Source organism: Ailuropoda melanoleuca, chromosome 5 (assembly GCF_002007445.2).
Source record: "Ailuropoda melanoleuca isolate Jingjing chromosome 5, ASM200744v2, whole genome shotgun sequence".
NCBI lineage: Eukaryota > Metazoa > Chordata > Mammalia > Carnivora > Ursidae > Ailuropoda > Ailuropoda melanoleuca.
This window is the reverse complement of record NC_048222.1, coordinates 49,888,259-49,959,247: the sequence shown is the minus strand read 5'-3', so window position 1 is coordinate 49,959,247 and position 70,989 is coordinate 49,888,259. Positions and strand designations below refer to the sequence as shown.

General features: G+C 37.3%; 1 long non-coding RNA gene across 2 annotated transcripts; it reads right to left on the bottom strand.

The window, feature by feature from the left end:
- Positions 1-19,518: 19,518 nt before the first annotated feature.
- Positions 19,519-42,831, bottom strand: LOC117802363. Of its 2 annotated transcripts, none has more exons than XR_004625615.1 (3): positions 41,429-42,831; positions 22,004-22,306; positions 19,519-21,521 (listed from the first exon to the last, which is right to left on the bottom strand). It is a non-coding gene; the product is annotated as an uncharacterized LOC117802363 (long non-coding RNA). The 2 variants fall into 2 exon arrangements; XR_004625616.1 differs by lacking the exon at positions 41,429-42,831 and adding an exon at positions 30,486-31,017.
- Positions 42,832-70,989: the final 28,158 nt, after the last annotated feature.

Sequence of the window (70,989 nt, the reverse complement as noted above, 5' to 3'; positions counted from 1 at the left end):
CCGCACCCCCTGCCCCCGCACCCCTTCCACCCAGTACAGCAAGAAGTCTCCTGTCTACAAGCCAGGAAGCAGGTTCTCATCAGGAGCTGAATCTGCCACAACTTGATCTTGGACCTCCCAGCCTCCAGACTGTGGAAAAGAAATGTTTGTTGTTTAAGCTGCCTAGTCTATGGTATTTTTGTTATAGCAGCTCGAACTAAGACACTGTTAGTGATTCAAACCTCTGTGCCCTCAGCGCTAGAGATGCTGGCTGCTTCCTGCAGTCTCCACCTCCATAATATTTAGTGTTATCTTTTTGCCATTAACAATTCTTTATTTGCCAATTCTCTTTGTTAAAATAACTAGTATGCTCCCGACTCCTAACTGTATCCTAGTGATACACTTGGCTTCCTCTTCTTCCTTGTCTTGCTTTCCCCACTCTCATACAATTTTCTTAAGTCATTGTTCATAAATCCTCTTTATGAGGATTTGAGAGTAGCATTTGAATCAGTAGACTGAGTAAAGAAGATTGCCTTCACCAATGTGGGTGGGCATTAGACAACCTGTTGAGGATCGAAATGGAATAAAAAAGGCAGAGGGAGAGTGAATTTACTCTGTGCTTGAGCTAGGACATCCACCTTCTCCTGCCCTCAGATACCAGCACTCTTGGTTCTTGGGCCTTTGGACTCAGACCAGGGCTTACACTATCAGCTCCCCTCATTCTCAGTCTTCAGATTTGCTTTGGCTTTTTGGTTCTCCAGTTAGATATAGATACAGATATATAGAAATGAAGAGGAGCACCTGGGTGGCTCAGTTGGTTAAGTGTCTGCCTTCAGCTCAGGTCATGATCCCAGGGTCATAAGATCAAGCCCCGAATCCGGCTCCCCACTGAGTGGGGAGCCTGCTTCTCCCTCTCTCCCTCTGCTGCTCCCCCTGCTTGTGCTCTCTCTCTCTCTGTCAAATAAATAACTAAATAAATGATGTTTTAATGAAGATATGTGTCTATATCTATTTAATACCTATTGGTTGTTTCTCTGGAAAACCCTATATAGAAAGTATCTCACCAAAAGAAGAATCAGAGATTTAACATCTAACTAAGGAAACTTCCTCACCCCTGGTATAAAAGGCCTTCAAAATGACTTGTAAGGAGGATTTCAGAATTGCTATGAAGCTGTGACTGCCATGTCTTGAGTTCTGCTCCTTTCCTAACAAGAGTGTCTTTTGCAGCTAACCTCTTTCACTTCTACCATCCTTTATAGGATATAAGTCTAGGGGGAGGAATGGATTGTTAGTCTTTTTAGTTCATAGGTCATCAGACCAAGAAAAGTCACATCCAGATCTGATGAAGAAATCTGGGCACCATCTGGGACTTTAAGCTAGATGCAATGACTTGATGGGACTTTGGGTTATCCCTCTTGGAAAGAGGTTAATGTGAGGGAGGAAAAGATAAACGGATATTTGGGACTAGAAGGGTGGATTAAAGATGGAGATAATCACTTAATTTCCTCCTCTGAACATTTCCCATCCCTTTTAACATTCAAGAAGCTGCATGTAACTAGTTCAGGACAGTGGAATGTCATCAGAAGCAATTTATACCAATGCTACTGAAGTGTGGTTCAGAGATCAGTATTGTTCCATGATTTGTTTGTTTCTGGTCCATAACAAGGTCAGTATAGCAAATGAAAAATATTAGAAACTTTTATAGAAATTAGACATTCTCACAACATCTTTATTGTCTTTTACAAAAGTAATAGTCTGCAACAGATTGGAAAGTTTTTAAAAAGTAGTCCTTTGCTACAGATAGTTTGAGAAGCTGTAGGCTAACAACACGTCTAGCCTAGCCTCTAAAACTTCTCTACATTCTTCCCAGACCTTTTCTGTTCTTCAGCTGGTCATGTGTAGAGGATCTACCAGAGTCCTTGAAGCCCTAGAAAATAGTGAAGGTACTGGGTAGAAGTAACCTGGGATTTCTGAATGATTGATGGAACAGAAACACCTCCCCCAACAGACACAGCAGTATTCACTAGACTATAAGGTGAAAAATCAACTTTAATATGTTAAGTCTCTGGGATTTGGGGGTTATTTTTTTGAGTACCTAGTATCCCTTTCTTCTCCTACTGATCTTCCTACTTCTTATGTTCCATAAATGAGTGAAACCATATAATAATTGTCTTTCTCTGCTTGACTTATTTCGCTTAGCATTATCTCCTCCAGTCCCGTCCATGTTGCTGCAAATGTTGTGAAATTGTTCTTTTTGATGGGTGAGTAATATTCTATTGTATATATGGACCACATCTTAATCCAGTCGTCTGTTGAAGGGCATCTCGGCTCCTTCCATAATTTGGCTACTGTGGACAATGCTGCTATGAACACTGGGGTGCATATGGCCCTTCTCTTCACTACATCTGTATCTTTGGGGTAAATACCCAGTAGTGCAATTGCTGGATCATAGGGTAGCTCTTTTTTTAACTTTTTAAGGGACCTCCACACTGTTTTCCAAAGTGGCTGTACCAACTTGCATTCCCACCAACAATGTAACAGGGATCCCCTTTCTCCACATCCTCTCCAAAATTTGCTGTTTCTTGCCTTGTCGATTTTTGCCATTCTAAGTGGTGTAAGGTGGCACAGCCAAGGAAACAGTCAAAAAAACTAAGAGGCAGCCCACAGAATGGGAGAAGATACTTGCAAATGACACTACAGATAAAAGATTAGTATCCAAGATCTACAAAGAACTTCTCAAACTCAATACACGAGAAACAAATAAACAAATCATAAAATGGGCAGAAGATATGAACAGACACTTTTCCAATGAAGACCATACAAATGGCTAACAGACACATGAAAAAATGTTCAAAATCATTAGCCATCAGGGAAATTCAAATCAAAACCATATAAAATACATCTTCAGTTGGAGTAAAAATCTAGAATGTGATGAGGCTTAGAGATCAAGTGAGTATAAGAAATGAGGTGCAAACCACAAAAGTGAGTTTATATTTTGTCATGATCTTGAACATTTTGATGAGTCTGTAACAAGTGCATCAAAGTGGCCATGTCAAGAAACAGAATTCAGAACTATGTATATGTCCTGTCTCCATTTCTAAGTTTAAGCTCTAAAGCACTGCTAGGGTACTAGGTCATAAATAGGCAGATATATTTCTTTAATTATTATAAGTGATAATATTCGTAAGGGATAAGCAGGTGGAACAATGTAATATAATCTCTAAATATGTTCACTGAGTACAGATGAACAGCATTTAGTCACGAAATAAAAATATAATACATTTCATCCAAAACATTTATTTTTTTTATTTTAATGTTTTTTTATTATATTATGTTAGTCACCATACAGTACATCCAAAGCATTTAATGATATACATAATCATACTTATGGATCATAATGAAACATAGTTAACAATATATTCACAAAAGTGATAATCAGTGATTTTTTCCAGATTATTGGCATATAATTGATACATAACATTGTATAAATTTAAGATATAAACCATAACAATTTGATATATGTATATATTTAAAATGATACCACAATAAGTTTAGTTAATATCCGTTAGCTCACATAGTTACATTTTTTTCATGTGATGAGAACTTTTTAGATGTACTCTCTTAGCAGCTTTCCAATATTCAATACAGTATTGTTACAGTCACCTTATACATTACTGTATTTTATATCCCCAAAACTTATAACTGGAAGTTTGTACCTTTTGAATACCTTCACCCATTTCCTGCACTCCCCAGCCTCTGTCTCTGGCAACCACCAGTCTGATTCCTCTTTATATGAGTGGGTTTTTTAGAGTCCACATATACGTAAGACCAGGCAGTATTTGTCTTTCTCTGTTTGACTTATTTCACTTAGCATACAGACCTCATTTCATCCATGTTGCAGCAAATGGCAGAATTTCTTTCTTTTTTTATGGCTGAGTAATATTTCCTTGCATATATAAGGAATATATATAATATTGTACATATGTATGTATAATATTTTTTATTCACTTATCTAACAATGGACACTTAGGTTGTTTCCATGTCTTAGCTATTGCAAATAATGCTACAATAAACATGGGGTGCAGATATCTCTTCAAGACAGTGATATCATCTCATTCAGATATATACCCAGAAGTGGAATTGCTGAATCATATGGTAGTTTATTTTTAATTTTTTTGAGAAACCTCCATATTGTTTTCCATAGTGGCTGCACCAATTTACATTCCCTTAAGGGCTACCTTTTCTCTACATCTTTGTCAGCCCTTATAACTTTTTTCATAATGGCCATCCTAACAGGTGTGAAATGATATTTCATTGTGGTTTTAATTTGCATTTCCCTGATGATTAGTGATGTTCAGTGCTCCTTCATATACCTGTTGGCCATTTGAATATCTTCTGTGGAAAAATGTCTATTCATGGGGCGCCTGGGTGGCACAGCGGTTAAGCGTCTGCCTTCGGCTCAGGGCGTGACCCCAGCGTTGTGGGATCGAGCCCCACATCAGGCTCCTCCGCTATGAGCCTGCTTCTTCCTCTCCCACTCCCCCTGCTTGTGTTCCCTCTCTCTCTGGCTGTCTCTATCTCTGTCAAATAAATAAATAAAATCTTTAAAAAAAAATGTCTATTCAGATCCTTTACCCATCTTTTAATTGGATTATTTGTTTTGTTTTGTGGCAGCTTTTATTTATTTACTATTTTTTTGGTTTTGGGTCTTCTGTTTGTCTGTTGGTTTGCTATTGAGTTGTAGGAATTCCTTATATATTTTGTATATTAATCCTTTATCAGATATATGGTTTGAAAATATTTTCTCCCATTTCACAGACTGACCTTTCATTTCGTTGATCATTCCTTTTGCTGTGTAGAAGCTTTTAAGCTTCATGTAGTTCCACTTGTTTATTTTTGCTTTTGCTGCCAATGCTTTAGATGTCATATGCAAAAATAATCACTGCCAAGACCAAAACCCAGAAGCTTTTCCCTATGTTTTTTTCTAGTATTTTTATGGTTTCACGTCTTACATTTAAGTCTTTAATCAATTTTGAGTTAACTTTTGTTGAGTGGTGTAAGTTAGGGGTCTAGTTTCATTCTTTTGCATATGAATATCCAATTTTCTCAGCACCATTTACTGAAAAGACTATCTTTGTTCCATTGAGTATTCTTGGCTCTCTTCTTAGATACTAGTTGATCATACATGAACGGGTTTCTTTCTGGGCTGTGATTTTTATTCCATTGGTCTATGTGTATATTTTTATGCCATTATACCATTCAGATTACTATAGCTTTGTAATATAGTTTGAAGTCAGGTAGTATGGAGCCTCCAGCTTTGCTCTTTTTTCTCATGATTGCTTTTGATATTCAGTTTTGGGGGGGGTGTTTGTTTGTTTTTGTGGTCCTGAACAAATTTTAGTTTTTTTTTATTTCTATGAAAAATGCCATTGGAATCTTTAGATAAAGATTGCATTGAATCTATTGATGGCTTTGGGTCATGGACATGGGATGTGAACTTGGAATATCTTTCCATTTATTTGTGTCTTCTTCAATTTCTTTCAACATCTTATAGCTTTCAGTGTACAGATCTTTCACTTCCTTGGTTAAATGCTAAGTATTTTATTGTATTTGATGCCATTGTAAATGTGATTGTTTTACCTCCCTTTTCAGATAATTAATTATTAATGTATAGAAATGCTACTGATTTTTGTATGTTGATTTTATATTCTGCAAATTTTACTGAATTTGTTGATTAGATCTAACAACTTTTTCACAGAATCTTTAGGATTTTATATATATATATAATTATGTCATGTGCAAACAGAGATAATTTTATTTTTTTCTTTCCAGTTAGGATGTCTTTATTTCTTTTTCTGTCTGATTGCTCTAGCTAAGACTACTAGTACTATGTTGAATAGGAGTGGTGTGGGGTGGCACCCTTGTTTTATTCCTGATCTTAAGAAAAGCCTTCAATCTTTTACCATCGAGTATGATTTGTCATTCATGGCATTTATGATGTTGAGGTACATTTCTTCTATACCCAATTTGTTGAGAGGTTTTTTTTTTTTTTAATCATGAATTGATGTTGAATTTTGTTAAATGCTTTTTCTACATCTATTGAGATGATCATATGATTTTTATTCTTCATTCTACTAATATGGTACATTACATTTATTGATTTGCATATATGGAACCATCCTAGTATCATCCCAGGGACAAATCCCACTTGATGATGGTGTATGCTCCTTTTGTTGTGCTGGCGAATTCAGTTCACTCATGTTTTGTTGAGTAGTTTTACATCTATTCATAATGGATATAACACTATAGTTTTCTTTTATTTAGTGTCCTTATCTGGTTTGGAATTAGGGTAATGCTTGACCTGTGAAATGAGTCTGAGACTGTTCATACTTCTTTATTTTTTTTTGGAAGAGTTTGAGGATTGCCATGAATTCTTCTTTAAATGTTTGGTAAAAGCCATCAGAAAAACCATGTGGTCCTAGGCTTTTTTTTTCTATTGGGAGGTTTTTGATTACTGATTCAATCTTCTTACTCTTCATTGGTCTATTCAGATTTTTTTTTTCTTCCTGATTCAGTTTGGTGTGTTGTATGTTTCTAGGAATTTATTTCTTCTAGGTTGTCAAATTTGTTGCCATATAATCATTCGCAATAATCTCTTATGATTCTTTGTATTGTGGTATCAGTTGTAATGTCTCCTCTTTCATTTACAACTTTATTTTTGGGTCCTCTTTGGTTACTCTGGCTAAAGGTTTGTCAATTTTGTTTATCTTTTCAAAGAACCAACTCTTAGTTTTGCTGTTTCTATTGTTTTCCTGTTCTCTATTTCATTTATTTCTGCTCTAATCTTAATTATTTCCTTACTTCTGCTGCTTAGGGCTTAGTATTTTCTTCTTTTTCTAGTTCCTTGAGGTGTAAAGTTAGGGTGTTTAGTTATTTCTTTATTCTTGATGTGTGTGTTTATCACTATGAACTTCTTTCCTCTTAGAACTACTTTTACTGTACCCCACAAGTGTGGCAATGTTGCATTTCCATTTTTGTTCGTCTCAAGACATTTTACTTCTCTTTTGATTTCTTCTTTGGTCGATTGGTTGTTCAGGACTGTGTTGTTTAATTGTCATGTATTTGTGAATTTTCCAGATATCCTCTTGTGATCGATTTCTAGTTGTATACCATTGTGGTCATAAAGGTACTTAGTATTATTTCAATCTTCTTAAATTTGTAAGTCTCCTTTTGTGACCTAACATATGATATATCCTGGAGAATGATCTGTGTGCACTTGAGAAAAATGTATATTCTGCTGCTATTGGATGGAATATTCTGTATGTGTCTATTAGGTCCATTTAGTCTATAGTACTGTTCATATCCACAGTTTTGTTATTGATTCTCTGTCTGATCTATTCATTGTTGAGAGTAGGGTATTGAAATCCTCAACTATTTTTTAATGCCTTTTTATTTTTTTAAAATTTTATTTAAATTCAATTTAGTTAACATATAGTGTATTATTAGGTTTCGGGGTAGAATTTAGTGATTCATCAGTTACATATAATACCCAGGGCTCATTACAACAAGTGCACTCCTTATTGCCCATCACCCAATTACCCCATCCCCCCATCCACCTCCCCTCCAGCAACCCTCAGTTTGTTTCCTATAGTTGAGTCTTTTATGATTTGCTTCCCTCTTTCTTTTTATCTTATTTTATTTTTCCTTCTCTTCCCCTATGTTCGTCTGTTTTGTTTCTTAAATTCCACTATAGGTGAAATTGTATGAAATTTTTCCTTCTCTAACTGACTTATTTCGTTCAGCATAATACCCTTTAGTTCCATCCACACTGTTGCAAATGGCAAGATTTCATTCCTTTTGATGGCTGAGTAATATTCCATTATACATATATACCACACTTTCTATATCCATTTACCTGTCCATGTCCATGGACATGGTGTTTTGGCTATTGTGGACATTGCTGCTACAAACATTGGGGTGCATGTGCCCCTTGGAATGACTACGTTTGTATCCTTTGGATAAATACCTAGTAGTGAAATTGCTGGGTTATAGGGTACTTCTATTTTTAACTTTTTGAGGAACCTCCATACTGTTTTCCAGAGTGGCTGCACCAACTTGCATTCTCACCAACAGTGTAAGAGGGTTCCCCTTTCTCCACATTCTCACCAACATATTGTTTCTTAAGTAGTTCATTGAGCCATTGTGTTAGCTTCATTGTGTTTTTGATTTGTATTTCCCTGATGATAAGTGATGTTGAGCATTTTTTCATGTGTCTGTTTGTCATTTGTATGTCTTCTTTGGAGAAACATCTGTTCATGTCTTCTGCCCATTTCTTAACTGGGTTTTTGGGGGGGGGTTGATAAGTTCTTTATAGATTTTGGACACTAGCCCTTTATCTGATATGCCATTTGCAAATATCTTCTCTCATTCCACAGGTTGCCTTTTAGTTTTGTTGATTGTTGTGCAAAAGCTTTTTATCCTGATGAAATACCAATAGTTCATTTTTTGCTCTTGTTTCCCTTGCCTTTGGAGACGTGTCTAGCAAGCAATTGCTATGGACAAGGTTAAAGTGGTTGTTGCCTGTGTTGTCCTCTTGGATTTTGATGGATTTCTATCTCACATTTAGGTCTTTCATCCAATTTGAATTTATTTTTGTGTATGGAGTAAGAAAGTGGTCCAGTTTCATTCTTCTGCATGTTGCTGTGCAGTTTTTCCAGCATCATTTGTTGAAGAGACTGTCTTTTTTCCATTCAGTATTCTTTCCTTCTTTGTCAAAGATTAGTTAACCATAGAGTTGAGGGTCCATTTCTGGGTTCTCTATTCTGTTCCATTGATCCATGTGTCTGTTTTTGTGCCAGTATCATCTCATCTTGATGATTACAGCTTTGTAATACAGCTTGAAGTCTGGAATTTTGATGCCATCAGCTCTGGTTTTCTTTTTCAACATTACTTTGGCTATTTGGGATATTTTGTGGTTCCATACAAATTTTAGAATTGTTTGTTCCAGCTCTGTGAAAAATGCTGGTGGTATTTTGATAGGGATTGCATTGAATGTGTAGAATGCTTTGGGTAGCACAGACATTTTAACAGTATTTGTTTTTCCAATCCATGAGCATGGAATGTTTTTCCATTTCTTTGTGTTTTCCTCAATTTCTTTCTAAGGTTTCAGAGTACAGATCTTTTATCTCTTTGGTTAGGTTTATTCCTAGGTATATTATGGTTTTTGGTGCAATTGTGTATGGGATCGATTCCTTGATTTCTCTTTCTGCTGCTTCATTGTTAGTGATTAGAAATGCAACAGACTTCTGTGCATTGATTTTATATCCTGCCACTTTGTTAAATTCCTGTATCAGTTCTAGCAATTTTTTGGTGGAGTCTTTCAGGTTTTCTACATAGAATGTCATGTCGTCTGTGAAGAGTGAAAGTTTGACTTCTTCTTTGCTGATTTGGCTGCCTTTTTTTTTTTCTTTTTGTTTTCTAATTGCTGAGGCTAGGACTTCTTTTTTTTTTTTTTTTTTTTTTAAAGATTTTATTTATTTATTTGACACAGAGAGAGAGACAGCCAGCGAGACAGGGAACACAAGGAGGGGGAGTGGGAGAGGAAGAAGCAGGCTCTTAGCAGAGAAGCCTGTTGTGGGGCTCGATCCCAGAACGCTGGGATCACACCCTGAGCTGAAGGCAGATGCTTAATGACTGTGCCACCCAGGCACCCCGAGGCTAGGACTTCTAGTACTATGTTGAACAACAGTGGTGATAGTGGACATCCCTGTTATGTTCCTGACCTTAGGGGAAAAGCTCTCCGTTTTTCCTAGTTGAGGGTGATATTCACTGTGGGTCTTTAGTATATAGCTTTTATGATATTTAGGTATCTCAACCCTCTATCCCTGCATTGTGGAGGGTTTTTATCAAGAAAAGATGTTGTAGGGGCGCCTGGGTGGCACAGTCGTTAAGCGTCTGCCTTCAGCTCAGGGCGTGATCCCAGCGTTCTGGGATCGAGCCCCACATCAGGCTCCACTGCTGGGAGCCTGCTTCTTCCTCTCCCACTCCTCCTGCTTGTGTTCCCTCTCTCACTGGCTGTCTCTATCAAATAAATAAATAAAATCTTAAAAAAAAAAAAAAGAAAAGATGTTGTATTTTGTCCAATACTTTGTCTGTATCTATGGAGAGGATCATATGGTTCTTAACCTTTCTTTTATGAATGTGGCATATCACATTAATTGATTTGCAGATGTTGAACTACCCCTTGCAGCCCAGGAATAAACCCTACTTGGTCATCGTGAATAATCCTTTTAATGTACTCTTGGATTCTATTAGCTAGTATCTTGGTGAGGATTTTTGCTTCCATGTTCATCAGGGATACTGGTCTGTAATTCTCCTTTTTAATGGGGGTCTTTGTCTGGTTTTGGGATCAAGGTAATGCTGGCCTCATAGAATGAGTTTGGAAATTTCCCTTCCATTTCTATTTTTTGGAATAGTTTCAGAAGAATAGGTATTAATTCTTCTTTAAATGTTTGGTAGAATTCCCCTGGGAAGCCATCAGGCCCTGGACTCTTGTTTGTTGGGAGATTTTTGATTACTGCTTCAATTTCTTGGCTGGTTATGGGTCTAATCAAGCTTTCCGTTTCTTCGTGTTTCAGTTTTGGTAGTCTATATGTTTCCAGGAATTTATCCATTTCTTCCAGATTGCCTAATTTGCTGGCATATAATTTCTTGTAATAGTCTAATTGTTTGTATTTCATTAACTCCCTAGTCACAGCAATGGACAGATCATCTAAGCAGAAGATCAACAAGGAAATGAAGACCTTGAATGACACACTGGACCAGATGGACTTAACAGATATATACAGAGCATTTCATCCTAAAGCAGAATACACATTCTTTTCCAGTGCACATGGAACATTTCTCCAGAGTATATCACATACTGGATCACAACTCAGGACTCAACCAGTACAAAAAGATTGAGACTGTACCATGCATATTTTCAGACCATAATGCTATGAAACTTAAAGTCAACCATAAGAAAAAAATTCAGAAGGACCACAAATACATGGAGGTTAAAGAACATCCTACTAAAGAATGATTGGGCCAACCAGGAAATTAAAGAAGAATTTAAAAAAATAGATGGAAGCAAATGAAAATGAAAGCAACGAAGGCAGTCCTATGAGGGAAGTATAGAGCAATACCTGCCTTCCTCAAGAAGTAGGTAAAGTCTCAAATACACAAACTAAACTTACACCTAAAAGAGCTGAAAACAGAACAGCAAATAAAGCCTAAATCCAGCAGGAGAAGAGAAATAATAAAGATTAGAGCAAAAATCAATGATATAGAAATTAAAAAAAAACAACAGAATAGATCAATGACAGTAGGAGCTGGTTCTTTGAAGGAATTAACAAGATTGATAAACCCCTAGCCAGACTTATCAAAAAGAAAAGAGAAAGGACCCAAATAAATAAAATCATGAATGAAAGAGGAGAGATCACAACCAACACTGAAGAAACTCAACTATTATTATATTGCTGTTTATTTGCATCCAGTTCTGTTAGTATTTGCTTTATATATTTAGGTGGTCTGATAAATAGGTGCATAAATATTTATGTAATTATTATTTGAATTGTATCTATACATGCTTTGTTTCAAAAAAAGAAAATATATAAGATACAAACAATACGGAAAATCAAATAAATTAAAAATAAGAAACTCAAAAGGGAAGAAAGGTTAGAAAAGTTTCATATCATCCTAATGCAGAAAGCAAACCAATTTCTTAGGAAAGTAAAACTATGCTTGAATTCAAACCAGAAAATAATTTCTCCATTGGATCATTATAGGCAAGATTCTATGTATGGTATGCCTTAATCTGGGAGTAGATTTCAGCGTAGCCAGAGAAACGGATGAATTACAAATCCTGAATATAGTCCTCCTTAGTGTTTCTTTCATCTAAGCTTTAAAAAAGAATAGTGAACAGCTCTGAATTTGAAATTAATCCACCTGAGAAATACCTAGAATACAGCTATTCATTGTCACTAATTAAGTACAGAGCCTTATGTTTTAATAATCAGTAGAGCTGGGGGGTAGGTTTGACATTTTCTGGTGAATATTAAAACATGCAAAAGCTGCCTGTATAAAAGTCACTCCACCTGGTACTTGGAGTTGTGCCAAAAAAATAAAGTACTAGGAATAAGGATGAAATTGTCTTCAGAAAGTAATTTATGTACCCTCTAAACTACAGAGAAATGAGTAACTGATATTATAGAATTCCACACCATAACGCATGGCAGCAATAATTCTGGTCTGGAAATACTAAATACCACCACCACACTTTGCCATTAAAATTTGTTGTACTAAAATATCCACAGATCATCAACGTGTAAGTACTATTAATTTGTTATTATGGAATAGCCCACCTGAAACTTGCCTGCTTTTTAAATATAATATTGGTCCAAGATGGCTAGAGTTGCAATTTATCAACTATGAAAGCGGCAGTTTAAATATCTGGTAAGCATAAAGAAAGGGGGGTAATCAGAAGGGGGAATGAAGCATGAGACACTATGGGCTGTGAGAAACAAACTGAGGGCTTCAGAGGGGAGGAGGGTGGGGGAATGGGATAGACTGGTGATGGGTAGTAAGGAGGGCACGTATTGCATGGTGCACTGGGTGTTATACGCAACTAATGAATCATCGAACTTTACAATCAGAAACCAGGGATGTACTGTATGGTGACTAACATAATATAATAAAAAAACATTAAAATAAAAAAAAATCTGGTAAGCAGCATGTAAGTGAAGCTTCTTATTTTCATTGCACAAAGGAAGCAGTTTATTAACTTTTAAAGATTTTATTTACTTGGGGGGAGGGGCAGAAGGAGTGGGGGAGGGAGAGAATTTCAAGCAGACACTTGGCTGAGCACAGAGCCTGACCCAGGGCTCAGTCTCACGACCCTGATCACAACCCCAGCTAAAACCAAGAGTCAGATGTTCAACCTGCTGAGCCACCCAGGCGCCCCTGGAAGCAGTATTTTTAAGAAGGCTCCACACCCAGCATGGAACTTGAACTCACCACCACGAGATCAAGACCTGAGCCGAGATCAAGAGTCAGACACTGAACCGACTGAGCCATCCAGGCGCCCCAAGGAAGCAGTATTTATAACATGGAATAGCCGATGTTACGAATACTTAAGAGCTATCAGGAGATGGCCAAGTCATTTGAAGTGAGATTCTTCATCCTTTTTAGAACATCCTTGCTCATTATCTCTTCAAGCATTGCCTCTGTTCCATTCTCTCCTTCTTCTCCTTTTGGAACTCTGATTAAATTGATCTCCTCTCCAGGTCTCAATTTTTCTTCTATATTTCATAACTTTTTTGTCTATCTGTGCTGCATTCTAGATAATTTCTTCTAAAATATTTTCTAATTTGCTTTTTAAAATCTGCTCATTTTAAAATTTTATATATTGCATTAACTTATGCACAGTAGCATTGGTTCTTTTAAAAATCTCAACAGTTTTTAGACTATTCTCAATTTGTTTTTAAGTACAGTAAGTCTTTTTTTTTTTTTTTTTTTTTTTTTTAGAGAAAGGAGGGGGAGGGATAAGGGAGAAAGAATCTTAAGCAGGCTCCACTTTCAGTGCAAAGCCCAATGTGGGGCTTGATCTCACGAACCTGAGATCATGACCTGAGCTGAAATCAAGAGTTGGATGCTTAACTGACTGAGCCACCCAGGTACCCCTAGTAAGTCATGTTTTAAAAATAATCTCTGTCTAATAATTCCGACATATGCTATATTTTGTTTCTGTAATTTTTCTCATGGGATGCTTTCCGCGTGTGTGTGTGTGTGCACGCACGCGCGCCTGTGTGTTTTGCTGTGCACTGCTTATTGTCCCTAAAATATGTGAAAGGATTCTCTGAAGTCTAGGATAAATGTATCTTCTTTCAGAAAGGATTTTCTTCTACCAGTTCAGGACCAAATTATCCAAATTCATGGCTTTATGTGTCCTGGACCATTCAAATCCAGGTCTGTAATTCTTGGGAAGAGCAAGCCCACAGTCACAATCTCTCAGGGAGGAGTTTTTCTCCTTTTCTTCTTACACCTGTTTTTCTCAGTGTCAAGGCAACATTCCCTTTGGTCCTCTGGCTGTGTGGATAGGTATATTTCAGGTTTTCTCTTGCTCTGAAAGTTGACACCACTTCTGTAAAAGAGGGGTCGTCTATTACGCTCCCCACCTTGAGAAGGACTTGGGTTTCAATTTCTGATTTCTCCATGTGTTACACTGCTAAAACCAGTCTCCAAACGTGCCCAGATCAACAAGTTCCTCAGAGGAAAAGCAGCCTCAGTGTATCAGTGCTCTGCTTATCTCTCCAGAATCTAGTGTTTTCTTAGATTTTTGTCATAATTTTGGCTCTACAATGCTTTAAAAAAAACTTGCTTTTTCCAATATTTTTAGGTTCCTTTGTCAGGAAGATTGAGAGTAAAAATAGAATATATAACTTTAAAAGAAGAGATTTGCTTTTCTTCCAATGTCTGTGTCTGGTTCTGGTGTTAGAGTACTGCTGGCCTCCCGGAGTTGGGAAGTGATCATCCCTCCTCTTCAATTTTTTGGAGTGGTATTATTTTCTTCCTTAAATGTTTGGTAGAATTCCCCAGGAAAGCCATCTGGGCCTGGATTTTTCTTTGCAGAAAAGTTTTTAATTACAAATTCAGTCTGTTTAATGAACATACATATATTTAGGTCATCTATCTATTTCTTCTTGGATGAGCTTTGGCAGTCTCTGTCTTTCAAGTAACCCATCCATGTCATCTAAATTGTCAGATTTACTGACATAAAGTCGTTCACAATATTCTTTTTAACCTTTTAACATCTGAAGAATATATGTGATTCTTCTCTCATTCCAAATATTGTTAATTGGTGTCTTCTCTCTCTTTTTCTAATCAATCCAGCTATAGATTTATTAATTCTTTTTTCATTTTGCTAAAGGACCAACTTTTCATGGATTTCTTCTATTGTTTTTCTGTTTTCTATTTTATTGATTTCTGCTCTGATCTGTGTTAGTTCCATTCTTCTGCTTATTTTGGGCTTGACTTTCATCTCTTTTTCCAGTTCCTTATGGTGAAAGCTGAGGTCACTGAATTGAGACCTTTCTTATTTTCTAACATATGCATTTAGTGCTATAAATTTCTAAATATAGATGTAGCTGCATCTAACAAATTTGATTTGTTGTGTTTTCATTTTCATCCATTTCATTTCAGCAAAATACTTTGCTTCAGTCCAAATCTATCTTGATATCTAGAAATATCTAGATTATCTAGAAATGTGATATTTAGTTTACAAATACTTGAGGGTTTCCTAGATTTTTTTTTGTTACTGATTTATAATTTGGGTTTGTTTTTTTTTACATTGATAGACTTTATTTTTACAACAATTCTAGGTTTTCAGAAAAATTGGGTAGGAAGTACAAAGTTCCCATTTACCCATCCTCCTTCCTGCCCCACTTCACCCCAATTTCCCGCATTATTAACATCTTGGATTAATGTGGTACATTTGTGGCAGTTGTCTACGATTTACATTAAGGTTCATTCTGCTTTGTACTGTTCTATGAGTTTTGACAATGCATAGTGTTATGTATCCACCATTGTCGTATTATACAGAATAGCTTTATTATCCTAAAAATCCCCTGTGCTCCACCTATTTATTATTTATGTCTCCCTCCTCCAAATCCTTAGCTATGACTGATCTTTTTATTGTCTCTATAGATTTTACTTTTCCAGAATGTCATATATTTGGAATCATAGAGTATGTAGCCTTTTCAGACTGGCCCGTTTTGCTCAGCAGTACGCATGCAAGGTTTGTCCATGACTTTTCATGGCTTGATAGCTCATTTCTTTTTATTGGTGAATAATATTCCATTGTCCTGATGTACCACAGTTTGTTTATTCATTCACTTATTAAAGGACATTTGGTTGCTTCTAGCTTTTGGCAACTATGACTGAAGTTGCTATTAACATTTATGTTCAGGCTTTTGTGTGGACACATTTTGAAATCTTTTGGATAAACATCTAGGACACTTGATTCCCTTGTCCAAGGTCATATAGTTAAGGAATAACACAGCACGAATTTGAACTCAAGTAACCTGATCCAGAGTCTGTACCTTTAACCACTACCTTAAACCCCTTTCAACATGTGATACAAGTCAGATGAACATAGTAAGGGAAGATTCATGGATGATGGGAGTTGAATCCAATCTTTTTTAAAAAGATTTTATTTATTTATTTGAGAGAGAGAGAGAGAGCGTGAGCAGGATGGAGGGGAAGAGGAAAAGGGAGAGGGAAACCAGACTCCCTGATGGGGCTCGATCCCAGGACCCTGAGATCATGAACTGAGCTGAAGGCAGACGCTCAACTGACTGAGCAACCCAGGCACCCCTGAATCCAATCTTAAAAGAGGACTAAGAGTTCGATAAATAGAAGTGGGAAAAAAACTGTCAATAAAGAGTATGGTGAAATGCTGCTTGGAAAAGTATAGTGTGGGAAAGTGATGATGGTTGCACAATAATGTGAATTCTTAATGCCACAAAATTGTAAACTTAAAAATAGTCAAAATAGTACATTTTATGTCATACGTATTTTATTGCAATTTTTAAAAAGGTATAGTGTACATGTTGATTTATTGGTGTGGTAGTAAATTAACCTGACGGAAGTTAAAGTTTTGTTGAGGGAATAAAAGGCAATGAAGTTGAATAAGTTAGTTCAGAACAAGATCAGCATGAACTTTTAGTGATAGTATAAGGTTTTGGGGAAATAGACATGAAATCTTCCACTTTCAAGTTTTAAGCTATGCTTTGTGAGAAATTTATTGAAATGGGGCAAGGCTGGAGGCAAGAAGACCAACTCAACTCAGTCTGGGTGTGTTCACATGTACATTATCTCATTCCCTCCAACAGCACCTTTATAAGGTGGTTATTATTGCTCCCATTCTAAGTCAAGGAAGCTAAGGTTTACTCATACTCACAATACTAGTACAGAGTAAAAGCACAGTAATTTGCATCTCTTAACTTCAAATCTAGTGGGTTCATAGATGGCAGAAATAACGTGGACTTAGGAATTATAAAGACCTTTGTTTGAATCCTGGCTCTGTCTTATTAGCTATATGACTTTAGGAAGATCATTTAGCTGGTCTGAACCTCAATTTTCTCATCTGTGAAAATGTGATAAAAATATCCATCTCCTACGGATTAAATTCTTTGTATATAAAGTGATTACTGAGTACGTAGCATCCAAAAAGTGTTCAATAATTGTTCATTCACTTTCTTCCTCCTTAATTTCTGATGTTTCACATTTATTTGTAGCATATATAGGCATAATTAAATTATTTGTTGATTGTCTAATGATATTTAAAACTTATTTGTGAATTTAGGTTTTATTGCACTGACAAATGATAAATTTTCACACATTAGTCTCTTTCTAGATACTAGAAAAGCACATTTTACTAATTAAAGGCACAAAATTCTAAAGAAAAATTATGAACATGGTTTGGAAACTCATGTACATATTTATTTAACACCATTTCATATCTTTGAGAAGGCTTTTGGAAACTTATTTAGAAAGCTGAAAAGTCCTTGAATACCAAGTGGTTTAACAAGAATTTTTTAATGAGTTAAGTGTAAAGGAATCAAAAACATATGAATTCTATTTTCTGTAAATAACACATGGTTTTGGAAACTGAAAATGTACTTGGAAAAAATGTTTCCTGTGCACTATTGAATTAAACTCTTGAAAAATAACGTCCCCCCCCAAACTGAGGCAAGTTTCATTTAGATTCTAGAGTACTCTCTGTCCACAATGAAAATATTGACCACAGCATATCTTACATGTTTGATTTTGTTAAGATAAAATTATTTAGGATGGTGTCCAATGTAGGAGGAGACTTCCTGGGTATTTCCACTTTCACGGTGGGTGGAATAAATCATTTTCTTTTTGGACAAAAGAGAAAGCAGTTGTTTACGTCAACATAAATTGTTCATAGAAGAGCAATTCTAGGACCTCAGACATGAGAACAGTGGGATGAGAGTGAATGGAGGAATGTGGTGAAATGTGAAATCACAATTTCCCAAGAAGAATAATTTATTTCATTGGAAAGGCAGGAGAACTAATCAGCTAAATTTTCACGAAGATATTAAAACCTTTCACTGACAATGCCAAGTAATATAAATGTCTTCAAATATTTTATTTATATTGTGCCTATAATTGCCTCTCTCTTTTCTTTTCTTTTTTTTTCTTTTCTGCCTCTCTCTTTTCTAAGAAGGAGATAGCTACCATATACAAGATCCAGATGAGGCAATCATATTTTTAATATTACCATTCTTTTTGAAACCATCCAATTCCTAATTCCATCTTTGGGTATTTGGAAGAGTTTCCACTCATTTGAAGTAGTTCATTGCCTTTTATAATTTGCAGTCCTCCTCTCCCCTAATGGCAAAACTGATACAGTTTGTTAGTTATAGAATGAAAAACATACAGATAAAGCTGCTGTAGAACAAAGCATATGTTTGTGCAGTAATGGACAAATGGACATTGATTAAAAGGACCAGAAGCACTTGCAGAAGGAAAGACATATAAATGGAACAGAATTGAGAGTCCAAAGACAAGCCCTCACATTTATAGTCACCTGATGTTCAACCAGTGTGCCAAGACAATTCAGTGGGGAAGGAACAGTCTTTCCAAAAATTATGCTGGGAGAACTAGTTATCTTAAGGCAAAAGAATGAAGTTGGACTCTTACCTTATACCACATACAAAGTTTAACTCAAAATAGATCAAAGACCTAACTGGGTCAAAGACCAACTCAAATTAATCAAAGCTAAACTAAAATTCTTAGCAGAAAACATAGGCCTAAATCTGCATCACCTTATATTTAGCAATGGTTTCTTAGATGTGACACCAAAAACATAAGCAACAAAAAAGAAAAAATAAAGTGGATTTCATCAATATTAAAAACTTCTGTGCTTAGGGGAGCCTGGGTGGCTCAGTTTGTCGAGCATCAGACTTTTGATTTTGGCTCAGGTTGTAATCTCCAGGTTGTGGGATCGAGCCCCATATTGGGCTCCACACTGAGCCTGCTTGTCCTCTCCCTCTGCTCCTCCCCCTGCTTGTGCTCTCTGTCTCTGTCTCTCTCAAATAGATAAATAAAATCTTAAAAAAAAAAAAAACAAACAACACTTCTGTGCTTAAAAGGACACCATCAAGAAAGTGAAAAGACAACACAAAGAATAGGAAAAAATACGCAAATCACATTTCTGAGGAGGTACTTCTAACTAAAATATTTAAAGAATTATTACACTCAATAATAAAAAGACAAATAACCCATCTTAAAAATTGACAAAATATCTAAACAGACATTTCTCCAAAGAAGATATACAAATAGCCAATAAGCACATGCAAAGGTGTTCAATATAGGGAAATGCAAATCCAAACCACAGTGAGATAACACTCCAAATTATTAGGATGGTTATAATAAAAAATAGAGATGATAGCAAGTATTAGCAAGGATGTGGATACATTGGAACCCTTATACACTACTGGTGGAAATGCAAAATGGTTTGACTTCTTTGGAAAACAATCCGGTCATTCTTCAAAAGTTTAAACACAGAGTTATCATACGGCCATACAGTTCGTTGATTCCACTACTGAATTATATCCAAGAAAAATGAAAACATATATCCACACAACACTTGTACATGAATGTTATAGCAGCATTATTATAACCAAAAAGTGGACACAACCCAATGGATAAATAAAATGTGGTATATCTGTACAATGAAATATTATTTGGCAATAAAAACAAATGAAGTTCTGATGCATGTTACAAAATATTACACTAAGTGAAAGAAGCAAGTCACAAAAGAACACATATTTTATTATTCATTGATACGAAATGTCTAGAACAGGCAAACTCATAGAAACAGAAAGAATAGTGGTTGCCTAGATGTGGGAGAGTTGAGGAAACTGAAAATATTCTAAAATTGATTGTGTTGATGGATGCACAATTCTATGACTATATTAAAAACTACTGAAATGTATACTTCAAGTGAGTGAATTGTGTGATATATGAATTATATCTTAATAAGGCTGTTCCCATCGCCTGCAAAAAAGAACCAGAAACGACTGATAAATAGAAATGCTGGGTGATTTTCACCTTAAAATATTTTTATATAACTTAGAGCTGAACTATATATGCATTGAATTTTAGGTTAAAGAGGTGAGAGAAGAAGGATAGATGGTCTCTAAAGTTCTGATTGTAATTGTCTTTTCTCTTTTTTTTGTATTTCTTTTTGTATTTCCCAATGCACTGGTTAGAATATGAAACTAATTCCAACATTAATTCCAACTGTCTTTTTGGTGTTGGAGATCCCGGGAACGGGACAAATTCCCTGCTGTCAGCTTACATTCTAGAAAGAGGGATAGAGTGGGGGTGGCAGGAGGGAATGGCCTCTACAAAGAAGTAATATTTGAACAGAGATCTAGATAACATAAAAAATCTGGAGGAAGAGGTATTAGGTGGAGGATGCAGAAATAAAAGCCTGAGTTGGGAGGAAGATTAGTTATCAGAGCAGTGGTTCTACAATGTAAGCATACACTGGAATCAACTGGAGATCTTGTTAAAACAGATTGCTGGCTCCATGCACAGACTGTCTTATTCCGAAAGCCTGGGAAAGGGCCCAAGAATTTGCATATCTAGCAAGTTCCCTAGTGGTGATGATGCCGCTGTTCTATGGACCACACTTTAAGAACCACTGTTAGGGGAACAGCAAAGAAACTTATGTGGCTAGAGAAATTTGAGTCATTGGGAGAATGGTATGCAAGAGTGTGCTGAAGTCAGCTTATACTAGCTCACAAGAGCCAAAACTGGGCCTCTCTCCCCAACCTTATATTCAGTGATGTTCCATTGTTAGCTCGATAGCCATGGTAGAACTATTTATACCTCAGAAACTGGCAAGTGCAACATATTAAGGATTCCATTACAAGTGATAGGAATGAGGTCATAAAGGTAGGCAGGTGTCAGAACTTAAAGGGTCTTGTACTTCATGACAAGGAATTTGGATTTAAGTAAAAGGGCAATGGGAAGCCTTTGATGAGGTGTGACCAAAGGAGAGATGTGATCTGATTTGTTTCTTAAATGGAATACCCCGGCTGCTGATAGGTGTGTAGATAGGGGTTATGGATGTACCCTTCAAATTCAATTTGTCCTTTACTGCAATTAGCTGCTCAACTAAAGGCTACATTTCTCAGCCTTCCTTGCAGCTCCAGTGGGTACGTACTTAAGTATATGCCAATAGAATGTGAGTAAAATGATGTGTGACATTTTTGAACGACTGGATAAAGAAGAAATCCTTACCCTGAATGTCCACCCTTTTCCCTTTCTGGAAGCCACAACCCAGACATAGCAGTGACCGAGTTTGGACCATGCCAATGATGATAATAACCAAGGAGATGGAGAAACAATGATTTAGAAGCAACCCTGGTCTCTGAATCACTGCAAGAGCAAAGCTCCCCATCAACCTATGAGAGAAAAAAAAAAAAAAAGTTTTTCTTTAAGCAATAAGCCATGGCCTTGTTGGGTCTCTGTTACAGTCATCTCATCTTAGCCTAACAGCAGGAGAAGTTAGAGTAGAAGCAGGGGGAAGACTTAGGAGACTACTGTTTTGTTTTTTAAAGATTTTATTTATTTATTTATTTAAGGGGGGAGAGAAAGAGAGCACCAGCAGGGGGAGGGGCAGAGGGGAGAGGGACAAGTAGACTCCTCACTGAGCGGGAAGCCTGACCCAGGGCTGGATCCCAGGACCCTGAGATGGCTTGAAGTAGGGTATGTGCCAGCTGGGCTATTTGCTCTCATTGCTCTCCCTTCCATTCCTCTGCTGTCTGGTCCCTGAAGAATGACTCCCTAGCAGCTGACTTCTGGCTGGCTTTAAGCACTCTCTGGAGATGGGAGGGCAGGAATGGGGGAAGACAAGTCATTTCTCTCTCTGTCTCTCAAACTGTACCTCAGGCAGGATCTCTGGCAGGGATGGAATGGCTCTGGCTTCTACCAAATGATATCACCATGGATCCAGCTTCTTCTGGGGGATCATGACCGCTTCTTCTGTCCTCCCAGCCTGGACATGGCAGCAGCTTCCAGGGTTGTCTCACCATCCCATTTGGCTTCTCACTTCTCACATCACTACTATAACCAATTTCCTGCATTAAATCCCCTCTGTTTTAAATTATTTCTCTTCTCGTGGGTGAGCCTGGACTGATACAGGGACAGGTGGTAAGTGAGTGAGAAGTGTTGGAATCAGGGCCTATTTCTAAGTAAAACAAGACAGGATTGGTGAGAGATTAGATATGGGGTATGAGGGAAGGGTTTAAAGATCAAAACAAAACACTTCCCAGCAACCTCCCCACCAACTGCTTCTCAGTCTTCCCACTCTCAGAAAACTAACACGATCATTTACTCAGTCTCAAAACAAAAATCTAGTCCTCATCCTTTATTTTTTGGATTCTTCATCTAGTCCTTCATAAAGTTTTACTCCAGCTTCTGTGGCATGTGGGGACTTGTCTGGAGTTATAAGTAACCAAATACACTTTACCATACCTGATCAAAAACCTTATACTGGAAACAGAGCCCAACTCAGGCATTACTGCTAATTTCAAAAATTCAAGTGAACTTCACAAAGACTATCCTTTGAGAAATAAACCAGAAACTGTATCTGGATTAGACAGCCTGGCCCCTGGACCATTGCCAAGACAGCTTTGGGGAGTGTAAGGATGTGCAGCAGCCAGGGCTTTGCTGGGTCTGTTGGGAGACCAGCGCAGGTTCAGAGAGGCTGAACACAGGAGCTAAAGCACGCTTGGAAGATGTTAGGCAAGTGAAAAGTAATCACCAGTTACAAGGGGGCTCAGAAAAGTCTCGATTTTCCCTTGAATTGAGACTACTGAGGATAAACGCAATCTCTGGGAGGGAGAAAGCCTTCTGTATTTATTAGCTGTGTTATCTAGGATAATGTTGGTAACCTCTCTAAGCTTCAGTTTGCTAATGTGTCAAAAACAGGAAAAGCATTACCTACCCTGCAAGATTGTTGTATTAAATCATGTGGTAGGCCTTAGAACGTGGCACATAGCATGTCTTCTTACTCTTTTTTCTTCTCATCCCTTTCATTTATCTCATGCAGGTACCATTGCAGACTAGTTTAACTATAACTATCTGTAACTTAATATAATCTCAGTTAATGACTACTGATCTTCTACATATATGGCCCCCAGATCAAATGTATGCCATGGTTTGATTCATAATTAAGATAAAATGTTTTCTTTGCAAAATTGTTTGCGAAGAGACTATCTGTGAGTAATGGAATAGGGTGCAAAAGTTTTGGGAAGAAAGGCAAAACATCGTTATTATCTTTGTTACACGCAAGACTAGCAGTTGCAAAGTAAGGACCATGGTCTCATAAGAAGCTCTTCCCTCATGAACACCACTGTTTTGTTTTTCTCGACCTACTGGATTGTACAAAAAAGTGGTAATGTGTACTATGGACAACTCATATTTACTGGCGTCATGATAAGTTTTCTTAAGACAGTTCATAAATTTGACTTTAAAATATTCCTTATACAAAAACTTTAATTCTCCAATTTATGAAGACATTCTAGACAAAGACCAATTGAAAAAGATAACTCAAAATGATGAGAACAGTGTGGTTTTGTTTTATTTCTTCTATTTTCTGACATTTAAAAAAATTTATAGTAATAAGAAATCATTAATTTTTCTTTTGCAAAGAAATTAAGTTCCAAAACATCAAACATGCTGCTTGTATGATTACTGAATTCTCTCTACTCAAGAGCTGGCCAGTTCTTTCTGTTTACAGTTAAAATGAAAATATTGAAATGAGTTACTTTCCTACATAAGTGGGTGTAATGGTTAATTTTATGTGCCATCCTGGCGAGGCCACAGTACTCAGATATTTGGTCAAACCCCAGTTTAGATGTCCTTTGAAGAGATTTTTTAGATGAGATAAACATTTAAATCAGTTGACTTGGAGTTAACACAAATCACCCTCCAAAATGTGTGTGGGTCTTATCCAACCAATTGAAGACCTTATAACAAAAAGACTGAGGCTCCCCCACAGAGAAGGGAATTCTGCCTCCAGAATGCTTTCTCAGACAGCTTTCAGACTCCAGCGGCAACATCTACCCTTCTCTGGGTCTCCAGCTTGCTGGCCTGCCCGGCAGAGTTCAGACTTTCCAGGCCCACAGTCATATGAGATAATTCTTTAAAATAATAATTCAATCTCTTTCCCTCTCAATCTCTCTCTCTTTCTCTATATGTGTGTGTATGTGTATATATGTATATATATGCAATATATATGTATGCATGTATATATAGCAATATATTTATTATATTGTATTGTATTATATATATTTTATATGTATTCAGTTTCTCTGGAAAACCCTAATACAGTGGGAAACACTAAACCAAGCATCAAAGTAGCAAAAAGATAATGTTTTACCAGATACAGATAATGTTCACCAGATAAAACATTTTTAAAACTTGTAACAATTCTTATTTTATTCTTAATTTGCCTTTGATATTCTATATCAAAATGCCACCACATTTTTTCCCACAAGGACTGTTAGCTCAAAAATTGGACTAATGTGAAAATCTCCTCATCTTCCTTTTGCACTTTCTAACGGCTTAGTTGAGATACACTACCATACATATCATCCATTTAGTATACAATTCACCCATGCATATAAGGTCAATTAATTTATGACAAAAGAACCACATACAATGGGGAAAGTACAATCTCCTCAATAAATGGTGTGGGGAAACCAGACAGCAACATGCAAAAAAATGAAGCTGGACTTAACACCTTCCACAAATAACTCAAAATGGATTAAAGATTTAAACATAAGACCCGAAACCATAAAATTACTAAAAGAAAACATAGGCAGTAAACTCCCTGACATTGGTCTTGGTGATGATTTTTTGGATTCGACACTAAAAGCAAAGGTAAACAAAAACAAAACAAGGGGGACTACATAAAACTAAAAACCTTCTACGCAGCAAAGGAAACCACCAACAGAATGAAAAGGTAATGAGCAAATGAGAGAGGATATTTGAAATATCTGATATTTGATAAGGGGTTAATATTCATAATATTTAAAGAATTCATACAACTCAATAGCTAAAAAATAAACAATCTGACTTAAAAATGGGCAGAGGATCTGAATAGACATTTTTCCAAAGAAGACATACAGATGACCAACAGACACATGAAAAGATGCTCAACAAAACTAATCATCTGGAAAATGCAAATCAAAACCATAATGATATCTCACCTCACATCTGTTAGAATGGCTTTGATCAAAAAAACAAGAAATAACAAGTGTTGGTGAGGATGTGAAGAAAAGGGAAACCTCATGTAATATAAATTGGTGCAACCACTAGGGAAAACAATATGGAGGTTCCTCAAAAAATTACAAATAGATGTACCACATGATCCAGCAATTACACTTTCGGATATTTATCCAAAGAAAACAAACAAACAAAAAACTAATTTGAAAAGATATTAGTTCATTGCAGCATTATTTATAATAGCCAAGACATACAAACAATCTAAATGTCCATCAACTAATAAATAAAATTTCTCATCTATGTACATGAATATCATTCAGCTATTTAAAAAACCAAATCTTGCCATTTGCAATACCATGGATGGAACTTGAGGGCATTATGCTAAGTGAATAAGTGAGACAGAAGAATATAAATACTGTATGATCTCACTTACACGTGGAATCCAAAAACAAAACAAAGGGTGCCTGGGTGGCACAGTCAGTTAAGTGTCTGACTCTTGGTTTTGGCTCAGGTCATGATCTCAGGGTCATAAGATTGAGCCCTGCATTCAGCTCCGTGTCCAACAGGGAGTCTGCTTATGACTCTCCCTCTCTCTCTGCCCCTCCCCCAATCTCTCTCTCAGTAAAATAAAATAAATAAATCTTTAAAAAATATAAAAATAAAACAAAAGACTGAGCTCATGGATAGAGAGAATGGATTGGTGGTTGTCTGAGGCAGGGGATGGGGTAGGCAAAACGGGTAAAGGGGCTCAAAAGGTACAAATTTCCAGTTATAAAATGAATAAGTCACGGGAATGTAATATACAGCATGGTGATTATAGTTGATAATACTGTATTACATATCTGGAAGTAACCGGGAGAGGGCTCTTGAAAGTTCTCATCACAAGAAAACAAATTTATAATTATGTATGGTGACAGATATTAACTGCCTTTATCATTTTGCAATATATACAAGTACAGAATCATTACAATGTACACCCAAAATTAATCTAATGTTATGTCAATTTATGCCTTAATAAACATTTTTATAGTATGTAATCCAATTATTTTTAGCATATTCAGAGTTGTGCAGCCATCACCACAATCAATTTTAGAACATTTTCATTGCCCCAAAAGGAAATCTCATATCCTTTAGTAGTCATTCCCATCCTGCTTCCCAGTGCTCAGCCTTAGGGAAACATTAAGCTACCTTTTGTCTGTATGGATTTGCCTATTCTGACATTCTGTATAAAAGCAGCATACTGTATGTGGTGACTTGTGACTGGTTTCTTTCACTTAGCATAACGCTTTCAAGGTTCACCCATGGTGTAGCAGGTACCAGTGCTTCATTTCTTTTTATTCCTAAAGGACATTCTATTGTGAGGCTATACCACATTTTATTTATTCATTCCACTAGTTGATAGACATTGGGCTGTTTCCATTTTTTGGATATTATCATTTGTCTTTGTCTTGATCTTAGTACCAAAATGTGAAATGACTAAACGATAAGAAGAAAAGTATTCAATTCTGGAAAAGTTCTCTATTAGATGACTGACCAGTGAATAAATGAGTTCTCAGAACACTGTATTCAGCATATTCATGATTCCTATTAACTAATCATTTCCAAAGTCATAACTATTAATTAAATGTCCTTCAAAATATTTTCTTATTAAAAGTATTTGTGCCTAAGAGCTTCTGTTTATGAGACAAGAAATTGAAATGACTGTCTTGGCAATGTAACTCCGTTGTATAAGCCAAGGGATTAAGAGTACTTTTGAGAAGAAGTAACTATGTGTTCTCTGTGGCTTTGGAAATGATGTCAATTTATATATAATGTATGGATGATTTTATTATATATAGCCATATGAGAGTGTCAGAGAATGTCAATCAAAACAGCATTTTTATCAGGAGATAGTTTCCAATTCACAATTTTTTAAAAAATTAGAATCCATGCTGGTCTTCAATGTTCACATTTCTCCATCAACTTAATTTTTAAAATCCATTTCTAAAAACGAAATGACTAATAATTCTGACTTTGAGCAACAACTATCCATGCAAGCCTGGTATAGGAAAGCTTAAATCTAATCATAACATCACTCTTCATATAATATAAGTGCTGTTGATGTTGCAAAATCTCAAGGTGGTACTCTTTAATTACCCTTAAACTAGCTGCTATATTCAGTATTGCTTCACAGGATATAAAAAGAACAGTAGCTAAGCTTGCATAGAGGAGAGGTATGCTCTAGAAAGAACAATAACGTCAACTGGACTTAGTGTGGAATGCAAGGCTTAAAAATTCCATGGGGCGCCTGGGTGGCACAGCGGTTAAGCATCTGCCTTCGGCTCAGGGCGTGATCCCGGCGTTATGGGATCGAGCCCCACGTCAGGCTCCTCGGCTGTGAGCCTGCTTCTTCCTCTCCCACTCCCCCTGCTTGTGTTCCCTCTCTTGCTGGCTGTCTCTATCTCTGTCTAATAAATAAATAAATAATCTTTAAAAAAAAAAAATTCCATAAAGTAGAGAAGGAAAGCAGGAATTTACTTATAGTCATCTTAAAAGAGTTTGTCTTCTCACCGGGATGTGCTCACATATGAAACTTTAGTTTTGATTTGCCTATAGGTAGGTTTATATAATTTTAACTATTAATAAAATGTGAGTAACAATTTGACTTGCATTCTTTTTTTTTTTACTTTTTTTTTTTAAGATTTATTTATTTACTTGAGAGGGACAGAGAGAGGGGAGTAGCAGAGGGAGAGAGAGAATCCCAAGCAGACCACCGCTGAGCATGGAGCCCAACTCAGGGCTCAGTCCCATGACTCTGAGACTATGACCTGAGCTGCAATCAAGAGTTGGGTGCCCAAATGGCTGAGCCACCCAGGTACCCCTTAATTTGCATTCTTCTTACACAAGTCCAGCTAGATCAAATTGTTAAATGGGCAGTGTTCATGTTGGTCTTCAGCCTTTATCTTGGATGTTCCTTTATTTCTATTTCCTCTATTTCCTTTCTCAGCATTCCTTCCACTAGAAACAACTTCTTAAAAGTGATTTACACAAAGATGTCAATGATGACTTATTTTTAAAGAAAAACAGGCATTTGAAAAGAGCCCATAGCAACACAAAGGAATAAATTGCTACCAATGGAATTTCACATATACATGCAGATCAAAGAGGTATATTTCATGGGCTTCCTGAATCCACGCTTTTTTTTTTTCCCACAGTAAAGCACTCCTGCTATAGACCCTAGACACAAAAAATGACTTGCAAAACTGCATAATGAGTGCATTTAGCTGAAGGAAGGGGAGTTCTTAAATCACAATCCCAATATCAGCCAGGAACAGCTATTTTCATTCATACTTGAAGATTGTTGGAATGATTGGGTGATAGAAAAGACACTGATGATTCTGATCATTGAATCAGAGGACATAAAGATAATTGCATGTAACATACAAAACTATGAATGACCCATTTCAGACCCCCTTCTCTGACATATTTTTTTGTGTTCTACTTTCTTATCATAATGCTCTTGATTGCAATTGTCAGCTGGGGCTCCTTGGTTCAAATATCCACAATATTACCTGAAAGGATTCTCTAACTTGGAGGTTTACAAAAACAATAAAACAACAACAAGACAAAACAAAACACCCAAGCAAAACAATAAAACATTTATTTGAGAATGACTTATCCTAAACTACAGAAGAAGAATTAGATATAGATTTCCAGTTTGATAATAATGGAGTAAAACTGGCCTTTCCTCCTTCTCCTTTAGGAAATCACCCAAAAGAAGAATGAGGAAGAGAAATGCAAGGTAGGTGACATATGAAGCCTTAAGCCACAGATAGATAGAAGGGCTGCCAAAAGCAGTGAAGATCAAACAGGATGTGGGAGGAAGCTGAGGGAGGACTGTGAATGCAAATCCCTCAGAGAGCTGGCAATACCCCAAGAAGAAGAGCATGCCCAAGATACAGAGCTAAAATCTTCAAGTGTCCTAACAGGGACAGGGAGCGTGGGGGTAGTGATGAAGCATCCATACACTAGTTTGATTTCGGAGAAGCAGAGGTAATAGCACTGAGCAAGGATATGACTGATAAGCCATTTTTTAAGAAACTTTCTGTTGGTGAGGCAGAGGATTGAAAAGACTGAATGATGTGAGTCTTAAACCTGCCTCTCTCTGTTGGCCAGGGAGAGGTAAACAGTTAAATGGACTCTCACATTTAACTAAGGGCTCTAGGGAGAATGCTGCTAGCCTTGGACATAGCTTTAGCATCTCCAACATATGATCCATTAGCAAGTAGCCGGTCAAGGAAGCCCACTTATCAATTTGAAAAACTGAAAATAAACCATCCGGGGTCTATATAAAAATATCACAAGAAAAGAGGAGAAAAGGATCAAGAATACAAATGCAGATGAACATTGATCAAAGCAGTATTTCCATGAAACGGATGAAAATGTTTATCGAATGTTTTGTCATGGATTTAAACAGTTAATGAAACAATTCACCAGTAAACAAGAGCTCATGCATACAAGCAATGTATTTAAAAGCCTTGAAAATGGAAGGAGAGAAAATCAATGACACCAAAAACTGGTTCTTTGAAAAGATCAATAAAAGTGTAAATCCCCTAGCCAGCCTAACTAAGAAAAAAAGAGAGTTGATAAAAATTACTATCAGAAATGAGAGAGGAAACATTGCTACAGATCCCATAGACATGAAGAGGATAACAAAGGAAGACTATAAACAAGTCTACTCCCACAAATCTGATAACCTAAATGAAATGGACAAATTTCTTGAAAGACACAATCTGCAAAAACTGACAAAAGAAGAAATAAATTGTCTGAACAGGCCTATATCTATTAAAGAAATTGAATCAATAATCAATAACCTTCTAAAACAGAAAGCATGAGGCCCAAGTGGGTTCACTGGTGAATTCCACCAAACGTTTAAGGAAAATATCATACCGATTTTTGACAATCTCCTTCAGGGGATAAAAACAGAAGGAATACTTCCTGACTCATTCTATGAGGCCACCAGTACCTCAATATCAAAACCAGACACAAACATCACAAGAAAATACAGAACAATATCTCTGATGAACATAGATGCAAAAATCCTTAACAAAATATTAGCAAATAAAATCCAACATTGTATAAAAAGAATTATATACCATAACCAAGTAGGATTTTTTCCAGGTATACAAGGATGATTCTAATTTTGAAAGTCAATTAATGTGCTCCATCACATCGACAAGCTAAAAAAGAAAAAGCACATGATTATATCAATAGATGCAGAAAAAGCATTTGACAAAACCCAGACCCATTTGTGATAAAAATTCAGTAAAACAAAAGTAAAGGGGAACTTCCTCAACTTGGTAAAAAAATATCTACCAAAAAACCCACAGATAACATCATATTTCATGGTGAAAAACTAGCTTTCCCACTAAAATCTGGAACAAGGCAAGCAAGTCCCCTCTCACCACTCCTTTTCAATATTATACTGGGAGTCTTAATTAATGTAATAAGACAAGAATAGGGAATTAAAAGTCTACAGATTGGGAAGGAAGAAATAAAACTGTCTTTGTTTGCAGGTGACTATGATTGTCTATGTAGATAATCCAAAAGAATCAACAAAAACTCCTAGAACTAGTGAAAAATTATAGTGCAGTTTTAGGATATAACATTAATATACAAAAGTTGATTGTTTTCCTATAGCCCAGCAATGAATAAGTGGAATTTGAATTTAAAAACACAGTACTGTGTTTTAGTAACTCTCCAAAATGAAATACTTAGGTATAAATCTAACAAAATGTGTACAAGATCTATTTAAGGAAAACTACAAAACTCTGATGAAAAAAAAATCAAAGAAAAAGTAAGTAAACAGAGAAATAGTACCTATTCAATATTGAGGAAAACTCAACATTGTCAAGATGTCAGTTCTTCTCAACTTGACCTATAGATTCAATGCAATCTCAATCAAAATCCCAGCAAATTATATTTTGGATATAAACAAATTGATCCTAAAGTTTATATGGAGAGACCAGACTCAGAATATTGAGTCAACACAATATTGAAAGAGAAGAACAAAGAAGAGGACTGACACTACCAGACTTCAGTACTTACTGTAAAGCTATTGGTGAAAGAATACACAAAAAAAAAAAAGGAGAATCAATAGACAGCCCAGGAGTAGACCCACATAAATATAGTCAACTGATCTTTGATTAAGGACCAGAGGCAATAAATGAAGCAAAGACCATCTTTTCAACTAATGGTGCTGAGACAGCTGGACATCCATATGCAAAACCATGAATCTAGACATAAAAACTAGCAAAAATGAACTCAAAATGGGTCATATATCTAGATGTAAAATGGAAAACTATGAAACGTATATACAAGTAGAAGAGAGTATAGGAGAAAACCTAGATGACTGTGGGTATGACAATGACTTTAGACACAACACCAAAGGCACAATATATGAAAGAAATAATTGATAAGCTGAACTTCATTAAAATTTAAAACTTCTGCTCCTCAAAGCACAATGTCGAGAGAATGAGAAAACAAGCTACAGACTAAGAGAAAAATATTTGCAAAAGACATATTTGAGATAGAACTATTCAAAATATATAAAGGACTCTTAAAACTCAACAAGGAGAAAACAATCAACCTGATTTTAAAATGTGCTAAAGACCTTAACAGACACATCACCAAAAAAGTTATACAGATGGCAAATAAGCATATGAAAAGAAGCTCCACACCTAGTCATCAGAGAATGCAAATTAAAATAACAATGAGATGCCACCGCATACCTTCCAGTGGCCAAAATCCTGACCACTGACAACACCAAATGTCTGCAAGGAAGGAGAGCAACAGGAAATCTCATTAATTGCTAGTAGAAATGCAAACTGGTACCCCAACTTTGGAAGACAGTTTGGCAGTTTCTTGCAAAACTAAACATACTTTTATCATATGATCCAGCAATCATGTTCCTTGGTATTTACTCAAACAAGCTGAAAGCTTACGTCCACACAAAAACCTGCACATGGATGTTTACAGCATCTTCATTTATAATTGCCCAAACTTGAAAGCAACCAAGATGTCTTTTAGTAGGTGAATGGTTAAATATACTGTGGTACATCCAGACAATGGAATTTTATTCAGCACTAAAAGGAAATGAGCTATCAAGCCATGAAAAGACATGCAGGAAATTTAAATGCATATTACTGAGTACAAGAAACCAATCTGAGAAGGCCACACACTATATGATTCCAAGCATATAACATTCTAAAAAAGGCAAAACTGTGGAGACGATAAAAAGATCAGTGTTTGCCAAGGGTTTGGGCAGAAAGAAGATGAATAGGTGGAACACAGAGGATTTTTAGGGCAGTGAAAATACTGTGTAAGATACCATAATGATGGATACACGTCTTTATAGATTTTTCCAAACCCAGAGGATGTACAACACCAAAAGTGAACCCAAATGTAAACTGGTGATTATGATGTGTCAATGTAGATGTATCAATTGTAACAAATGTACCACTGGTGGGGGATGTTGATAATGGGGGAGGCTATGCCTGTGTGGGGGCAGGGAGTTTACGGGAAAGCTCTGTACCTTCCTCTTAACTTTGCTGTGAACCTAAAACTGATCTAAAAATGAAAAAGTCATTAACAACAAAAAAAAAAGAGGACATTCTGACATACGCAGCAACATGGGTGAAATTTGAAAACATTATGCTAAGCAAAATAAGCCAGTCACCAAAAGACAAATATTTTTTATTCCACTTATATGAGGTGTTTAGAGTAGTCGAACTCATAGGGACAGAAAATAGAATGATGGTGGCCAGGGGCTGGCGGTTGAGGTTAGGAATCATAAGTTAGTATTTATTTATTTATTATTATTATTTTTTAAATATTTCCCTCAGCTTTATTAAACTTTAGACAGGCTTCTTCCTTTTTTTTTTTCTTTAAAGATTTTATTTATTTACTTGACCGAGAGAGAAAGAGAGAGAGTAGCAGAAGGAGAGGGAGAAGCAGACTCCCCGTTGAGCAGGGAGCCCGACGTGGGGATCCATCTCAGGACCCTGGGATCACGACCTGAGCCAAAGGCAGGCGCTCAACTGACTGAGCCACCCAGAAGTTAGTATTTAATAAGTACCTAGCTGGGAAAGACAAAAAAGTTCTGGGGTTGAATGGTGCTGATGGTAGCACAACCATGTAAATGCATGTAACACCACAGAAACATTCACTTACAAGTGGTTAAAGTGGTAAATTTTGCACTAAAGTGGTAAATGTATATTTTATTACAATATATATTTTTTTAATTAACGGAGAGCAAAAGGCAGGGGTATAAGGCTCAGGAAGCTAGAGACTAGTAAAGGAACAAAACACAAGCCGGCAGATCTCTTGGGGGAACCGTAGTTTAAAAAATAACAGAAATAGAGCAAAAACTGGAAGTAGCCCAGGGGAGACTAGATGCTGACAAGAATGCAAAAAGGAACATAAGAGGTGAAATACGAGAAAAGCAAACAAAATAAGCAAAAATAAATAGCATTTAAAACAATTAGAGATAAAATGATACCTAGGGAAGACAGGCAAGGGAGGTCGAACATACATTTACCTGAAATCCCTATACAATGGATCAGAACAAATATCTGAAATATAATTAAAGAAAACGTTCATTTTGAAAGGGCATTTCAGGCCTTGGGAAAAACCGACACATAATGGTCAACACAGATAGATCCTTATACCATTGCTGAATTTTGAATCTTTTGGGCCATCAGGCAAAAACAACGAGTCATCTATGAAGGATGAAAAACAAAATAGGCTGACATCAGTCTTCTCTACAACAATATGCAGTTCTAGAAAACTGGAGAAATGCCTCTAAAAGCCTTAAGGAAAGAAAGTGTGACCCAAGAAGTTTATATCATCCAAGTTGTTATTCAAAGATAAAGGCAACAAATAATTTTTAATATTTAGGAACTCCGTGGATATATTGGAAAAAAAATATTTGCAATTCATATCACAAAGTGCCAATTTTTTTGTCTATAAAGAATCTTATTTTTAACTATAAATATAACAGCTATATGCTAACAATTTGGAAAACTTAGACAACATGAACAATGTATTGTATATGTTTCTTGAAAACATACATATACCATATGTCATGTGACTGAAGACGAAGCTAAATCTTGAATAGTCCCACAACTCTTCAATATATTGAAGCAGTTGCTAAAAATCTTCCCACAAAGGTAAGATTAGGTAATACAGGTAGTTATAGGGATGTATTTTTCTGATGGTCAGGAGAAAGGTCAGGGCTAATACCCATCAATACGTTATCAGAGAACATGTAAAACAGAAACACAACTATAAGAACTATTAAAAATTTTTAAAATAAAAGTAACAATACCCTGAATATGCATATCAACGAAAACTGCTGCTGTTCTCAAAGGCCCAACTGGCAAATTACCCAACCCATCACATCATATGCTGATGTGCCAGGGCTATTCTTTGAGGCAGGTTGCCTCTGTCAGACCAATCATAAACCACTGCTTCTCACTTCTGCCAGGAAGGAAGAACGCCTTCCCTCACTGCATAGAGGCAGGGGGCATTTATGGAAATAAATGAATTGCGACATAGAAAATAAGGAAATGCAGTAGAAAGGAGACATTTGTAAAGTTTGGGGGCATTGAAAGTACTATTACCAGACACTTCTAGATTTTTTTGTTTTATGGGAAAGGGAAATTATCCCACTTTCCCCATTTCGAGTATATATTACATATATTTTCAAAGCTCATCCCTCATCTTTATTTCTAATAGGGCTCAATTATCAGCCATCATTTCTAGGATACAGGATGAAGTTTAGCGGCTGACCTAGCTACACAAACAAAGGGAGCTCAAGCCTCTTTCTACAAGTGACTATCTCTTCCTTTAGAAGCAGCATTACAAAAAGTAACCTCACTGAATTACTTGAACAAACTTCAAAAGGAACTTCAACCACTTGTCAGAATATAAGCCAGAAGCTCTTTTGTCTGAATCAAATATCAACCAACTAAATACATTCTCTCACATGGACAGCAACTAGATTCATTTTGGCCTAAAGTAAAGAGAATTAAATAAGAAGAAAAAATAAATTTAAAAGATCCATAGGTAAACCAGTAACCCTTCAGTAACCCTGAAGACAAATGGGCAAAGAATGTGAAGAGTTCACATAAAAGGAAATATAAATGGATCTAAAACATATCTGAAAAATGTTCAATCTCATAATGAGAAAGGCGAATTAAAATTAAACTGAAATATCATAGGTAACCCATCAAATTGGAAAAGATCACAAAGCTTGGTAACACTGCATTAGTGAGAGTGTGTTAAAGGAGTTTTCATACATTGCTGATAGGAACATAAATTAGCACAACCTCTGTGTACGGTAAATCAGCAACATTTATCAAAATTATAAGCATACATACTCTTAGAGTCAGTAATTCTACCTCTAGGAATTTATGCTATCAATTTTTCACATATGTACAAAATGACTTACATACAGTACAAGTCATTACAGTATTATCTGTAATGGCAAAAGATGAGAAACAACTTAAATGTCCATCAATGTGGAGCTGGTCAAATAAATTATGATGCATCCATTCAATGCAATACTCTGCTGCTGAAGAAAAATGAGTAAACCCCATTATCGATACAGAATTAGTTCCAAGATGTAAAGTGAAAAAAGCAAATTTCAGAATATACAGAATGTTATCATTTGTATGAAAATTGTATGTACATTTGCTCATATATGCACTGAAGGATGTATAAGATAGTGGTAATATTCGTTGCTTTTGAGGAGGGGGAATTAGTTGACTGGACAGGAGTTAAAGAGAACTTACTACATACTCCTGTACTTGGGTAATTTTGAAATGTGAACTCATTACAAAGAAAGAAAGAAGGGAGAGAGGCAGGGAAAATGAACAAATGAATGAAGGAAGGAAGGAAATGTGTGATTCTGTTTATGTCTATGTTTCCTGGGGAATTTGTGATTCCTCTTAGCCAGGAGTGGCTAAGGGAAGTGTCCTGGGCTGCCTTCTCTTTTACCAACCTAATGTTGGGTTATTAATCACCTTTCTTCTGAGTCGTACTTTATTTATATTCCCATGATAGTCTGAGTCAGACGAGTATCTCCTTGCATCAGGACTTTAAAGATTTCAAGTAGTTCTCATGCGTATTCATATGCAAACACCAAAAATTAATATTTTAAACAGAAGTCTTTATAAAGCTCTAACTATACCTGATTTTTAATTCCAAGAACTTAAAGAGGTTTCCTTCTATTTGTTGTAGAGTCTGCCAGATTAGGAATACTTCCCTGCTCTGGGACAAGCCGTATTTTAATTCTTTTATAACAATGAGACAAATTCAGGACTCCAAAAAACAGAAACTGGTCAAAAGTGATTAACATACCCTTTTATTTTCTGTCAAATCTAATGTCCAAACAATAATTATATTTAGCCATACTCTTTCCAGTTGTTTGCTTAAAGGGGGAAAACTTTCATTGTCCAAGCACCCCTGAGCCCTGAGTTTATGTGGCTTGTTCATGACTGGAAGGGGACTATAGAGGGGGTATCAGAAGCCTACAGGTAATCCCCACACGATATTTCCAGGTTATTGCTCTAGCAAATTGGAGGGATATCCTGACCCTGTACATTTTTAAAAGTATAATCTTTCATGAGGTAGAGATTGTAGCCTTCTAATGAAATTTACTTAAAATCTCCTGATACCCTGTTCAGCCTCCACCAATGGCCAAGTCCCATTAGACCTGTCCATGCTAAAGCCTATTTGATATTAAAACAAGGGGAAAGGTCTCTGCCTAAGTAGATTAGGGAGACAAAAATCTAGCAAGCCAGATTTCTAAACAAGGGGACTTTAAGCATGGAATTTGCATATATTATCTATTCTTCCTCCATGCAAACATGCAGCTATTGCTCAGTGAACTTTGGCCTACCATGCTTAAAAACAATGGTTATAACATTAGTATCCCCCTTTCCATGGCAGCTGCCAGAGGAATTTCAGGCTCCATTGGGATTTTCACATAATTCCCTCTCAACATTCTCCAGTATCCTTTCTTTAAAATGCCACTCAGAACTCTATAAGTGGAATGGTTTCTTTTCCTCTGAGCAAGTTTCTGCTCTGTATAATCCACATCTTACCCTGTTGGTACTTTTCCCCTCTTATCTTAGCTTCTGGCAAAGAGTAACTTACAGGTCAAATTTAATTTGATAAAGGATTAAACACTGTAAAGAAGTAACAGAATCCATGTCATACCCTGTGTAACAATAGTAAGGGCACTCTATTCCACTTTGCTGCAGCCATAGAGGGTTTTGTGATTAAACAGTTTGAAGTGTGTTTGTGTTCTACAATTGGAATGCCTGTTCTTTGAGTCATATTGTTTACCACTTTGATTTAGTGCCTCTGTTCATCTATGTCCATGCCTGCATTTTACTTATGAAAAAGTGTAACTTATTATTGTCTCTTGTGGGCCTCAAAAATTTACTCAGTGGGGGTGAGACAGAGTGAGTGGTGTTCCTCTTTATTTTTTTAATTTAAATTCGATTGAGCTAACATATACTGTATTATTAGTTTCAGGGGTAGAATTTAGTGATTCATCAGTTGCAAATAATACCCAGGGCTCATTACATCAAGTACCCTCCTTAATGCCCATCACCCAGTTACCACATCCCCCCATCCACCTCGTTTTCCTGGATGAACACTTGGGAAAGCTTCATTCATCACTTTTCTGACCACTCTAAGGTACTAGAAAGATGGGTGTCCTTTTAAATACATGTGTGATCTCAGGTCAGAAATTAGAATGCTCATATTCAGAAATAATCACAATTCTTAACTTCATTTAATATGAACACCTGCTTTTCTTAAGCTAGAAAAAATATTTTATTTTATTTTTTATAGTAAAAATTAGTGATTTGTTTTATTATTTTTTAATAATAATATTTTTTATTATATCATGTTAGTCACCATACAGTACATCCCTGGTTTTTGATGCAAAGTTCGATGATTCATTAGTTGCGTATAAACCCAGTGCACCATGCAATACGTGCCCTCCTTACCACCCATCATATTTTAATAGCCTTTTCATAAAATTGTGGATATTCTTCGATATTAAGCCAAAACTCAACACTTAATAGTTTCATAATATTAGTTACAATATGGAATTTGAAACCATATAAATTCACATTCATACTGTTACATTGTAGTCCATTCGTTTATTTTGAAGTCTGAATGGATCTTTAACGCACGCATTGATCAGGTGGAGAATGTTAGAGCACTGAGTTATGTAGATTTTCAAATGTTGACATTTTTCTTTATATAATATCAAAAACCATATCAGTTACCAATATCACATCATCTCATTAGAAAAATCTTTAAATATTGGGAAGCTGCCAAGTTCATGGTGGTGGATACATTTTCCAAACTTCTAGTTTTTGGTTGAAGGTTCAAATTTTATTATCGGCAACAAATATTTTCAGTTATTTTCCTTACAATGACAGACTTGCTTCATTCATTTTTAAGAAAATATCACCCAAAATGCAAGTCTAACTAATCATAGGTTGTCTGTCTATCAGTTGTTCTTTCAAGTAAAAATGATGTTTGATTAAAAAACAAAACAAAAAAACAAAAACCCCTGCTAATTCAGATCACAACTCAAAAACTGCATAAGTGCTTTTCTTCAAAACAGGACAGCATCTTGAGGTGGAGAGCTCTCCCAGGATCATGGATCAAGATCTTTATCTCCAATATGAACTTTATTCCTTTTGCCTTTTCACTACTTGCTTTTTCTCTGTTAATGGATGGGAAGACAGTGCTCCTTAAGTCTGGCAACTATCACTGAATCTACTGCTAAGGCCATAGCTGCAACACTAAGGGGGTTTTAGATAACAAAATCGCTTTAGACTATTAATTGAACAAGGAGGAGTCTGTGCCATGGAAAATACCTTCTGTTATACCTGAATCAGTGTCCCTGGTATTGTAGCAAATACAAGAAATTAATAAACAACTCAACTGGCTAGAAGAGACTGGTACCCCATCAGGTACATTCTTTGATTTATTTGATACTAACTGGTTTGGTAATGGGGACCCTAGCTAAGGAGTATACTTCGGTCTCTTGGTATTACCTCCTAATGGCTAGCATTGTAGTTTCCCTAGTGCAATATGTCCTCTCAAAGGTCTTAAATATAAGTTCATAGCCATCAACAGTAGTTCACATGGTCCCATTGTGCTTGGAGAAACAGACACAAAATGAACAATGACAGGAACAGCAAAACCAATTCTTCTACAATCTGACATCATAATCGATGAGTTCCACAATGAAATGAACTTAACTCTGACGGTGACTGAAAGTGGCACTAATACTTTTGGTCAATCTATCACATATGAAAGGATTACCAATAGGGGAAATTGCTAAGCTAAACAAGGAGTCATTAGACTGATATAGCTCTAATGCCATGTAGGCCTACAAAAGCAAACCAAAGTCTAAGTCTGTAAATACCTCAAGGTTACAAAATCAAAATACAAAGGACAACCAATCATTCACAAATAGCCAACTAAGCTATACCTATAGTCAATTAATTTCCTTACTTTGCTTCCTCCTGTCTACAAAGTCTCTCCTTGAGCTCCTGACAGTAAAACTCTCCTAAACGCTTCTGGTTTGGTGCTGCCCAATTCCAATTGATTTTTGCTCAAACTCTTAAAAAACTTTTTTAAGAATGGAAAGCCCTCAGTTATGGAATGAGTAAGTCACAGGAATAAAAAGCAAAGCATAAGGAATATAGTCAATGCTGTTGTTATAGCAATGTAATGGGACAGATGGTAGCTATACTTGTGATGAACACAGCATAATGTATAAACTTGTCAGTCACTAGGTTGTACAACTGGAACAATGTAACATTGTGTGTCAATTATACTAAAAAAAGGGGGAATCCTAAGGGGAGAAGGAGCCCCTTACTCAGGGGACAAGCTGAGGACAATGAGGCAACTATATATATCCATATTCAGAAATAATCACAATTCTTTTTTTATTTTTTTGAGCAGGGGTGGGGGAGAGGCAGAGGAAGAAGGAAAGAGTGAGTGAGAATCTTTTTTTTTTTTTTTAAAGATTTTATTTATTTATTCGACAGAGAGATAGAGACAGCCAGCGAGAGAGAGAACACAAGCAGGGGGAGTGGGAGAGGAAGAAGCAGGCTCATAGCAGAAGAGCCTGATGTGGGGCTCGATCCCATAACGCTGGGATCACGCCCTGAGCTGAAGGCAGACGCTTAACCGCTGTGCCACCCAGGCGCCCCGAGTGAGTGAGAATCTTAAGCAGGCTCCATACCCAGTGCAGAACCTGACATGGGGCTTGATCTCACAATCCTGAGATTATGACCTGAGCTGAAATCAAGAGTCAGATGCTTAACTGACTGAGACACCCAGGCACTCCTGAAATAATCACAATTCTTAATTTAATTTAATGCCCATACCTACCTTTAATGCAAGGACCACTACACATATGCTTTATTAGTTTCCTGTTGCTGCTATCACAAATTAGCACAACTTAGTGGCTTAAAACAACACAAACTTATGATCTCACAGGGGTATAGGTCAGAAGTCCAACATACATTTCAACTGGCTAAAATCAAGGTGTTGGCAGGGCTATGTTCTTTTCTGGAGACCCTATGGAAGAATCTCTTTCCTTGCTTTTTTCAAGTTTTAGATGGTGTCTTTATCCCTTGGCATATGGTCCCTTTCTCCCATCTTCAAAACCAGTAATATCACGTCTCACTCTCCATTCTCCCTTCATCACATCTCTCTCTGACCACAGCTGGGAAAGGTTCTCTAATTGTAAGGACTTGTGATTAGATTGGGCCCACCTTAATAATCCAGGATAGTTACTCATCTCAAGGTCTGTAGCCTAATCATATCTGCGAAGTCCCTGTACCACTTATTCAAGCCAGCATCATCTCTCTACTGGATTATTGCAATAGCTTTATATCTGGTCTCCACTGTTATACTCTTGCCCACTATAGATAATTATCTTTGCAGCGAAATAAAAAATTGTGTTCAACACATTTCAAGTTTGATATACCTGTTAGACAATCAAGAGGATTCGAAGTTGTTATCCAATAGATAGATGAGTCTTCAATTCTGGAGCTCAGGGAGAGGTTTTGACTCGAGATATAAACTTAGGAGACATCACCATATAGATGGTCCTAAAATCACAGGGTTGGAACAGATAACCAAAGGAGTGAGTGTAGCTAGAGAACAGTCTGAGAAATGAGTCCTAGGCCATTTCAGCAAGAATGAATCAGCAAAGACTACTCATCTACCAGTGAAAATAGGAGGAAAACTAGGGGCTTGTGGCTTTTTGGAAGTCAAGTGAGGAAAGTATTTTAGGAAAAATAACCAGCTGTGTCAAATGCTGATAAAAAGTTGAACAATATAAAGACTGCCAATGGATTTGGCAAGACGAAAGTAGTGATTTTAACAAGATCAGTTTTAGAGGATGAGTAGGTACAAAAGCCCAATTGCAGTGTGTGGTAGCCATTGAGATATATGACTCAGGTCTCCTGCTACAGGGAGCATCATGGACTGAGAGCCCCAGCTGCCACCCCTGCAGAACCACCACTGGATTTGTGCTGAGACCAAGCTTTCTCCAGACTGCTCCCAACCAGTGATTGAAACTTGTGAGGTATTAGTACAGGCACACCTTTGTGGGAGGCAAGACTCCTCTAATGGGCAATTTTTTGCCTTAAGGACTTCCCATCAACATCGCCAAAACATTCCTGGAATTGTGCTGCACACTGAGATTCTTCATCCCTAATCCTCCTTCCTTCCCTCTCTCCTTTCACAGGCATCCGCCCCACATAATGGCTTAATGGCTCTTCCTAACTACTTCTGCTCCACATCCCCTCCTCTTATCATTAATTAGCATTTCCCCCAATAAATCTCTCACACATCTAATCCCATCTGGGTATCAATTATCAGAGTACTCAAACTAACACAGAGTAGTTTAGATAAAGAGTAGGGAGAGACAAATATGATAGGAGGAGCAAAAAAATTACACCTGGTGGGGAAAAATAAGGTCTAGGTTTATTGCTGTTGTTGTGATATTGTGTAGATAGGAGCTATTACAGATGTTTGTATATTCATCAGAATTATCCAAATAGACAAGGAGAAACTGATGATGTAGGAAACACAGAGAATGGAATCCAGTGCACAGAGAGGTTAGCCAGCTCCAGCATTTTCTCCTCTGTACCATCCCATAGTCAATTTAGCTCTTCAAAGCCTGAAAGACATCTTCCAGGGTAAAAGTACTTTATAAGGGACTTTAACACACATTATTTCATTTTATCCTCATAACTATACATGAATTGGTAGACACTAGCATCATATGCATAAAAGATAAGAAAACAGGGGAGCCCGGGTGGCTCAGGCAGTTAAGCATCCAACTCTTGATTTCAGCTCAGGTCATAATCTCAGGGCTGTGAGACTGAGCCCCATGTGGGCTCCACAGTCTCCCTTTGTCCCTCCCCACCCCCACCACTCACGCACTTGCGTGCACACGCTCTCTTGCTCTCTCTCCCTGTCTCAAAATAAATAAATAAATCTTTGGGGTGCCTGGGTGACTTAGACAGTTAAGCATCTGCATTCTGCTCAAGTCAGGATCCCAGAATCTTGGGATTGAGCCCCACGCCAGGCTCCCTGCTCTCCCTCTCCTTCCGCCCCTCCCCACTCATGCTCTCTCTCTAATAAATAATCTTTTAAAAATAAATTAAATAAATAAATAAATAAATCTTTTAAATCTTTTAAAAGATAAGAAAACTAAAATTCAAAAAGCTTAAGTGGATTTCAAAACTTTTGATGATTAGGAAAGAACAGAATTTAGACTTAAAATTTTGCCTTCTGGGGCACCTGGGTGGCTCAGTCGGTTAAGTGTCTGCCTTTGGCTCAGGTCATGATCCCAGGGTCCTGGGATCAAGCCCCACATCTGGCTCCCTGCTCGGCAGGGAGTCTGCTTCTCCCTCTCCCTCTGCCACTCTCCCTGCTTGTGTTCTCTCACTCTGTCTCTCTCATTCTATGTCAAATAAATAAATAAAATCTTTTTTTTTTTGCTTTCTGATTTCAAGTCCAGTATTAGACTGCTGCTCCTGAGAAAACAAGAGGTTGGACAGAGGCTATAAAGAGCAGGGTGGGCAGGGGGTGATCACACCAGGGTTGAGCATCAGTGTAGGGGAGAATTTGAGCTCATATTTAGGGACCCAAGGGCTGTTTAATAGACAAGCAATAGGCAAAAATGAAATAGAGTGCTAGGTAGTGCATCTAACTGGCATATCATTTGAAAGCTACTAGCCAGCCAATACAGTATTCAACTGTATGGCAGCAAGACAGATACTGGGATACTGCAGATCAGAACAAGAATAGTCAAAGCTGGGAATGGTAGAAAACATTCAGGAGAATTCCTGAGCCTCTGGAGCGGTGCTTCAGGCATTATTATAGAATGCCACTCTTAGGCTGTACAGATAAAACACAGAGATACCACAGGTTCAGTTCCAGACCCCCACAATAAAGTCGATACCACAATCAAGCAATCATGAATTTTTTCATTTTCCAGTGCACATGAAACTTATGTTTACACTATACTGTAATCTATTAAGTGTGCAATAGCATTGTATCTAAAAAAACAGGTACATATCTCAACTAAAAATAATTTATTGCTAAAAAAATGTAAACCATCATCTGAGCTTTCAGCAAGTCATAATAGTTTTGCTCTTGGAGGGTCTTGCCTTGATGTTGATGGCTGCTGATTGATCAAGGGATGGTGGCTTAAATTGGGGTGGCTCTGGCAATTTCTTAAAATAAGACAATGAAGTTTGCACATTGATTGACTCTTCATTTCACAAATGATTTCTCCATATCATGTGATGTTATTTGATAGCATTTACCCACAGTAGGACTCCTTTCAAAATTGGAGTCAATCCTTTGAAACTCTGCCACTGCTTTATCCACAAAATTTATATCATATTCTAAATCCTTTGTTATCATTTTAACAATCTTCACAGCATCTTCACCAAAAGTAGATTCCATCTCAAGAAACCACTTTCTTTGCTCATCCGTTAGAAGCAACTCCTCATCTATTACACTTTTATCATGAGATGACAGCCATTCAATCATATCTTTTGGCTCCACTTCTAATTTCAGTTCTCTAGCTATTTCCACCACATCTGCAGTTACTTCCTCCACTAATGTCTTGAAACCCCTCAAAGTCATCCATGAGGGTTGGAATCAACTTCTTTCAAACTCCCGTTCATGTTGGGGGTATAGCTCAGTGTTAGAGCATTTGAGTGCAAACTCCTCTTCATGTTGATATTTTGACCTCTTCCCATGAATTACAAATGTTCTTAATATAGCATTTAGAATGGTGAATCCTCTGCAGAGGATATTCAATTGACTTTGCACAGATCCATCAGAGGAATCATTATCTATGACTGCTCTAGCCTTATGAAATGAATTTTTTCAATAGTAAGACTTGAAAGTCAAAACTATTCCTTGATCCGTGGCTGCAGAATGGATGTGGTGGCAAGTAGGCACGAAAACAACATTACCCTCACTGTACATTTCCATCAGAATTCTTGGGTGACCAGATGTACTGTCAACGAGTGATAATATCTTGAAAGGAATCTTTTTTCCCCCCTGAGCAGTAGGTCTGAACAGCGTGCTCAAAATATTCAGTAAACCATGCTGTAGACAGATAGGCTGTCATCCAGACTTTGTCATTCCATTTATAGAGCACAGGCAGAGTAGATTTAGCATGATTCTTAAGGGCCCTAGAATTTTCATAATGGTAAATGAGCATTGGCTTCAACTGAAAGTCACCCGCTGCATTAGCCCCTAACAAGAGAGTCAGCCTGTCCTTTAAAGATTTGAAGCCAGGCATTGACTTCTTTTCTGTAGCTAAGAAAGTCCTAGATGGAATCTTCCTCCAACAGAAGACCGTTTCATCTACATTGGAACTCTATTGTTTATTATAGTCACCTTCCTTAATTATCTTAGCCAGATCGTCTGGCTTGCTGCTTCATTTTGCACTTTTATGCTGTGGAGGTGGCTTCCTTCCTTAAACCCATGAGCCCATCTCTGCTAGCTTCAGGCTTTTCTTCTGCAGCCTCCTTAACTCTCTCAGCCTTCACAGAACTGAGAAGAGTAAGGGCCTTGCTCTGGCTTAGGCTTTGGCTTAAGGGAATGTTGTGGCTGGTTTGATCTTCTATCCAGAACACTTAAACTTTCTCCCTATCAGCAATAAGGCTGTTTCACTTTCTTATCTTCATGTATTCACTAGGGTAGCACTTATAAGTTCCTTTAAAAACTTATCCTTTCATTCATAACTTGGTTAACTTTTGGTGCAAGAGGCCTGGTTTTTAGCCTATCTCTACATTTGACATAACTTCCCCACTAAGTTTATTAATTTCTAGCTTTTGATTTAAACTGAGATATGTGCAACTCTGCCTCCCACTTGTACACTTACAGGACATTGTAGGGTTATTCGTTGGCATAATTTCAATACTGTTGTGTCTCAGGGAATAGGAAGGCCTGAAGAGAGGGAGAGAGATGGGGGAATGGACGGCATTTCTGTGGAGCAGTCAGACCACACACATTTACTAAGTTTGCTGTCTTATATAAGTGCAGTTCATGGCACTCCAAATTATTATAATAGTAACATTAAAGATCACCATTAGAAATATAATAATAATGAAAAAGTTTGAAATATTGCAAGAATTTCTAAAATGTGACAAAGAAACACAAAGTGAGGGGCGCCTGGGTGGCTCAGTACTTACGCGTCTGCCTTCAGCTCAGGGTGTGATCCTGGCATTCTGGGATCGAGCCCCACATCAGGCTGCTCTGCTGGGAGCCTGCTTCTTCCTCTCCCACTCCCCCTGCTTGTGTTCCCTCTCTCGCTGGCTGTCTCTGTCGAATGAATAAATAAAATCTTTAAATAAAAAAAAAAAAGAAACACAAAGTGGAAAAATGGCACTGATAGACTTGCTCAATGCACGGTTACCACAAACCTTCAATTTGCAAAAAAACACAATTATCTGGGAATGTGGTAAAGCAAAGAACAATGAAGTGACGTGTGCCTGTAGTTTGGAATAGAATCATTAAGGATTCTGAGTTAGCAGGGATGTAGGCATGTTAGAAGTCAAAGATAACTTTAAGGTTCCTGTGTGGGGGAGACCACACGGATGCACTCAAGAATACTAAGAAAGGATGGAATGGGGGTGGGGGTTGTCATAGAGGTAGATGACTAATTCTTCTTGATACATCATGATGTTTGGGATGGAGGAGACTCCCCTCTGGATCTAAGGGGACCTATTAGATTCATTTAATGAAGAGGTAGAACTGGTATCATTTCAAGAAAAAGAAAACTAGTGTCATTTCTCTAAGTTCTTTAGTCAGGGGAAGGATGGAAAAGAGGAGGCTTAAGTAGGTCCTCGGGATCAGGAAGGAAGAGTTCTTTTATTTTTTCTTGAATTCCCTGATCATATTGGTGAATAATACAACTTTCCTGACTTGTTAAAGGTTTAGACTGATTAATTTTCATGGTTTTTATCCCAAATATCCTCTTTTTTGAAAAAATAATTTTTGCTTTGTCCATTGTGGGAACATGAGTAGCAATAGTTCTCACTTCACATTACACAGCCTCCTATACATAAAAAGCTAATCAATTCTACCAACCCATCTCTCCCTCTCTACATTTATCCCCTTCTCTTCCTCTTTCCTCTCCTCCTCTCATTCTTTTCCTCTGTCTGTCTTTGACTCTGCCTCTCTCTCTCCTATAAGCATGCTCTAGAATGTGAATCTTTTTTCATAAACTCTGTTTTCCTCATGAAAGGAGGATAAGTCATCAAGGATGTATAGTGGAAGGAGACAGTAAAGAAATTTCAAGACCTCATAAAAGACCAAAGCCACACTAATATAGGCAGGAAACAACTGGGAAGAAGTTGAACTATGCAGGTTAGAAGTCTATAGCCATGGCTGGAGTTCCACTGGTGCTCCATCCTTCAGAACCTTGGGCAGGATGTATGGGATATGACCAAGGGTGAAGAGCCAAAGTCAATGGAATATATGTGCAAATAAATCTCCTTTAGTTCAGATTTTTCACTGACCATTTAAATATCTTCTCTCTCCCAGATCTGGTCTTTGCTCCCCAAATGTAACTGAAGCCCCCCTAATCTTGAACAGGAAGAAACTTCTAGTCATATAGACAATCCCTACTTTGCTATTGCATTCATCTTAGGCTTCTTCTAGTTTAGATTTTATGCAGTTTACATCCATTGTCTTAACTGGTTCAGTACTGAATTAATTATTTTCCATTCCAACCCCTGTGCTCTGGACTAGGCTCCTTCCTAGATTATGAGCTACATAAGGGCAGAGTATTATTTCTCTCTGTGATTTGCCACATGGATGATTCTCCCCAAAATGCTGGATGGATGAATGGATAAATAGATGAGTGGATGAAAAGATGAATTAATGACTCCCCTCTTATCCTCCATTCTCCACCTATTAATGTCTTACCTCAAATTATCCCTTTTTTATGAAGCCATTCTTTAGTTCATCCTCCAGACATTCACTCTCACACATCTGAACCCTTAAGGATTTTGTGTCCTGAGATGTTTACCTTATTCTATCTTATATTTTTGTTTTACCATCTTGTGTTTTGTGTTTGTTTTAGTCTTCCATAGGGAGGCACTTTGTCTCATTCATCTTTACTTCCTGTTGAACCTAACACAGGGTTTACACACATTATATAATCAATAAATATTTTTGAATATAACTTAATCTAGAGTAATTTCATTTTCATAATATCCTTGCAAGATAAACAGAATTGGTATTGTCCTTATTTTACTGGTTAAAAAACTGAGATTTAGATAAGTTAATGACAATCATCCACTGGCCATGGTTGCCCAAATGGGCAAAAGAGCTGGCTAGGAGAAGAGCACAGGGGTAGGAAAGGAGAATCAGCTTTCATCAGCACCATTTCCTGACTCAGTATGCATTTAACAGATCTGCTTTTAAACAGCCTTTGAAAGGAACATGCTGGGTCATAAAAACCAAACCTTCTGCATGTACGAAGAGGATAAGGCCTTTAAAGATATTTTCCTGCTTTGATCTTTCCTTCAGTAGGGCATATGTTTTATTTTCCTTTTAACCATTTACATCCATCACCATACACCATCTTACCCCGATGTTTTATGTGTCTACAATCTGTTCTTACGTTTAATGTCACCATTGCTCACCTACCTAGTCAAGGACTCCACTGCCTTATGATCACACAATTATTGTAGCTCTTCAATTGCTCTTTCCACCATATGGGTCCCTCCACCTTTCAGTCAATTCTCCAGAACAATGCTAGTAAATCTTTCAAAGCTACCATTGTTTACATATCTGCCAACAGCACACTACAATATTTTTTAATGGCTGTCTTTGATTTCAGAATAAGATCAAACTCTTCATCTTGAAATTCTATCCTCTCTCAGCCTTCTCATCAACCTCATTTCCAACCTTTTCTCATACTACTCCTTAAAGGAGCCTTCTATTCAAGCTCAGATTTCCCACATATTACACGTGTTCCCTCCCCTCCCAGTCATGTCGTTTCTCCTACTTAAAATGTTTTCCCCTTTCCTCACCTTTTATCTAAATGCTACACTATCTTCAAAGCACAGCTCAAAGGCTACGTCTGCTCTGAAGTTTTACTATATACATCATCCTTTGGTAATCATTCTTTCCTCTGCATTCCCTTAGCACTTTCCATATGCTGCTTCACTATCTTTTAAGGTACATATACTCACTGACCCTAAATTAATCTTTAACTCATCCCAAAAGGAAACTCTGTACCCATTAAACAATAACTCCCCATTCCCCTCTCCCCCCAGCCACTGCTTTTTTTTTTAATCTCCTCTTGTGACTATAATGTGCACTATGGTTGAGAAACTAAATTTATAGGTTAGTCCACCCATCCTCAGCTCTAGCCCCATGTTACCACTGAGACTTAGAAATCATTGTTGACTGCACTGTGCAAAAGGTGGTGGCATTCTGTGGTATTCTGGTAGCAACTTTTCCTAAAATTTTCAGTGTGGCAGTTTTCTGTATATGTAGAACCTTTTCGCTCAAGTTTCCAGTGTTACCCACAACTGTCTGTCTCTCATTCTTTGAGTTCATAGCAGTGAGGGACTCAAGCTCCGTTTTCCAATTCACTTTCTGGGTCTTGTCCCCTATTTCTCAGTTTGGTACCCAATCTGCTTAAGTTAATTTTTTTTTTAATTATGGAATGACCTGGATTTGCATCTTTGTAGTGACCCTCTCCAGTACATTCCTGCCTGAAGAGGTGGATGAAGCTTTTTCTTTGTGGTAGTCATTCTACATCATTCATCACTCTCAGGGTGTCAAGTGGCCAGTATGAACTTAAAGAAAGGTGTGGAGCTGAGCATTTTAGAAGGCACTATATTGCTGATAGTGGGAAAACTAATAAACAAATCTTAAGCTTTCTATTTCAGGATAATGACCTGATCCCTATTTTTTTTAGCTACTAAAATATTTAGAATGCATGATTTTATTCAATGCTCTTCTACTACAATACGAAACTTGATGAAGATGAAGAGAAATACAGAAGGGTGAAATGACATTTAAAATTTTGAAAGTATAATGCTGGAGTTGTAAGCCTATGTTCACTAATGTTCAAATTGAAGCAACAACATATGTGAATGAAAAATAGAATAGGGAACAAAAAGGAGTAAGGTGCAATTATTTACACTTTTTATCATTCACTTACTTTTTGAGCACTTGCTACCGTACTAGTTACTGAGAGGGGTTCAAAAATGAAAATGCATGGTCCTACTTTCTAAGAGTTTATAATATAGTTTGGGGAGACAAAACAAGCAGTTTACAAAGTAAAATTAAGTGCAAACAAGAGTGATATGAGTAGGGTATAGCCAGAGTAGAAAGGAAAAGGAAGATTCATTCTAATTGTATAAAATCAGAAGAAACTTGATGGTAAAAACAGAATTTGAGTGACATCTCTGATGGCAGGTAAGATTTAAATATGTCAATGTTATAGGAAGGTCTGTTCTTGGTTTAGACTAGTTTTAACAAAAGGACAGAGTTTGGTGGGGACACAGTTGCCAGGATGAAATAGCCAGAAAGAAGTGCAGATTAGGCGTTTTTCTTACTTAACTATTGGGAACCATTATTGTTTCTGTCCAGAAGAATGTCATAATTAGAGCTGTGTTTCAGGTAGATGAGTTTGAGCACAATATGTTGGTTGAATTCAAATGGGGAAGGTTATAGCCAGAGATAATGCAACACTAGATTCCCTTTTAAAGTCTACATCCTGGGGGCATCTGGGAGGCTCAGTGGGTTGAGCTTCTGGCTCTTGATCTCAGTTCAGGTCATGATCTCAGATTTGTGAGATGGAGCCCTGCATCAGGCTCTGCACTCACTTCATGTTCTCTCTCTCTTTCTCTCAAATAAATAAATCTTTTAAAAAAATAAAGTTTACACCCTAATTCTTACATGAGGGGCAACTTGATAGAATGGAAAAATCATTTGACCTAAAGTCTGAAAGCATTTTCTGGCTGTGTCTCTTATTAGCTGTGACCTTGGGCATATTACTTAATATTTGTACTCTAAATTTCTTTTTCTGTTAAGTGGAATTAATACCTATCTTATAGAATTGTTTTAGTAAATGACAGAAGCCTCAGAACACAATGTCTTGCACAAAGTAAGTGCTCTTTGAATGTTTGTTTCCCTCCTTTCCTGCCTAACCCAGATTATAAAGGTATTTATCTCCATGGCTATACAGCTTGAGTTAGTCAACACCGACATAGTTCATTTCGGTATTTTAGATGATGCTAAACTCTGTGACGTAGAAGGCAAAATTATAGCACATTTGCATTTGAAAGAACAAATTTACAATCAAGAAATTAATAGGTACTGTGGGTTCTTAAGACAGTCTGAGTTTGGAGTGCCTGGGTGGCTCAGTTGGTTAAGTGTCTGCCTTTGGTTCAGGTCATGATCCCAGGGTCCTGATGGAGACTTGCATTGGCTCCCTGCTCAGCAGGAAGTCTGCTTCTCCCTCTCCCTCTCCCTGTTCCCCTCTCCCTTGGCCCCTCTCCCCTGCTCGTGCTCTGTCTCTTGCTTTCTCTCTCAAATAAATAAAATCTTTTTAAAAATGTCTGAGTTTATTCAACATTCATTTAGCCAATATTTTTTGAGCCCTGCATGGTTATGTGACAGTGCAAGCAAGCAGATCCAAAAGCAGGAACAACTCAGTCCTGCTCTGGAGAAGTTCAAAGTCAAGTAACGGAAATACATTAACACACAGATAATTAAAAAGGTTTATTATAGGTACTCCAGGAGAAGCTTATACAAAATGTTATGGAGAATATAAAGAATATAGAGAATACACAACTAGCTGAATTTGCAGAATAATGGAAAGCTTTCCAAAGAAGCAAACCCTTTAGACGAGTCTTGGAGTCTTGGAGTCATCTGCTACCCAGGTAGAGAAAGAACATACCAGGCAGAGAAAATAGTATACAAAAATATAAAAAAGGGAAAGATTGCATTTGGCTACATGTAACTAAAAATAAAAATCACAGAGATTTAAACAAAGTTGGGGTTTATTTTTCCCACATTCTAGAAAATCTATAGGTAAGTAGTTGCTGGCATTGATTTAGTGACTCAAAGATGTCAAGTTGTAGGTGTTTGAGATTCTTTTGACTTATATTCCAAAGGAAGCTGGGAAATGAAGTTTTCTTTTATTTATTTATTTTATCCTCTTTAAGCTGGGCAAAAAGTTACCTCAACAAAATAAAGTTCTGTTAAAAAAAAAGAAAGCGAAGAATATATTTGGTATAGGCAACTAACAATCTTTGCTTAGTATTTTTAGAAGATTGAAAATAGTGTAGCTGGAAGATGGAATTTCAGAGGATGATAAAGGAGGCTGGAAATCCAAGCAGAACTGAGCTAAGGCAAGATCTAGAAGTTTATTTGTGCAATTTTTTCATGGAAAAATAGACTCGAAGATCCATGATGGGGTGTCAGGTAAAACTGCCTGGTTACTGTGATAGTAGTAAGAAAGGAAGGTTCTTTATTCCCAACACATTTGGCCAATTGATCAGAAACCTCCCAAGTCTTAGAAATGTAAGGGGCAGGGTTCTAGCAGGAAACACTGGTTATTTGGCTAGGCTGCACAGGACCTGTTTTTATCCCATACCTTCTTAACGATAAAAGTCACCACAGCCAATCATGTATTTTTTCCTTTTGCCCCTTTATTCCTTTCTTCTTTTTTGCCTTGAATTTACAACAACGTGTGGCCCAGTAACTCCATTTCTTCTCCCTCTTAATGAGTTTTCCACAAGATTCTATATCCCTTAATGAAAGCCAAACATGGTCATTTTTAGGCTCCAGGGTTTCTGAGACTTAATTTTGTTTTAATATTTTGCAAGTTTCCATCATTTTATTGTGATTCCTCTCCCTCTCATCCTGGGAGTTTTCAAGAGCTACCTTTCTAACATGCTCCCCTTCTCCCTTTTAACTCCTTCCTTTCCTGGGCCCTCATCCCCTCTTGCATAAGGAAAGGTCAAAGAAGTGTTTAGTTACCTGGAGAGTCAAGAGCTTTCTAATATCCGACTAAACCCCTCCTACTACCAAATTAAAATCATATCCAAATTGTTGATATAAGTATTAACATTTTGGTGATTCTTTTTCTCATCTCAAAAGTAATATCTGTTTATTGTAAAAAACTTGAAGAAAAAAAACAGATCAAACAAAAAAGACGTACGACTCATCCATAATCCCGCCAATCCAAAATTTCCACCATTAACTTTTTTTTTAAAAGATTTTATTTATTTATTTGACAGAAAGAGAGCAAGAGAGCACAGGCAGGGGAGCAGCAGAGACAGAGGGAGAAGAGAAGCAGGCTCTCTGTTTTTTTTTTTTTTTAAAGATTTTATTTATTTATGTGACAGAGAGACAGCCAGCGAGAGAGGGAACACAGCAGGGGAGTGGGAGAGGAAGAAGCAGACTCTCAGCAGAGCCCGATGTGGGGCTCGATCCCACAACGCCGGGATCACACCCTGAGCTGAAGGCAGATGCTTAATGACTGTGCTACCCAGGTGCCCCCTCAGCAGGCTCTCTGTTGAGCAGGGATCCCGATGCGGGGCTCAATCCCAGGCCCATGGGATCATAACCTGAGCCAAAGGCAGATGATTAACCAACTGAGCGACTCAGGTGCCTCCACCATTACCATTTTGGTGTATGTTCTTTCCTTTCAGTCTTTTTAAATAATATAACTTTATGATCATTTATGGGTTTTAAATTTTAGACATTGGAAATGTGTCCCACAATGGAAGATAAGGACTAAGAACTCATGAATTCTTCCCTCAATACATACACGTATTTCCCTTCCTCTTGGAGTTTTACAACAATTTTTACTAAAGCACTACTTAAAATAATATCAACAATGTGAATGTACTTTTCTTTAAAAAAGATTTTATTTATTTATTTGTCAGAGAGAGAGAGCGCACAAGCAGGGGCAGGAGCCAGCAGAGGGAGAAGCAGGCTCCCCGCCAAGCAAGGAGCCTGTTGTGGAACTTGATCCCAGGACCCTGGCATCATGACCTGACCTGAAGGCAGATGCTTAACTGACTGAGCCACCCAGGTGTCCCAGTGTGAAGGTACTTAATGCCACTAAACTGTATACTTAAAAAATGGTTAAAGTGGTACAAGTTTTTCTAAAACCTCAAGCTGCAGAAAGTAAATGATATCAACATTACTAACAGTCATTTATTTAGTATACAAAAGTACATTTCATTTCTACTATAATTTTTATTTTTCCAAGATTCAATAATTGCCTGTTTTCCTCCTCTATTTGCTTAGTTTTTATGGAAATGATCCCAATCTTTCAGCAGAACTATAAACTATAGTTTATAGAACTATAAACCTAAATCAGGTCAGCCAAATACATTAGCTCCTTTTTTTTTTTTTGATAAAATATTCATTTTGGAGTCCTCCATAATCCTGCTCCTATCTCAAGAGGGAACTTTCACCTTGAACCTAGATTATTTCCATCCTGGACAGTCCTTTTGCCTCTTTCCTATCTTGGATCTCTTGTTTCCTGAACCCCAATCTTTTGATTTCTTGCTTTATTGCCTCTGATGAAGCACATACTTGAGTAACTTCCTGAAAAACTCTGTATGGGAGGTAAATGTTTTGTGCTCATGGATGACTGAAAATGTCTTTACTATAAATTATCCTCACCTGATTGGTAGTTTGGCCAGGTATAGAATTCTACATTGCAAAAAATTTTTCCTCAGAATTTTGAAGACCTTGTTCCACCATTTTTTTAGTATCCAGGATTGTTATTGACGTATCAGCCATTCTGATCCTTAAAACTTTGTATGTGACCTGGTTGGTTTGTGTGTTTTTTTCCCTTAAAGACTATCTCTTTATGCCTGGGGATTTGAAGTTATACAATATGCTTTTGCTGTGGGTCTTTTTTCATTTGGTGTCCCAGTCACTTATCCTCTTTATGTAGAACCAATAGGACCCCAAAATCTCTCTTAGACCAATCAATTTTGCTAAAGGGAAATCCTCCATTCTCTTACTTAGGGGATAAAAGCCTAACTACTAGCCTACTACATAGCTGTATACATATTTTTTTATATACACATATTTTTCACAAATGAGATCACACCACATACAATGTTTTCTAAAATTTGGTTTTCGGGGCGCCTGAGTGGCACAACGGTTAAGCGTCTCCCTTCGGCTCAGGGCATGATCCCGGCGTTATGGGATCGAGCCCCACATCAGGCTCCTCCGCTATGAGCCTGCTTCTTCCTCTCCCACTCCCCTTGCTTGTGTTCCCTCTCTCGCTGGCTGTCTCTATCTCTGTCGAATAAATAAATAAAATCTTTAAAAAAAAAATAAAAAAATAAAATAAAATAAAATAAAATTTGGTTTTCATCCAGTAATATATCTAAAACATTTTCCTATGTCTGTATGCATAGGAATACATAAGAATGTAAAAAGGATGCCTAAAATTTCATATTATATATGAGCCATAATTTACTCAAATAGTTTCTAATTGATGGGTCTTGTGGTTTTTTTTCTACAACAATATTGCATATATGTCTATATCTTCCTGTACTTGAGCAAGAATATCTGTACAATAAATTTCTAGAAGTGGAATGGTTGTATCAAAAGATGTGCATATTTAAAATTTTTATCAACATTGCTAAATTACACTTCCAAGAAGGTTGTAAAAATTCATGTTACCTCCAATGTCGTGTAAGAGTGCCCACTTACTTATATGCTTGAGAATTCTGGGTATCATCAAAATTTTTCAACTTTGCCATTTTGACAAAATTTTTAAAAAATATATCTAGTTCTCTTGAAGCTTGACATCTGAGGAAGATGGTGGAGTAGAAGGATGCTGGGCTCACCTCATCCCACGGATTCAACTGGATAACACCCACATCAGTGTAAATAAACCAGAAAATGACTGGCAGAACTGATTCTCCACAGCTAAATGTAGAGAAGAGGCCACATGGAAAAGGGTAGGAAGATTGGAGATGCAGTCTGGAGCCAAATGGACCCATGGGACTGTCCAAGGGAAGGAGGGACACCACAGGCACAGAATGCAGAGAGGAGATGACCCCACACTGGGAACCCCCAGCACAGGGTACCTGCACTGGGAAGAGGAATCCCAATAACATTTGGCTTTGAAGGCTAGAGGGGCTAGCCTTCACAAGTTTTCACATCAGTGGGGCCCAACATCTGGAACTTTAAAAATCAGTGGGCTAAGCTCTAGGAGAGCAGGCAGGGCAAGAGAAAAGTGAGTTCCTGCCCTTAAAGAAACAGCACAACAAACAGCCCCATGGAGATACAGCATAGAAGCAGCAGTTTGAAAAATACCTGGCTTATATGGGAGGGAGATTTGTTTACTAATCTCAGAGTGTGTGCTGGAGGGCAAAGAACTTAGGGAGACTTCTCCAAAAACAAAAGAACTGGTGGGCACCATTTCTCTCCCCAGTTATACAGTCTAGAATACGGACACCTGCAGGAACCAATGCAGCACCAACACTGTCTACCTAGCTTGCTAACAGGGAGTCCTGACCCCACACACTTCTGCAGATCCACTGCCTCCAACCCAGCCAACTCTGGCAAGAGTTTTACCAGGAGGCTGCAGCTCCCACTCCCTCAGCCAACCTCTCCAGACCTTGCTTATATCGTGCATGCTGCCCCCACCTTTTCCTGAAGACCAGACCCCTCCCATATATCCTTGGCTGGAGCTATTCCAAAGCAATGCCACAAGCTCAACAGTGTGTAAGCAGCCCTGACAAGGGCAAGCACTACTTCAAAGTCACTCCAGCCCCAGGGAGAGGGGAAGATAACTATATGTACTAGTCCAACTGTGGCCCCAGCAATGGGCTGAGGGTAGACATCAGGTCTGACTGCACACTTGATCACCAAAAAAAGCTTCTCAAGAGGCAACACAGGGAGAGCACCCTACAGTTTAGTGCTACCACAACTCTAGTAAAAGTGTGGTCTGACTCAACTCAAGCCCAAGGTAGCCCCAAACTGGCCCATTAACAATGCCAGAACCAAACCCTGCCCACAACATGCAAAGAGAACCATTGTAAACATGACTGAAAACATGGCTCAGCCACAACAAAAGAATTCACACAACAGACTTAGGAGACATACCTGAAGTGCGAGGTTCTGGTGAACAGGGGACATTGCACTGCAGGGCACTACATGTCATAAAGCCACTACTTCCAAGAGCAAGAGACATAGCTGACTTTCCTAACACTTAGAAACAGACATATAGAGTCAAAATGAGGAGACAGACTAATATGTTCCAAAAGAAAGAACAGGACAAAATGACAGCAAGAGAGCTAAATTAAATGGAGACAAGTAATATGCCTGATGGAGTATTTAAAATAATGATAATAAAGATACTCACTGGACTTGAGAAAGTGGAAGACCTCAGCAAGATCCTAAACAAAGACATAGAAAACATAAAACAGGACTGATCGGAAATGAAGAACTCAATAACTGAAATTAAAAATACACTAGAGGGACGGGGGCGCCTGGGTAGCACAGCGGTTAAGCGTCTGCCTTCGGCTCAGGGTGTGATCCCGGCATTATGGGATCAAGCCCCACATCAGGCTCCTCTGCTGTGAGCCTGCTTCTTCCTCTCCCACTCCCCCTGCATGTGTTCCCTCTCTCGCTGGCTGTCTCTATCTCTGTCATAAATAAATAAAATCTTTAAAAAAATAAATAAATAAATAAAAATACACTAGAGGGAATAAATACTAGACTACAGGAAGCAGAAGAATGGATCAGTGACCTGGATGACAGAGTAATGGAAAGCAAGCTAGCTGAACAGGAGAGAGAAAAATGAATAATGAAAAATGAAAATAGATTAAGGGAATTCAGTGACACCATCAAGTATAATAACATTCACATTCCAGGTATCCTGGAAGGAGAAGAGAGAGAAAATGGGGTAGAAAATTTATTCAAACAAATAATAGCTAAAAACTTCCCAAATCTGGGGAAGAAACAGAAACCCAGATCCAGGAGGCAGAGAGCCAACAACAAAATCAACCCAGAGAAGTCCACAGGAAGACACACAGTAATTAAAATGGCAAAAAGTAGAGGTAAAGAGAGAATTTTAAAAGCAGAAAGAAGAAGAAAAAAAAACCGAGTAACATACAAGGGAATCCCCAGAAAGCTGCCTGCTGATTTTTCATCAGAAACTCTACAGGCCAGAAGAGAGTGGGATGTTATATTCAAAGTGCTGAAAGAAAAAAGACTGCAACCCAGAATACTCTATCCAGCAAGACCATTCAGAATAGAAGGAGAGATAAAGACTTTCACAGACAAATAAAAGTTAAAGGAATTCATCACCATAAACCAGACTTACAAAGAATGTTAAAGGAGACTCCATGAGTGAAAAGGAAAGATCATAAACAGGAGTAAGAAAAGTAGGAAGCACAAAGTAGTAAAATTAAATATATCTACAAAAATCAGTCAAGGAATTCAGGAAATAAAAGGATATAAAGTATGACAACATATACCTAAAAAATGGGAGTGAAAGGAGTAAAAATTTAGCACTTTTAGAATGCATTCAAACTTAAGTGACAATCAACTTAATATAGATAGTTACATGCAGAAGATGTTAAATATAAACCTAATGGTATCCACAAATCAAAAACCAGTAATAGATATGGAAAAATAAAGAAAAAGGAATTCAAGCATATCACTAATGAAAGCCAACAATGAGAGAAGAGAGCAAAAGAAGAAAGGAACAGAGAAGAACTGCAAAACAACCATAAAACAAGTCACAAAATAGCAATACGCACATATAAGCACATACCTATCAACAAGGTGCAATAAGCAATGTAAGCACATACCTATCAATAAGTCGCAAAATAGCAATAAGCACATATAAGCATATACCTATCAATAACTACATTGAATATAAATGGACTAAATGCTCTAATCCAAAGACATAGGGTAACAGGATATATAAAAGAGCAAGACCCATCTATATGCTGCCTATTAGAGACTCACTTCAGACTTAAAGAAAGACATATGCGTATTGAAAGTAAAGGGATAGAAAAGCATTTATCAAGCAAATGGAAGTGAAATGAAAGCCGAGGTAGCAATAACTTTATCAGACAAAATAGACTTTAAAATAAAGACTGTAACAGGAGACAAAGAATGATACTATGTAATCATAAAGGGAACCATCCAAAAAGAAGATACAATAATTATAAATAACAGAGAGCACCCAAATACATAAAGTAGCCAGTAACAAACATAAAAAGTAATTCATAGTAATACAATAATAGTAGGGGACTTTAACACCACACCTACATCAATGGATGGATCATCCAACAAAAAAAATCAATAAGAAAACAGTGGCTTTGAATGACACATCAAACCAGATTGATCTAACAGATATAATCAGAACATCTATCCTAAAACAGAAGAATACACATTCTTTTCAAGTGCACATGGAACATTCTCCAGAATAGATCATATGTTAGGCCACAAAACCAGTTTCCACAAATTCAAAAAGACTGAAGTCATACCACACATCTTTCCTGACCCCAACATTATGAAACTAGAAATCAACCACAAGAAAAAATCTGGAAAGAACACAAATACATGGAGGTTATATAACATGCTACTAAACAATGAATGGGTCCACAAAGAAATCAAAGAGGAAATCAAAAAATTCACAGAGACAAATAAAAATGAAAACACAATGGACCAAAATCCATAAGACACAGCAAAAGGGAAATTTATAGCAATACCGTCCTACCTCAAGAAGCAAGAAAAATCTCAAATAAACAAGCTAATCTTAAACCTAAAGGAACTAGAAAAGAAAAACAAACAAAACCCAAAAGCAGTAGAAGGAAGGAAATAATAAAGAGTAGAGCAGAAATAAATGAAAGAGACACAAAAAACACAATAGAACACATCAATGACACCAGGAGCTGGTTCTCTGAAAAGATCAACAAAACTGATAAACCTTTAGCTAAACCCATCAAAAAAGAAAGATGACTCAAACAAAATCAGAAATGAAAGAGGAGAAATAACAGCCAACACCACAGAAATACAAAGAATTATAAGAGAATATTATGAAAAATTACATGCCAACAAAGTGAACAACCTAGGAGAAATGAATACATTCCTAGAAACATATAACCTCCCAAAATCAAAACAGGAAGTAATAGAAATTTTGAGCAAAATGATTTCCAGCAACGATTGAATCAGTGATAAAAAAAAATCTCCCAACAAACAAAAGTCCAGGATAAGACGGTTTCATAGGTGAATTGTACCAAACATATAAAGAAGAGTTAATACCTATTCTTCCCAGACTATTCCAAAAAATAGAGGAGAAATGAAAGCTTCCAAATTCATTATGTGAAGCCAGTATTACCCTGACACCAAAACCAGATAAAAACTCTACAAAAAAGGAGAACTATAGGCCAATATCTCTGATGAAAATGGTTGCACAAATCCTCAACAAAATATTAGCAAACCAAATCCAACAATACATTGAAAGAATTCATCAGAATCAAGTGAGATTTATTCCCAGGATGCAAGGGTGGTTCAATATTAGCAAATCAATCAGCTTACTACATAGCATCGATAAGGGAAAGGATATAAACCACATGATCATTTCAATAGATGCATTAAAAGCAATTGACAAAGTACAACATCCATTCATGATAAAAACCCTCAACAAAGTAGGTTTAGAGGAAACATACCTCAACATACTAAAGGCCATATACGAAAAACACACAGCTAACATCATACTCAATGGTGAAAAACTAAGAGATTTCCCCTAAAGTCAGGAATATGACAAGGATGTCCATTCTCACCATTTTTATTCAACAACACAGTACTGGAAGTCCAGCCACAGTAATCAGAAAAAAAAAGGGGGGGGGTGAATAAAAGGCATCCAAACTGGTAAGGAAGGAGTAAAGCTTTCAGTATTTGCAGATGACATGATACTATATATAGATAACTTGAAAGACTCCACCAAAAAAACCACTGAAACTGATAAATGAATTCAGTACAGTTGCAGGATACAAAATCAACATATAGAAATGCATGGATTTCTGTATATTGATTTTGTATCAATCAAGAGAAAGATAAATACCACATGATTTCACTCATATATGTAATTTAAGAAACAAAACAAATGAACACAGGAAAAAAGGGAAAAACCAAAATAATAGACTTGTAACTCTAGAGAACAAACTGATGGTTACCACTGGGGAGGTGGGTGGGGCATGGATAAAATAGGTGAGGGAGGTTAAGAGTAAACTAATCATGATGAGCATTGAGTAAGGTACAGAATTGTCAAATCACTATATTGTACACCTGAAACTAATACAACACTGTATGTTAAATACACTGGAATCAAAATTTTTAAAATATCTAGTTCTAATTATAAAATACATTTCTTTAATCATTATTGAGGTAGAACAACTGTTATTATTTTTATTAGCCATTTGCATTTATTCTAATATAAACTTTTTCTTTTAATTCATTGCATATCTAATGGGTGATTAATCTTTATTATGTTGAATTGTCCCATTCTTCTGTACATTAAAGAAGATAGGCCCTTCCCATTATTTTTCTTTTTGAAGAAAATTTTAATTTATACATATATTTTATTTTATGGCTTGGATTTTTTTGATATTCTTAGTAGAGCCTTCCTTACTCCGAGATGATTTTTAAAAATTCAGTTTCATCAAGTGTTTCGTGATGGTTTTTATGATATGGAGGCACCATAATATTATTAGACTTGTATGTTATTCCCCATTTTCCAAGGCCATATCCTCCTGTTTTGTCCTGAACGCCCCAAGAAGTTGAACAATAGGTGAATGTCTTCTTTATAAAGCCTCTTCACAAATATGTAAGCATTTTTCTTCTCTGACTTCTCTAACTTTAGCCATATTGCATTTCATTTTTTATTTCTTTTTTGCTACTCTACTCTCAAATCCTCCTTGCCATTCACATGTGCATTAAAATGCCAATGCCCAAACTTGGCCTGATACTTAAGGGTGTGACCAATTCTAAGTTTAGCAGAGGGATACTTTCCTAGCTCTTGGATGTCACAGACCTATTAATATATTTCACTATCACAGTTAGCTTTATAAAAACAGCCACACTATACTGCTGACTCATTTTCAGCTGGTGGTCCCAGGCTATCAAATTCATAAAACTAGAAAAAGTGTCCAATGCGTTAGAGGAAAGAAAAAGAGATTCAAAAGATCCTGGAATTTGGGGACACTGGGCCAAAAGATGAAACTTATCAGAAAGAAATGAAAAGTCTTGCATTTTATGCAAAAAACAAAACAAAAACCTACCTGAGTACAGAATAAGGGTGATTTCACTTAACACACACACACTGAAATATTTTAGTTTACTGTAAACAATATCATCAACAATGCGAAACAGCTGCTAATACATTTAATGCATTTTTGACAGGAAAAAAAAAAATGGATGCCTGACTGTTCACAGCCTCACCCCTCCCTCTTCAGCCAAGGAAAGTTTTTTTCTTGGCAAGGTCAGTTCTGTTCTAAGAGAGTGGTAGATTGGGTAAGAGGAAAGTTTTGATTGACCTACTGGAAAAGCTGGAGAGTTGCACAAGAAAAAAGGCAGATGCTAAAGATGAGCAGAGACACTCAGAAAGTCAAAAGCCAATAAGCACTGGCTAGGAGGGAGAGTTTGGGAAGTTTATAAAAGAGAGAAAAGAGAAAGAAATTTGGATTCCTTGCTGTGTTATGGCAAGGGAGGCTTTTGAGATGAGGAAAGAGGTTTTAAAGGAAGTGTTGTCATGTGTTATGAATATCGTGTCACTCTGTGTGTGTTCTAAGAGACTGAAGTAAAATTTAAACATTTTTTTCCAATTATTTTTGGATGTTGGAAATGTGTGTCTTTGGATGGAACTTTCGGCTAAGCAGCTGCCACAATATCTGAACTGTATACAGGTTACAAAATCTTATGTTGCGTTAACAGAACTATAATATTTGACCATAATAAAGTTGGCAATCATGTCATTTTGGTAGACATCTGTATTATTATCTTGAACCCCACATGCCAAATATTTACAAGGTGTATTAGTTTGCTGCCATGACTAACCACAGACTGGGGTGGCTTAAACAGCAGAAATTTATTTTCTCACAATTCTGAAGGCTGGAAGTCCAAGATCAGGGTGTTGACAAGGTTATTTTCCTCTGAGGCCTCTCTCCTTGGTTTATAGATGGCCATCTTCTCTCAATGTCTTCTCATGGTCTTCCCTTTATGTGTGTCTCTATGTGTGATATCTCCTCTTTTTATAAGGACACCAGTCATATTGGATTAAGGCCCACCATAATGACCTTTCAATTTAATTACCTCATTAGAGACCCTGTCTCCCAATCCAGTCAAATTCTGAGATACTGGGGGTTAGGATTTAAACAAGGTACAATAATCAGACCGCAACACAAGGCTCCTGACAAATTTAATCTTTATTTTCATTTATAAAACTCTTTGAATTTTATTGCTGGTCTTTCAGGACTCTCACACAAATTCTTATAATTGATAAACAACCAGAATAGTCTCAACTTCTTCATTAAATTATTGTAAAGTAGTGAATTAACCTGGCCGACATTGATGTACTTTATTTCTATTTCACTTAAAAGAATTTAAAATCTGGTAGTTTAAAGATATGTGCAAAATGGTATTATATAAGATGGTCCTTTGGAGTTTATTGATACACACACACACACACACATACACACACATATGTATATAAAGAAAAACAATTTCCTTTTCTGCAAAATGAAACAAGTGGATCAGATAACCTGTCAGGTCTCTTCTAGTTCTAAAATCCCACAATTCTGGTTCTAGTACAATAAAAATATAATATGTTGTTAAATTTAATTTTTAAATATTGGATATATGTTATTAATGATGGGCATACAGGAAAAGTGGAGATCAAGTTAGGAATCATGGAGGTTTTTCTTAAAATTTGGGCAATCTAAAACATCTAGGAGGAAAGTCCTTTATGTCTGATTGCTAACCTAAAGTTAGACCTTCAGAATCATAACTCATACTGATGGCAATCCCAGTCTCACATTGTATAACCAGCATCTTCTTTCATAGTGGTATATGCTTCAAAACTGACCTAGGAGAATTGACTATGTACATTTATGGGCCTACTACAGATTTCATATCTCTTCACAGCTACATGAAAATACACTAAATTTCCCATTTCCTTTACTTTTATTTTATTTTATAATTTGTTCCAGAAATAATAGCATTTAATTAGCATTAACAGATAATCCATGTATTTAGGCAGAGAAGAATAGATAGTAAACTTCTGCAGTACACAGATAAATATCTAAGTTTGACAGTGTTTTACACTTTATATTTATTCATATTTCCCAGGCTCATGTGGAAATCTATTCATATACTTTTCCACAAGCCAGGATTACACACTAGATCTGCCAATCCCTAAAATTAGTTTTTTAAAATACCTTGTATAAGTCAGAAAATATGGCTCATCTTTTTGAAGGTTGAAGACAGGCTAATATTTTACTTTTCCTTAAAAAAAAGATAAAGGCCAACTGTCAGGCAAAAGTTGTGAAAATGTAGCAGTAATACTTAGAGGTTGCTTTCTGCAGTGAATTAAATTATTATACTTTGAAAGACTTTCATATATTACCCAAGGCTCATTTCTGACATCAAGTTAAAATCACTTTAACATGAATAATTTTTAAATGAAGCATTTTCTGAGGGTAGAAAAGATCCATATTGGATTTTATCTGGTTATTAAATTCAAAGAGTACCTTGCATCAAGAAAGTGGATATTGTGCCCAGCATTACTAGCATATTCTATTTAGAAGAATGACATTGTTATTCATATGAAAATAGATGTTGGTCTAGATAAAGTTAAACACCTTCAGAGGTCTCAAACGTGTACATGAAATTACAAAAATTAATTATAGCTCAAGCAAGGACTTGACTACTATCCTATAAAAAAAAAATGTTTGGGCTATCTACTGCTGCATAACAAACTACCCTAAAATGTAATGGCTTAAAATAAAGCTTGGCAAACTTCTCCTGTAAAGGACTAAATAGTAGATATTTTTAGACTTTGAAGGCCATACAATCTCTGTCACAACTACCCAGGTTTGCAATTTTACCTCAAAAGTAATCATAACAGTTCATAAACAAATGGGTGTGGCTATGTTCCAATAAAACTTTATTTACAAAAAGAGGCAGTGAGCCAGATTTGACCAACAGGCCATAGTTTGTTGATTTAATTTATTTATTTATGCTCATAATTCTATGGGTTGGTATTATGGGAAGGGCTCTCAATGGGGAAGACTTGTCTCTGATCTCCATGGCTGAATGGTTTGATGCCTGTGTTTATAGGCAGTGGGCAAGTTGGCTGGGGGGCAGAATGGTTCTGAATAGTCTCACTCACATGTCTCTCTGTTGACTGAGGCTGCTGGCTGGGTGCCTTGGTTTGTCTCCACATGGCCTCTGTAGTAGGCTAGCTTAGGGTCTATTTTATGGCAGCTGGATTCCAGGGTGGCAAAAGTAGAAGCTTCAAGACCTTTTTGAGGCCTCAGCTAGTCACACAATTTCAGTTCCCCATATTGTATGGTCAAACACCCAAGGCTGGCCCAGATTCCAGTGTGGGAAAATAGACTCCACCTCTCCTTGGGATAGGCTGCAATGAATTGTAGCCATTTAAAATTCTGGGACTAAACTCTGTCAAAACAGAGTACTATCAATTCCTAAGACTTTTATCAACAACTTTCTTGCTCTAAAAAACGTGTCAAAACCTCATGTATTGGGGTCACAGTTTTCATTCTATATCACATAGCCACAACTCAAGCAAAAAATAAGAATTAATCAAAACTTCCATTCAAAGGGTTTTGAAATTTTTGTGAAGAGAAAGAAACTATGAAAGTAGTTTCCCATTGTTGCTGCCACCTCTGCATGGGAACACTCCTCATTACATTCATGCTGACACCTTATTCCAGGCTGCCACTGCCACCTTCTCACCTGGATGTCCTCCTCATGATTGTCAGCCTCCAACACTACCTGCCATCCCACCACAACCACTGCCTCAACTGCTCACACAGACTTTTGGATTAAATCTTGAAGGAAGGAAATAATGAGCACATTTTCTTGACTTTTTCCTCTCTATTATATGAATTAGGTCCTATTAAAACATATTTGCATAACTGTAATACAGAGCTTCAAAAACAGTTTTTGTGTGCCTAAACTGACAAATAACTAAGAATTATCCCTACAAGCACATCAATAGAAACATTGTTGTTACCTTATTGCTGACACTAGTTAATTTACATCATTTTTTAAATTGGTTCTGATGTTTGGATGCTAAGGTGTTTAGACTTACAGATAAATTATCTGCCATTGTAAGTACCTTCATATTTCCTCTCTCCTTATACTAGACCTCTTAGTCAATAGCTCTTGCCATGCCCACACCCCTCCTGAAAAAGCACCCTAATTAACAGTTCAATATCACATTAATACAATCCTTATAGGAGCCAATGCTGATTAGCCAATGCTGACCCAAAGGCTGTCAAGCTGTGATCTGGCTAGAATAGGGTTCTGCCTATAACAGATGCCATTGGTTCCCTGCCTACATTCCCTCCACACTTCCTGGTCCACTTCATACTGACAGTATCCAACTATAAGCACCTGCACTTTCTACGTAAGGGAAATGGGGCAGGTTGCAAGTACACAGAAGTCAATGTCCGTTGAATTGGCCCTCAGCAAATGACAGATAGGAGTTGAAGGACAAATATCCAACTTCTTTGCCTCCAAATTAGGATAAATCTGAGGAATATTCTATACTGTCTCCCAGAGTTCCCCTATGGGACTGAAATCCACTTGTCCATAGCAGTAACCTACTCAATAATGAATCCTTTATTGGTTTCCTTCCCTTCCTTGTCCCAATTCTGTGCTTCCAGGAACCACCTCCAAGTTAACTACCAGCTCTCAAATCCTTGCCTCTAAGTCAGCTTCTGTGGGAACCCAACCCAAAAACTACTCAAATGCCATAATAGTTATTAATAAAGACAGATGTTTTTTCTCAGGTATTTAAATTAGAAATATATATATATATACACACACACATATATATATGCTTTTAGTTGGATAGAAGGAAGGAGATGTGTAAACACTATCTGAACCACATAAATGGTGGAGCACTAGAGAAAAGGTACAAAAATCCCTGCATCACCCTTTGGATCCAGAACCACCCATCAACTGTAATCTGGATTAGACTTTGGCTTATTACAGCTCCTCTTGGATTGCCATGAGATTCTATCACTCTATAACTTTATATGTTTTCTAAGAATAGGGAACACTCACTCCTATCTCCATATACCTGAGTTTATACTGAGAACCTCTGTTTCTTGAAACTAAACTACATCGGAGCCATCAACTTTGACTTGTATTTTGCCTCCTGTATTGCAACTAAAATAAAATCCTGCATACAGCAGGGACTCAGTTACTTTTATCTAATGAACAAATGAGAAGAGTATCTAAAAGGTAAATATGGATGGATGTCCATAGGTTCAGAACTACTTTCTAAATCTTAGCTATGAAAAGTAACAAAAATTCTTTCTCTTTCCTTTTTCCCCTGGGGCAAACACTTGGACAAATCTTCATACCTTGTAACTGGAAGGAACAATTCTTGTTTTTGTATGCTCGGCATCTCCTTCTGCTTTCTTTTGGTACCTGCCCCCCTTCCTCCATGCTCCCCTTTCCTTTAGTCAACTACCTCACTTCATGAGGTTCTGTCTCTTCCTGGGGGCTCAGTTCATTAAGCATCTGTCTTCTGCTCAGGTCATGATCCCGGGGTCCTGGGATCAAGCCCCACGTGGGGCTCCCTGCTCAGGGGGAAGTTTGTTTCTCCCTCTCCCCCTGCCCCTCCACCCTGCTTGTGCTCTCTCTCTTGTGCTCTCTCTCTCTCTCTCTCTCTCTGATAAATAAATAAAATCTTAAAAAAAAAAAAAGAAGGTATATACCCTGCAACTGGTCATTCATAATCCCCTATATTTGTGTATGACTTAAGCCAAATCAAACTCACACCCCATTCCCATCAATCCACAAGAAGGGAAGTTCATCTTCAGTAGAAGTGGTTGAAACACATAAGGAAATACAGCCTAAGGAGGGGGTAGGGGAACTGAGGGATGAAGGGAGGGTGAGAGGGAGGGAGAGATGGAGATAGAAAGATCTAGCAATATTTCTGAGTGTCCAGAGTCCTAAAGCTAGCTTCACGTTGTATTTCTCTAAGAACTAATAAATTTCCTTTTACCTTTTTAGTTAGTTTGAGATGGGCTTTTATCACTTGCAACCAAATAAAAGACTGTGTGTACACACACACACACACACACACACACACACAAGTTGGAAAACTAACTCTCAAACTCTGATAGAAATACATTTCAAAGTATAAATTCCTCCCCCATGAGCACTCCACCTGCACCTCAGTCCTTAGGACATGAGAGAGTATCAATAGAAGTCCATGATTCTGTGTCTCCCATTACAATGTGTGCTGAATGTCTGGGAAACTACAGCAGGGGCCATTGTGTACCAGGGGATTCTTAGAAATTAGGTTGTATCCAGTGGAAGGAGATTTTAGAAAGAAAAGAGAAGATTCTGGGTTTTTTCTAGACAGATTCTTTTTTATATAGTTGACACAGAGTGTTACCTAAGTTTCAGGTGTACAAAACAGTGATTAACAAGTTTATACGCTATGCTACGCTTAGTGCAAGTATAGCTACTATCTGTCACCATACAACACAATACAACACTATCACAATACCATTGACTATATTCCTTATGCTGTACCTTTTATTCCTGTGACTTATTCATTTCATAACTAGAAGCCTGTATTTCCACTCCCCTTCACTCATTTTGCCCACAGCATAACACCTTCTTAGTCCATCCATGTTGTCGCAAATGGCAAGATCTCATTCTTTTTTATGGCTGAGTAATATTTCAGTGTGTGTGTGTGTGTGTGTGTGTGTGTGTGTGTGTGTATAAGAAAAAGATTCTTGTTTAATACATAAAGGGAAGATTATGGGAGGGATGCTAATATTTATTTCGGGAAGGGGTTAGAATGAGTGGGAAGCTATTTTTTTCTAATAGGAGGGGGCTTAGAGAAATTTAACCAAGTATAAAAGATGATTTGTCTCAAAGCCTTTAATAAATGTATCTAAGCATCTTCAGGCCAGTCCCACTCGGATGTCTCAAAAGGAACTACAGTTAATCTGAATCTGAGACTGTATCCCTCAAAGCTGGTCTTCTTTTAATACCACTTACCAGTGTAATGTCACCATCACTTATGCAATTTATACGTAAGCCAAAAACCTGAGGGTTATCATTAATAACTTCTTTTCCTTCACTTCCTCCATGTGCATTTAATCACCAGGTTGCATTTATTTTACCTTCCAAATGTGTCTTGAATCTCTCTTCTTATTCCCTACTTTGTTGCCACTTCCTCTGTGCAAGCTATCATCATACTAGACTACTATTCTAACCTACTAATTGGTCTTCCCTGTTTGTGCTCTTGCTCAAAAGTATACTGCATATCTGGTGATTTCTGTCCAGAAAATTTCCACCTTCCTCAGGGTAATAACATCCTAAATTTCATTTAGGAAACCACTCCTCCTGCAACCGATTTGGGATTACTTCCACCTCCACCTCCAGAGTTATGGATGCCCTAACTGGCATACTTTTCCTTAGCCACAGAGATTGTTTGAGGGAAGGGCACTTAACCCATACCTAAACCACTTAAAATACTGCATTCCCGTAGTCAAAGGAATTAGTTCAATGTGGGCATGGGATTTAAGTACATCCAGTTCAGCAGCATTGACTGGTTCTTTTGACCATGATGGTACCAGAGTGAGGAATGAGCCGGCACAAGGGTGAGAGCAGAATCAAGGGATCCCAGAGAGCCAGAGCAGGGGCATGACGACATCAACTGTCTGTGCATAAAACTGCTTGAGGGGCAGCTGGGTGGCTAGCTCAGTTGAGCGGCCCACCCTTGGTTTTGGCTCACGAGTGGTAGGATCAAGCCCTGCATTGGGCTCTGCACTCCGTGGGGAGTCACCTTGAGGATTCTCTCCCTCTGCCCCTTCCCCCACTCGTGGGCACTCTCTCCCTCTAAGTGAATAAATAAATCTTTAAAATAAACTGTGCTTGGGTGAGGTCCGAACTCTGAATTTCATCATTATATAAGCCAATTACTTTTTTTTTTTTTTGGCTTAAGGCAAGTTCGCTGGGTTTTCCATCACTTGCTGCTGAAAGATTCTTAGCTAATACCCACCCAAGCCAATGTACCATTGCACATAGAATAAAAGCAAAAGGCTATAATACAACTTGATGCACATTTGCATTTGCTCCCAGGGTTCAAGCCACAAAGGCCTACCTTTAACCTCTTTTCATGCCATTCCCTCTTCCTGAAACCCTCTTGGCCTCTATATACCCAATATTATGCTTCTTATCCTACTTATCCTTTAATTCTCAGCTCAAATGCCTTTCATGAGTCCTCAAACATACCAGATCCTCATTATTTACTTTCCTAGCACTATACAGGTTCAGCTCTGCTACTTATTAGCATAGAACTTTTACCTCTATTTATGAGATTCTTTCATCAAAATCTGTCACTCTCACATACCTGTAAGCTACATGTAAGAAACTCTTTTTGCGTACTAATAAATTTCCTGATACATAGTTAGTGCTTTGTTATTTCTTTTGTTGAATAAATTAATGAATTAATGAAGTTAACAGGAGAGGCACCTGGGTAGACACAGTTGGTTAAACGTCTGACTCTTGGATTCGGCTCAGGTCATGATCTCAGGGTCATGAGATGGAGCCTGGCATCCAGCTCCAGCCTCAGCAGGGAGTCTGCTTGAGATTCTCTCCCTGTCCCTCTCCCTCTGCCCCTCCCCCCTCTTTCTCTCAAATAAATAAATAAACCTTTAAAAAAAAAAAGAAGTCGGGGCGCCTGGGTGGCACAGTGGTTAA